At 35.5% G+C, this 72,089-nt stretch overlaps 1 pseudogene; it reads right to left on the minus strand.

The window, feature by feature from the left end:
- Positions 1–40,501: 40,501 nt before the first annotated feature.
- Positions 40,502–41,081, minus strand: LOC110572626 (annotated as a pseudogene).
- Positions 41,082–72,089: the final 31,008 nt, after the last annotated feature.

The raw sequence follows: 72,089 nt of genomic DNA on the forward strand, positions 1-72,089 counted from the left end.
TAGCTACGTTCCCTAAAATGATGGGGAAGAAATCTTGGTATTTCATTTGGATTAACAAATAAATGACTTGATTGGAAAATTATAGCTTTTTGTTTTAGAAGATTCTAAGTTTTGAGCTTTTACCCTTGACTTCACTCGATGCATAATAGAAACATTACAAGATGGCATGTAAAGAGGAGAGATGATCAGAATCTAGCTTCTCACCTATGGCTCTTCTCCTCTCTTCTTTGAATTTGATTTCAACTCTAGTACATCTTACAAGCTTCCTATATATGTCTTCTCCTTAGTGTCTTTCCCTGCTTGTTTCTCCATACTCTGTTCATCTCCAGATTACTGATTTACTCTTAGGTGTGTTCAGATCCATAACAATGACCTATTAATTCACATTTTCTTATTTGACTCTCAGGTTGTGTCTCATGAACTATATCTATGGACTGTGGCCAGATATTTCTGGAAACCAGTGTCTCTCTAGCACCTTGGAATGTCAGATGTTAATAAGTTTATAGAACCATTTGGAGAGGGTTTTACTCTTGTGTCAGAGGTGAATTCTCTATGCAGTACATTGAAGGGTGTGATGGAGAAAACCTGAGACAGGTGGGAAAATGAGAGAAAGGGAGAATCAAAAGGTGACTTGGTGATCATGGAGAAATTTGAAAATGAAAGAAAACTGAAAGAGAAAGATTTTTTTGAGGACAGGAAATTAGATTTGTACATATGTTTAAAAAATGTGGGTGTCAATGACTACCAATTACGGCTCATTAGAATATTGTAACCGTGCTATGAAGGCAGTCTTGATAGCAGTCGCTTATAAAGGATGTCCTATCTCTTTCATTTGTAGGTAAAATTTTAATGATAAAAATGCTCAAAATATAAAATACTTCCCATTCCTTTTTTGGAAGAGTGTAGCTATTATTGCCCTACCCTTATCCAATTTTTTTCTAGTCTGTACATTACCCAGTACTCATCATGGAAAGTGTACTCTTGAATCCCCATCACCTATTTCCCCCATCCTCCCACCCCCCTCCCCTCTGATAACCATCAGTTTGTTCTCTATAGTTGAGAATCTGTTTCTTGGTTTGTCTCTCTCTTTTTACTTCCTTTGCCCATTTGTTTTGTTTCTTAAATTTCACATATGAGTGAAATCACATGGTATTTGTCTTTCTCTGATTGACTGAATTTCACTTAGCATTATACTCTCTAGCTCCATTCATGCTTTTGCAAATGGCAAGATTTCATTATTTTTTTATGACTGAATAATAATCTGTGTATATATACCACTTTTTCTTTATCCATTCATCCATCCAGGCACCTGGGCTGTTTCCATAATTAGGTTATTGTAAATAATACTACATTAAACATAAGGGTATGTGTATCCCTTCAAATTAGTGTTTTTTACTTTTTGGATAAATAGCCATAGTGTAATACTGGATCATAGGGTAGTTCTATTTTTAACTTTTTGAGGAACCTTCATACTGTTTTCCACAGAGGCTGCATCAGTTTGCATTCCCACCAACAGTACACCAAGGTTCCTTTCTCTCCACATCCTTGCCAGCTCTTGTTTCTTGTGTTTTTTGATTTTAGCCATTCTGACAGGTGTGAGGTGATACCTTATTGTGGTTTTGATGTGCATTCCCTGATGATGAGTGATGTTGACCATCTTTTCATGTGTCTGTTGGCCATCTGTATGTTTTCTTTGGAGAACTGTCTGTTCATATCTTCTGCCCATTTTTTAATTGGATTATTTAATTTTGGGAAGTTGAGTCATGCAAGTTTTTTATGTTTTGGATACTAACCCTTTAACAGATATGTCATTTGTGAATATCTTCTCCCATTCCATAGGTTGCCTTTTAGTTGTGTTGATTATTTCCTTTGCTGTGCAGAAGCTTTTTATTTGGATGTAGTCCCAATGGTTTATTTTTGCTTGTATTTCCCTTGCCTCAGAAGACATCTAGACAAATGTTGCTATAGCCAATGTCAGGTAAGTTACTGCCTGTATTCTCTTCTAGGATTTTTTTTTTTAATTTTATTATGTTATGTGGATTTTTATGGTTTCAGGTCTCATATTTAGGCCTTTAATCTGTTTTGATTTTATTTTTGTTTATGGTGTAAGAAAGTGGTCCAGTTTCATTTTTGGCATGTGACCAGTTTTTCTAACATTTGTTAAAGAAACTGTCTTGTTCCCATTGTATATTCTTGCCTCCTTTGTCAAAGATTAATTGATCATATAATCATGAGTTTATTTCTGGGTTTTCTGGTCTGTTCTATTGATCTGTGTGTCTGTTTTTGTGCTAGTACTACACTATTTTGATTACTACAGATTTGTAATATAACTTGAAGTCTGGAATTGTGATACCTCCAGTTTTCTTTTTCTTTTTCAAGATTGCTTTGGCTATTTGGGGTCTTTTGTGGTTCCATACAAATTTTAGGATTGTTTCTTGTAGTTGGAACAATGCTGTTGGTAGTTTGATAGGGATTGCATTTAAATGTGTAGACTGCTTTGGGTAGTGTGGGCATTTTAGCAATATTCTTACAATTCATGAGCATGGGATATCTTTCTATTTCATTGTGTAGTCTTCAGGTTTCTTTCATCAGTGTTGTATAGTTTTCAGAGTCAAGTCTTTTGCCTTTTTGGTTGTTTATTCCTAGATATTTTACTATTTTTGGTGTAATTGTAAATGGGATTTTTTTCTTAGTTTCTCTTTCTGCTACTTCATTATTAGTGTGTAGCAGTGCAACAGATTTCTGTACATTGATCTGATGTCCTGTAACTTGACTGAATCCATTTATCAGTTCTAATAGGTTTTGGTGGAGTCTTTTGGGTTTTCTCCATATAGTATCCTGTCATCTGCAAAAAGTGAAAGTTTTACTTCTTTACCAATTTGCATGCCTTTTATTTGTTTTTGTTGTCTGAACACGATGGCTAGGACTTCCAGTACTATGCTGAATAAAAGTGGTAAGAGTGGACATCCATGTCTTGTTCCTGATCTTAGGAGAAAAGCTCTCAGTTTTTCTCTATTGTGTATGATGTCTGCTGTGGATTTTTCATATAAGGCCTTTATTGTGTTGAAATATGTTTTCTCTAGATCTACTTGGTTGAGGCTTTTCATCATGAATGGATGTCGTACTTTGTCAAATGCTTTTTCTGCATCTATTGAAATGATTATATGTTTTTTATCCTTTCTCTTATTGATGTGATGTATCACATTGATTGATTTGCAAATATTGAATCACCCTTGCATCCTGGGAATAAATACCACTTGATAGTGTTGAATGATTTTTTTAGTGTATTGTTGGATTCAGTTTGCTAGTATTTTGTTGAGGATATTTGAATCTGTGTTCACCTGAGATATTGGCTTGTAGCTCTCTCTCTCTTTCTTTGTGTGCGTGTGCGTGTGTGTGTGTGATTATCTGGTTTTGGTGTCAGGGTACTACTGGTCTCATAGAATGAATTTGGAAGTTTTCCTTCCTCTTCTATTTTTTGGAATAGTTTGAGAAGAATAGGTATTGACTCTTCTTTAAATGTTTGGTAGAATTCACCTGTGAAGCTGTCTGGTGGAGGTTTGTTTTTTGTTTTTTGTTTTTTATATGTATTTTTTATTATGTTCAATTAGCTGTGTTTTTTTTTTTTCTTGGTTTGATTTTTGTTTTACTACTGATTCAATTTCATCGCTGGTAATTTGTTCCAATTTTCTATTTTTTCCTGCTTCAGTTTTGGTAGGTTATATGTTTCTGGAAATTTATCCATTTCTTCTAGGTTGTCCATATTGCTAACATATAAATTTTCTTAATATTCTCACAATTATTTGTATTTCTGTGGTATTGGTTGTTATGTCTCCTCTTTGATTTGTGATTTTGCTTATTTGAGTCCTTTCTCATTGGGTCCTCTTAAAGTTTGGCCTTTACAGTGAATGGTTTTTAAGACCAAATATTGAGATAAATAGCCTCCACAGAAATTCAATTGACTGTTTCTACTGTGGATGTAATGTAAATGCTTTTAAATTTAAATTGCTGTGTGTGTGTGTGTTCAAAAATGTCATAGATTCTAGGAGCGTTGTTACCTGAAAACTTAAGTTGGGAGTCTCTTTGAAGGTATTAATTAATTAAATTAATTATTAATTAAATACCTTCTCTGAAGGTATTTTAAAGTATTCAGCTGTATCATGGCCTGGCACTCTTCAGTAAAGAAGTATGAGAAAAAAAATCTCTTCCAAAATCATCTCTTACAAGGGCTGTGAAATACTTGACCTGACAACTAGGTTTGGATTCTTATGCTATGTTCACAGTCTATTCATTATTCTATGGCACTTTCTGCTAATCACTTATTATGGTGCAAGGTGAGCACAGTTAACCTCTTTAAAGAACTCTGATCCAATATTGAATTAGTTTCATGAAGATTCCTGGAGCACAGGATCAGGCTGACTCAATGACACAAAACCCTGGCATAGTCATTGCAAAAATAGTCACAATTTTTAATCAGATAAATTGATTATGACCTAGTTAGGTAGGTAAAAAGGCAGTTAGGGTCTGGAAAATATACTACATACAATAAGTTTTTGCCTGAAATGGGGCTTAGAGTTTAATACCTTGGTGAAAAGAGAGGGGTTGGGAAGGGCATTGAGGAACATCAGAAATAGAAAGCAGAACCTAGCAAACAGGTTATTAAGACTGGGCTCAAACATAAGGGAACAAAGAAATCCAGGTAACAGAAATTAAATAAATGGTAGAACTTTAGTCACAGGAATGTGGGAGAAAAATATTTTGCCTTCAGATCTAGAACTCCCTCAGTTTTGATTCCAAATCTCCTGTGCAATGAGGTGAAGGTCCTTGAATCCCTCCTGACAAGTGGGTTCCACATTCTGGGGTAGTGCTTAGCCCAAAGGTGAGAGTCTAGTACTCTAACTCAAGGAAGTGAGTGATTTGGGGACTGGGTATCCGGCAGATTTTGAGAGCTATGAATGATGATTAAGATTCTTTTAACTCACAAAGTCAAAGTTGTATAATTGCTTTCTGTAGTGTTTTGATACCTAATAAAATTTATTAAGCCATGTCCAAATTGAAAAATTAATGACAGAAAACATTTATTTTTGACTGTATCTGTTTTTTAATAGTTTTCCAGATAATCATCCACCTATTAGTTGTGCAGTGCCTCTTTTTTTTACAGATAGGGGTAAAGTTCCAAATTTTAAAAATTATAACAAGAATGGAAATAGGTACACTAGAATTACTATCTAGCATATTAAAAATCAGGCCCCTTCATTTGTAGTTTTTAATAAAGGTAAAAATCCTCATCAAAGCAATATATGACTTCATTGGTATTTCTTGAGGGACCAGAAAATGGAAGAAAACCATGGTATTAGAAATTATTTCAAATGCTTCCTGGCTTTCCAATCTGAAAGAAAAAATAATGAAGTAGATAAATTTACTTCAGATCTAGTCACAAATCATTTTAACATCAATTTCTTAAATTGATAAGTACATTTCTATACTGAAAAGTTTTTACTACAGTTACATCCACTGGTATTTCATAGCTCATTATTTTAATACTATGAAATACTTCTCAGATATCCTCCTTAACAAAAGCATGAAAAAACGCCCAAACATAAATTAGCCACTTGGAGGTTCATAACAAGTAGATTAATGTAAAGGCATCCTGCTTTGACTTACAACCTCTTTGCAGCATAATGGATGTAACTCTTCAGCACAGTGAGACAGGACACACAAAGACCAACTCTAATTGAGATTAGGCATGATCATTTGGCAGATTGGGTAAGAACTAGTTCATGCATAAATTTTCAAGCCAACATGATATACATTTTTATGTCTTTTAGAAAATAGAGTCTATTTTTATTTATTTATTTTTTTTAAAAAAGATTTATTTATTTATTTGACAGAGAGAGAGACACAGCAAGAGCAGGAACACAAGCAGGGGGTGGGAGAGAGGGAAGCAGGCTTCCGGCCGAGCAGGGAGCCCAATGCGGGGCTCAATCCCAGGACTCTGGGATCATGACCTGAGCCGAAGGCAGATGCTTAATGATTGAGCCACCCAGGTGCCCCTAGAGTCTATTTTTAATTATATCCAACTGCAACTGCCTCCTGAGATGGAGAGGTTAAGTAGGCATTTGGATATATAAATCTAGAGTTCAGAGAAGAGGGCTGGGATATAAGTCAATGTGAGGGTTATCAGGATTTAGACAATATTTAAAGACCTTGGATGGGGTGGAATCTTCTGTGGAATTAAAGTAATGTAAAAAAAGTTTAGAAGATACCAAAAAATGAAACCCTGAGACTTCCAATTAATTTAAAATTCAGGAATGTGAGAAGTAACCAGCAAAAGAACCCCAGAAGGGGAAGTCAGGGAGGTAAAATGAGAACCAGTTGAGAAAACTCTCCCCAAATCAAGAAAAATGAAAGTTTAAAAAATACCCCCAAAAGAGCAAATAAATGATTAAAAGTTGATATTGTGAAGAGTGATATTGGTAATAACAAAATCTAATTGGAGTGGGTTCTAAAGGGGATGGTCAAGAGAAGCAGAGACATGGAATGTAGACAGCTATATTCAAGGGTATAGCTGTAAAGAAAGAGGTGGGGTAGATTTGTGGGGCCATGAATGGCTATATATCTTGGAGAAAAGATTGCTTACAGTTATGTTTGTCATTCAAGCCTTTTTATATATGAACCAAATACACAGAACTAAATTAAAAGTAAGAAATTTTTCAGCCAAGAATATTATGTGTGCTCCTTTCTTTGAAGTAAAAAAAAAAAAAAAAAAAATGACCACTAGATATCCCTAGGAGAGGAAAACACTGCAATCTTTATAGGTTTCTGTTTAATTGTTAACGTTTTCAATGGAAGTTTTATTACTGCAGCAAAAATAATGATTTGGGAGTTAGGCAGACCCCAGTTCAAATCTGTACACTATTTTGATGTATGTTGTAGTTTTAGTTTAGATGTTTGAATTATTTCTATATAATGCTGATTACAAGTGTAGACATGGAGTCAGTTTGCAGCCTGTGAGGTGGTGGTAACTGATGGATTTTTCTTTTTGTGGTTGATGTTTAGGCTTGATGAAATAACATTTTAATAAGTTTAAGCTTTAAAACTATTCATTTAAAAAAATGCTGAGTGCCTTAGATAAACACTCAGCATATGTTAATTATTATTGTGATAGGAGACATCACTTCCAACCATACAGATGAACTCATGCTAGCCAAGATAGTTTTAGAAGCTGCTTACTGTCACAGAACCTATAGCTGAACCAACGAACTGACTTGAATTTGCTCCTTGGTAAGTCAAAAATAGAAACACAAGGTGGAGTTTTCCCTCAAAATAAACTTAATTTGCAGCAAATAAGGAGATCACGGGGGATAACTTGCAAAGCTGTGACTACCCTAGTAAAGGTGGAAGGGTTCCTTTTATTTAGGGTTAGGATGAATATTTAGATAAAGGAGCCATATTATTTTAGGTAGAGGCAGACATAAGGTGGCCCATGCACCTTAAGGAAGCATGCCTATGCATACATTGTATGTTATGTAAATGAGGCTTGTGCTCCTTCTTGGGTAAAGATTTTATTATAATGAGGTAAAGGTAATTGTCAGTCACTCCATGAGTCCCTCCATGGTCCATCTGTGTATGAGTCGGGGGTTAAATTCAAACTGGTCTGGTTAGTCTAGGCAAGCCAGAACTCTTTGGGCAGTTGTCATTGTGTCGGTTTCCATCACAGATGCTATGCCCCTTGGCTCTTTTGCCTGAGTTAAGAGATAAGCTAGAAAGGAGAGCTTAAAGAAAACTATGGAACAAAGATCCATGGGTGCAAGCAGGTGAGCAGTAAAGGTCAGGTCTTGGGATCTAGCTGGTGACAATCCCAGTCTAAGGATCTTCGAGAAATTTACTAACAGAGAAATAACCTTAAAGATAATTTTTATGACTGTACTGGTATTCAGTGTGTGCAAGAGAGAACAATCCTCCTGTAGACATTATATTGTAAGGAAATAGTAGACATTAGCCTGTTTTTAGCCATCCAGCATAAACATTTCCTTCTTGTGTTTGGGGAAATTTTTGCAGTCTGAATCTTGAGAGGTGGGATTCTGCCTCCACCCATGAAAACTGCATATGGTCAGATATCTGTTCTTTCAGACTTACAGAAGCTTGGGTGCATCAAAGAAAAATTGCACCAGACAAGTTAAACGGGCAAGGATGATTTTATTCAAGACTAACAATGGAGATTAAACTCAAGTCTCTTGAAGTGAAAGGTGGGAATGTTTTTAAATGCTGGAATGACTTAGTGAAAAAAATACTAGAGAATCTTACAGGGGAGGTGGGCCAATTAGCAAACATAATTAGACCATTTGTGTTTGCTAATTGGCACTTATCTCATCAAAATTAAACTTCTACCTAGTTTTAGGGGTGCTATCTTCTTTGATGATTACATTTCAAAGGGATGGCTCTCAGGTCCTTGAAGTTGAGTTGTGGAGCTGGCAAGAGGCTAAGAAAAGATTTTCATCTCAAAGGGACAGAGAAATATCTTAGAATTGCAATTGTTCTAAAATAAATGCTCAAAGAAAATGAATGTCCAGGGGGTACTATAGTGACAAAGAAACCTATCAAGTTTTAGTCATGCTGAGGGGAATGTTAAGACTGTTTTGGTCAGAAGGCAGATGATTAAGGTTTGGTCGATTGGATGCCCCTCTTGGGACCTTTGGAATTTACCCAGGTATTAGTATCCAGAGTCCAGTGCTCACTGGGAATGGTGGAGGTGATGTTGGAGTTTAGATTCCAGCCAACGCATGAGACAATGATGTCTCCTGGTGGCAGCCTCCAAAACATCTTTCCCATCACCAGATTCTCCCCATGATTATATTCATAGCTTCTTAGATTATCTTGGTTCCTGTCTGAATTATGAGCCTGGTTTACCAGCTTATCTTTGATTTACTGAACTCTCCAATATTCAGACAAAAATAGTCTTCTGCTTAGTTAACTAGAATTTATTTTTTCTTTTGTTTGCACTGAAGCACACTGACTGCTCTTTAATGTTTTTCTGGACACATTTTGCACATTTTCATGCTGGATGACATTTCTTTTATGCCACTAGGAAGAGTTTTATTTACTCCTCTTTGGCACTCCATTGTCACTATCATCACTCCAAATTCATTCTTAAATTGCTTGAAAAAGTAACACCAGTTCCACATACCATAGCTTGTCCTCAAAATAATATCCTATGCCAGAATAAAAGATGAAAACTAATTAAAACTCTAAATGTGCTTAAACAACTGGGAACACTACATTCAGTATAACCGAGGATGTAGAAAATCTGCCAAAAATGTAAATTTAATTTTTTATTGATTCATGTGTAGATAGAAAAATAAGGATACAAATGTACTAATTTAGCATGTCATCATCTTATTCCTTTATGAGGCTATTTATTATAGATTATTATAATATTTCCCAGTATTGTATTTTTCTCCTTCCTCCCTCTTCCTGTCTTTACTTTGAAACATATTTCTTCAACACAATTAATGTTACCTGTATAATCTGAGATGCTCTGAGAAATATTTGAAATGTAGAAAATTAGTCCTTTAATTTTGAACAGCTAAAAACTTAACTAGCCAATAGTGAAGACTGTTGTGTGGTCATTACAACAATGGAAGTTTACAGGAACATAAAGGATCTATCTGCTGGTATAAAATTAGGAAAATTCAATTGCTTATATATATGGGGCAATATAGTATAGTGAAAAGAGCTTAATCTAGAAATTAGAGGAATCATTTTATATTATCTTTATGGATTGAATTAATCTCAGCGGGTCATTTGGAAAATAGGGGTAATAATAATGTATCTACTCCAGCAAATCGAGATGAAAACCAAATAGTGTAGTAATATATGCACAAGCTCTCAATCAGTAGTGAAGGGCTGTGTGCATGTAGATCATTATTTATTTTAATTAATTATATAATGCATACAAATAAGTTAGGAACTGGCTTAAGTAGTCAACAAATATTTTATTGCTATTACTGTTATTACAGTAATACAGTATATAGTATTACAATTATTTCCTTGTTTTATAGCTTGATAACATTACTCAACAAAATCATCTTTCTGAGGAGTTCTTTACTCATGCAACATGTCAAAAGAACAACATTTTAAGTTTGTGGTCCCCTAACTTATCAATACCTGCTCCTCCTCTCTCTTCTGCACTTCAGAAAAAGGTATCTCCATTCCTCCAATTGCTAATGTCAAAACCCTTGCCATTATCATTTACTCTTCTTTCTCTCATACATCATATCCTATTCCTCAGACTGTGTCTTTAAAATACATGATGGAGCACTGGGTGTTATGCACAAACAATGAATCATGGAACACTACATCAAAAACTAATGATGTAATGTATGGTGATTAACATAACAATAAAAAAATTAAAAAAAAATACATGACAAATCTGCCCATTTCTCACCACTATGACAGTTAACTTCTTCACGGTTTGTCTCCCTGCTGTGGTCTCTTTATTGAATACTGCGATAGCTTGGTAGTGCCCTTCTTGCTTCCACACTCAGTGCTCAACACAGAAGACAAAGTGATTCTGCAAAATGTAAAGCTGATCATTGTCATTTCTTGCTTAAGATCCTTCCTTGGGTTTCTATCACCACACAATGCCTGACATGAATGTGTCTGCTCTTGTTCTCCCTTTATCTTTTATTAGTTACCTCTTTCACTGGACTTTGGCTTTTACTCTAGAAAGCCAAAAATATTCCTGCCTCAATGACTTAGGAGTTGCTATTCCCTCTCTCTAAAACACTCTTTTCTAGGGTATTAGAGGGCTTGCTTGCCACTTTCTTTGTGTCTCTGTTCAAATACTCCCTCTTCCAAGATTCCTTCACTGACCATCCCATCCAAATCACAAACTCCATTCCTATCACTTGTCCTGCTTTATTTTTTCCTGTAACACTTACATCTACTTGACATTATATAGTGTTTTGTATTTGTTACAAGCTCCATGAAAGCACAGGTTTTGTCTTGTTTACAGCTTTATTGTCAGCCAAACCAGTGCATAATGTATGAATGACACTCAATACATTTTTGTCAAAAGAATAAGTGAATGAATGAGTCAGTTTAAAACATGATGTCTTTTGATTATTTCTCTAGAGCAAATTTTATGAATTTGTCTTCTATAAGCTTGCTTAGGTTAGAGGATGGGTGCTTCATATCTAACAAATGAAAGGATTAAGGCAAGATTACTTCCAATTTTTATTAATCAATGTAAAAATGAAGACACAGTAAAGTCTTAGAAAGTCTCTTATTATTTTTGATTACCATGAACCCAACAATATTATTATTTCTAGTTGACTAAACTAACTGAAAACAAAAATTTGGTGTTTATGTCTAGGCAACTCTAATTTGGATAAAAGTATGCTTTGTTTGCAGCTTTAAAAAATGTAGCACATTTCTTCCAAAAACCAGTGTACTTCAGTGGATCCTTATCAGGGTGATCCCTGAGGTTAGATCTCTGCTTTAAGGGCCATGGTCATGGAGATAGCACCATTACCTTAATATTTTGACCTGATGGGGGCGCCTGGGTGGCTCAGTTGGTTAAGTGTTTACCTTCAGCTCAGGTCATGATCCCAGAGTCTTGGGATCGACTCAGCAGGGAGTCTGCTTCTCCCCATCCTTCTCACTCATGCTCTCTTGCTATCTCTCTCTCAAATAAATAAAGTATTTTTGAAGAGCTGAGCTTTTGAATTCAGACCTTAACAGACCAGTTTTGCCATTTATTAGGTATATGAACTATGGCGAGTTATTGAACCTATTTTTAGCTATCAAATGAAGATAATAGTGTGTAAGAATTGAATAATTGAAAGACTTAAAGTACTTAGGACCTTGTCTGTGATATAAATTTATAAATGGTGGTAGTGAAAATAAGATGATGATGTTTTCACTGGGATTGCTACCTTGGATTCTTATGTCTTTCAATACTTAAAGGTCTAGAAGACCTCCCCATCCCCAGCCGATGTCATAAAAGCTTGAAAAAACATAAAGAATTCTTTCATAATTGAAAAAAATACATTCTCATATTTTTGCACTATTGTGTTTCTAGTAATAACATGCACCTGCTAGACCTGACTAGTCATTTAGTTTCAGGGTTCTGCTTTCCACCTGAACTCTATTTGCTCCTCCCTGTATTCCCTGAACCCTGACCCTTAATCTTCTTATGTGTCTGTTGTATAGTAATATTATTTGACTTTGCTAAACTTCTCTTTCTGCTCTCTACTTTCTTCTTCCATCCCTGCTTCCATATGAATTTGAACAAAAATCAAGAGAAAAAGTAAAGATACTAATATTTTCATTTGTTCTATTTCAAAGGGATTTCTTTTGACCATTTGTATTTTTGCTCAATCTTTAATTTGCATACATTAAGGGTAAGAAGAAAAAAAGGGGAAGCAATTACATGTGATCCCAGAGGTCATCTTGGAAAATTATCATTAGGATAACTAAAGTTCATGGTCTACATCTTTATTCCATCTATTGGTGAAAGTTTTTCACTTTATCATTTATTTTGGCAAAGACACAAGAATATTAATATTGGGTAGAACACATGTACCCTGAATGACTTATTTTACAACTCTATGAGGACTAGAACAAAATATAATTTTGGAGCAGGGAAGACATGGTATTTTTCTGTCTGTTCCTTTAATTAATGTCAATGATTATGTTCAATAATCAAATGCTTGGGATATAGTAAGTGTTAAAAATAAATTTGTTGACTGAAACTAAAGTAGTTAATTTCTAAGTTTGGGGAACTAAATGACTGATGTTCAATTCAAAATAAATTAGAAGGAATGAATAAGGCACAATTATTTTACCCATTGTTATTTACTTCTTAACTTCAAATGTACACATCTTTAGTAAAAAGAATAGGCCTTTAATTTGGCATGGATTGCAATTTACAGGGTACTTTGGCAAATTTCTCAATTCAGTAGTAGTCATGACTGTCACTGGAACTGTTCATTACACACACATGCATACATTTATGTTCATATATATCTGCAAACATAATCATGTATATATGTATATGCATGAATATAAAATTATAGTTATGAATTTAAAATGTGAGTACATATAAATACATGCAATTTTATTATCTATTGAAGACAGACTGATTTTGAGCTACCTAACACATGTGCCAGAATTTTTTCAGTTGGTTTGATACTGTTCCCCAATAATTGTAATGTGATTCATTTAACATAACACATAAAAGAGGATCTGGCACTTAGAAAGTACCCATTAAATAGCTGTTGAATAAAGAAATTACTTCTCTCAGCATGAAATATTTGGACAAATATTTTCATTTTGAAGTTTTTTTTTAAACACTATTGAGGTATGATTGACATACAAAATGTATGTCATATTCAATGTATAAAACTTGAAGAGTTTGGAGATAAGAATATGTTTGTGAAACCATCACCACAATCTATTTTAAACTTAGTTTTTTTTTTTTTAAAGATTTTTTTAATTTATTTATTTGAGAGAGAATGAGAGAGAGCAAGCACATGAGAGGGGGGAGGGTGAGAGGGAGAAGCAGACTCCCTGCCGAGCAGGGAGCCCGATGCGGGACTCTATCCAGGGACTCCAGGATCATGACCTGAGCCGAAGGCAGTCGCTTAACCAACTGAGCCACCCAGGCACCCCTATTTTAAACTTAGTTTTAAATATTCCATAGTGAATGTAATTATTGGCATAGTCTTGAATGAAAAGGTTGGTGTCATAATTAATGGAAAATGGTATGATGTCTTTTCTAGGTAGATAGATTTATTTGTAAGATTCGTCTAGAAATTAAGTTAAGGACTAATCCATTTGGTGTTTACTATAACGTGGGATAAATGTGGGGGGAATTTTACTCTCATCTGTTCTGTGGGCCAATACTAAAGACTGTATTTCTGTTAATATGTTTATACTTGTCATCTTTCTTAAAATCAGAGAAAGGGTATCATTTCTCTCATTTTAACCAGGTCCTAACTCCCTCCCAGATACTTTTTATGTACATTATTTATATAGTAAAGTCAAAGGGCAAAAAGGATAAGATGAATTGACTTGATTGCAGTATTTATCTGTTTCTTATTATCTGAGAAAAACCTCAAAATTTTTCCTCTCCTCCCATAACTGCAGATTTTGGCTAACTTAAACTGGCTTAACTCTAAAATGTCAAAAGAAATGTGAATCTAATATTCCTAATGTTAAATTTGATGAGTATGATCAGATAGCCAAGTAAGTTAGTAGACAAATAATAAAACTTTACTGAGGTTATAGTTATTCCATATGAAATTTGAAAGTGGTTTCTCAAATAAAAAACCAAGGTAATTATAACTTTTGTTACCTTGAAAAAGACTTGGCTAAGATAAAAGTTTCATGGGAAAACTGCTACTGATCATTAAATATAGCAATGAGGAGAGATTGCTGGAGTGAGTCACTGGAGGCATGACTAAACAATGTTGTGTAGACTTGAATTCTAGGTGACCTACATCAGTTTCCTTTTTTCTAGCCCTATCAAAAAATATTGACTATTAACTTTATAGTGCATTTCTAGACTTGGATCCTGGATTTCCAGAGTTACTTTGGAACCATATGAGATACCTATTAAATTCAGAAAACATACTTTTTTGTGAATTTGTTAAGGAAGTTCATTCTTAGGATATAAACTATTCTAGTGTCAAAGGACTTACCTATGTTTCTTGAATTTTCTGTCAGTGGAACTGTTTCTGTGATATTCTTAGGAATCTTAGTGACCACTGAAAAATTAGAGGAAAGAGAGGAGACTTATTAATCACTGGTGGTAGGTCCCACTTTCAAAATGTTGACCCAACAATAGCAGATCTGGTGCAGATGACTGAGGCTACCCCTGCTGTTAATGGGATTTAAATTCATTGTAGGCTCTTGGCTGATTCTATGAAAGACAAATTGACCCTGGTAATTAAGGAGATGCTTTTATTCAAGCTATTGCACTAGAGATATCATTCATTCATGAGGAACATGTCAAAGAAGAAAGAGAAAAACCTGGGGTTTTATGAGGCAGTTAAATAAGGCAGTCCTTAGGAAACGTGGACAAAGAATCTTCACTTCTAAGGATGGGGGGCTTATTTTGGGACTTGCCAGAAAAGACTGGTCTATTTTGGTTAGCTGTTTCTTGGAACACAAAAATATGTGCAGAGGTAGGGGTAGATTTCTTAACAACCTTTGCTACTTTTTGGGAACTCAGAACTTAGATAAAGTTCAACATTGTCCGTTGCTTTCAAATTGGGTCAGAAAAGGGATTTAGATTTAGAGGGGGATATTTGGTTTTCCTCATTTTGATAAGACTTTTATTGGCTCTGTTTTCCCCTTTATCTTGAGAACAAGGTAAAAGGAAATACACTTGAGGACATTGTATTTCTGTTTTGGGTTAAGAGGTCAATTTGATAGTAACGGATCATAGTTCTTATTTTTCTAATTTGGAGATTTGGATATTGGTTGGTTTGGTCTGTGGGCTATATTTTTACTTAGGACTATCTGTCCAGTCTTCCTCATGATTCCCTTGTTTCCATGCCTCTATAAAATCCCAGATTTTCTCCTACTTCTTTAATACATTCTTTTTTAATAAATGTTTTCCCTATTGTAGGACCCTGAATAAAATTAACTTCTTCATTGTCTGGGGCATTTTGTCTCTCACAGAATCAATCAAGAATCTATGATGAGTTTTGATCTCATTAACAGTAGTTAGGTATATTTTGTTGTGGGAGACAATGGGGTGATTTTTTTGACAGGGTGATTTGAAGTATCAATTAAATAATATATTGTCATGACCAATTTTTAAAGAATTTGGGAGCAACATTATAGAGAATCTCTCCATCACCTGGAGAGCAGTGAACATGACCAAATGACAGCAGGATTGGGACAGTCCTAATATTTCAAGTTTCTCCCATTGGGGTGTATAGTCTGGTTATGCTCTGGTTAACCAAATGTTTGAATAAGAAACTCAACATCTACATTAAAGAGAACAGAATAGGGAAAAGTTAGCCTCTGATGGGAGAGTATTGTCCAAGGAGGTGTTTGTCCATTGCTCTTTCTTCCTGCCCCTTCCTGGTGGAGAAGTTACTAATTTAGCCCAGCTAAAAACCCCAAAACAATGATCAGTACAATTTACCTGTAAAAAGTGTTAATGTGCATGGAAAGACTAAAAGTGGACCCGACTCCTCATCTCTTTTCTTCTACTCAAATAAACAGATCCAGTATCTGCTTTACAGGCCGGTCCAGGCCACCTTTTTCTAGTTCCTGTTCTTTCTTTTTGCTTTTCCTTCCACACAGACTTCTGGGCTATGGAAGGTGCTAAGGTTCAGATTTGGGCAGAGAAGAGGGTGAAGATAGATGTATTGATGGGGGTGACAGGTGAAGGGACTCTTCAGGTTACAGCCTGAAGCTACAAACTTCGGTCATACTTTTCTGGGTTAGCCTGATGTTTTTATATTCTAAGACTGCCATAACAAAGTCTCACAAACTGGGTGGCTTAAAACAACAGAAGATTATTCTCTCAATTTTGGAGACTACAAGTCCAAAACCAAGGTGTAGGCAGGCCCATCTTCTTTCTAAAGGCTCTAAGAAGAGCCCTTCCTTGTCTCTTCCTAACTTTCTAATGTCTCCTGGCTCCCAAGGATTCTGTTGTTCCTTGGCTGTAGCTTCACTACTCCTTTGTCTGTCTTGTTCCATGATTTTCTTTACTGTGTGTCTCCATATGTGTGTCTTTTTATAAAGCAACCTGTCATTGGATTTGAAGCCCACTCTAATCCAGCATAACCTCATCTTAAGTAATTGCATTGCAAATTATATTTGCAAAATCTGCAATTTCCAAATAAGGTCACATCTGAGGTTCCAGGTAGACATGAATTTTAGGGGGATGCTATTCATTATACTATGCTGCCTAATAATTGTTACTTAGTGTTTTTCACCACTTTCTCCTATGAATATATCTTTTTCATGAGCCTTATTATCAAGGAATACTTCCAGGTGCATTGATTTGTGGGCATTTCTGGTGTGCCTTGCTCTCGATGTACCTGCAAACAGGCTAGTGTGATTTTGTGGCATAAATCCCTCAAGAAGAGAGTTTTAGGCATTCACAGTAAGTGGCCTTTGGAGGGTAGAGGTGAATGCAGAAGAGGGTAGAGGTGAATGCAGAAGGTCACTGGTAATGACTGCTACAGCAGTCTTCTTTTATTTTTTTTTCTTTTCCTTTTTTTAATTAAGTTTTATTATATGTTAATCACCATACATTACATCATTAGTTTTTGATGTAGTGTTCCATGATTCATTGTTTGCATGTAACACCCAGTGCTCCATTCAGTATGTGCCCTCTTTAACACCTATCACCAGGTTCTTTCTGACTTTCCTCTTGTGATTGAGTTCTAGTTTCAAAGCATTGTGGTCTGAAAATATGCAGGGAATGATCCCAATCTTTTGGTACCAGTTGAGACCTGATTTGTGACCTAGGATGTGATCTATTCTGGAGAATGTTCCATGGGCACTAGAGAAGAATGTGTTGCTTTGGGATGGAATGGTCTGAATATATCTGTGAAGTCCATTTGGTCCAGTGTGTCATTTAAAGTCTTTATTTCCTTGTTGATCTTTTGCTTAGATGATCTGTCCATTTCAGTGAGGGGGATGTTAAAGTCCCCCACTATTATTGTATTGTTGTCAGTGTGTTTCTTTGCTTTTGTTATTTGTCGGCTTATATAATTGGCTGTGCCCATGTTAGGGGCATAGATATTTACAATTAGATCTTCTTGGATAGACCCTTTAAATATGATATAGTGTCCTTCCACATCTCTTATTATAGTCTTTGGTTTAAAATCTAATTTGTTTGATATAAGGATTGCCAACCCAGCTTTCTTTTGATGTTCATTAGCATGGTAAATGGTTTTCCACCCCCTCACTTTCAATCTGGAGGTGTCTGTGGGTCTAAAGTGAGTCTCTTGCAGATAGCATATCGATGGGTCTTGTTTTTTTATCCAACCTGATACCCTGTGTCTTTTGACTGGGGCATTTAGCCCATTTACATTCAGGGTAACTATTGAAAGATATGAATTTAGTGCCATTGTATTGCCTGTAAGGTGACTGTTACTGTATATTGTCTGTGTTCCTTTCTGGTCTATGTTGCTTTTAGGCTCTCTCTTTGCTTAGAGGACCCCTTTCAATATTTCTTGTAGGGCTGGTTTCGTGTTTGCAAATTCCTTTAGTTTTTGTTTGTCCTGGAAGCTTTTTATCTCTCCTTCTATTTTCAATGACAGCCTAGCTGGGTATAGTATTCTTGGCTGCATATTTTTCTCATTTAGTGCTCTGAATATATCATGCCATCTTTTCTGGTGTACCCGGTCTCTGTGGATAAGTCTGTTGCCAGTCTAATGTTTCTACCATTGTAGGTTACAGATTTCTTTTCCCGAGCTGGTTTCAGGATTTTCTCTTTGTCTCTGAGACTCATAAGTTTTACTATTAGATGTCGGGGTGTTGACCTATTTTTATTGATTTTGAGGGGGTTCTCTGTGCCTCCTGGATTTTGATGCCTGTTTCCTTCCCCAAATTAGGGAAGTTCTCTGTTATAACTTGCTCCAATATATCTTCTGCCCCTCTCTCTCTTTCTTCTTCTTCTGGGATCCCAATTATTCTAATATTGTTTCATCTTATTGTATCACTTATCTCTTGAATTCTGCCCTCATGATCCAGTAGTTGTTTATCTGTCTTTCCCTCAGCTTCTTTATTTTCTATCAGTTGGTCTTGTATATCACTAATCATCTCTTCTGCCGCATTTATCCTAGCAGTTAGAGCCTCCATTTTGGATTGCACCTCATTAATAGTCTTTTTGATTTCAACTTGGTTAGATTTTAGTCCTTTTATTTCTCCAGAAAGGGTTTCTCTAATATCTTCCATGCTTTTTTCAAGCCCAGCTAAATATCTTTATAATCGTCATTCTGAACTCTAGTTCCAACATCTTACTAATGTCCGTATTGATTAGGTCCCTGGCAGTTGGTACTGCCTCTTGTTCTTTTTTTGAGGTGTTTTTTTCCCATCTTGTCATTTTGTCCAGAGGAGAATAGATGAATGAGAGAACAAAATGGTAAGAGGGTAACAACGTCCCCAGAAAATATACTCTAAACAAATCAGAAGAGGCCTGACACTGGGGGAAAAGAAAGGGAAAGAAAGAAAAAAGAAAAGAAAAAGAAAAAGATAAAAAAAAAAAGAATATGATCAAATATGATCAGGCTGGTGAATAGATCAGTGCCACATACTAGATTTTGGGCATATTTTTGTCTGTTAGAAGAAACTGCCTCCCAAAATTTTAAAGAAAGAAAAGCTTATATATGACAAAAATAACGGTAATTATGATGAAGTGATGGGATATGATTGTAAAGATGAAAATTATAACAGATTTTATAAGAGGAATTGATAATATAAGAAGTTGGTTGAAAAAAGAAAGAAGGGGTTTTTAAAAAAAAAAGGGGGGGGAAGAATGTGATCAGGCAGGAGACTAGAACAAAGCCATACACTAGAGATTTAGGGTATATTTTGGTCTGTTAGAAGAAACTGTATCTCAAAATTTTAAAGAGAGAACAACTTATATATATATACAAAAATAAGGTTAACTACAATGAAGGGATAGAATATGACTCTAAAAATGTAAAATAAAGATTTTTTAAAAAGGGATTGATAAGATGTTGGTTGAAAAAGGGAAAAAGAAAAAATTCAAAAAAAAAAAAGAAAAAGAAAATTAAAAAAATTAACTTTGAAAGACTAAAGAATCGGGGGGAAAAAAGCCATGAATTCTATATGCTGTATCCCCTTAGTGCTGGAGTTCTGCCATTCTCAGTGGTCAGTAAACTTGGTCTTGGCTGGCTGTTCTTGCTGGTCTTCTGGGGGAGGGGCCTATTGCTGTTGTTCTCAAATGTCTGCTGGAGGAGGAATTGCCCCGCCCTTGCCGGGGGCCAGGCTAAGTAATCTGCTCGGGTTTGCTCTCGGGAGCTTTTGTTCCCTGCAAGGTTTCCATACAGCTTTGGAGGATGAGAGTGAAATGGTGGCTTCCCAATCTCCGCCCTGGAGGAGACAAGAACTTGGGGCCCCACTCCTCAGTGAGCCCCCAGAGAAAAGCAGTCAATCACTCCTGTCTCCCCGGTCTCTGGCCGCACTCTGTGCTCACCTGGCCTGTGACGGAGCATTTCTACCTCTGACAACTGACCCCATTTGGAGTCTCCAAACCCAGCAGATCCCTGTGGTGCATTCCTGCACCGCTCCTCCCAGGGGAGGGAACGGAGTCTCCCTGGATCTGCCACTTGTTGGGTCCCTGCTGGAAGAGCATGGCCCGACTGTGCCGTGGATCATGGTTTATGGCAACCCCGAGCTGCGAGCCCACTCCTCGGCTCCGTCTCTGCAGTCTGCTTTACTGCTCTGATACCTGGGGGCTCTGCCACACTGAGGCCCGCCCGGTCTTTCTGTGACCCCGAGGGTCCTGAGACTACTGTCCCAGTGAGGGTTCCACCCCCCACTTAGCCACTGGAGCGATGTCCCTCAGCAGAACCGACTTGTAGAAGTTCCGATTTTGTGCTCCACTGCTCTATCACTTGTTGGTAGCGGCTGTTGGAGGCTCCCTCCCCCCGTGATCTATCTTCCCGAATATCGCCTCAGATTCACTGCTCCACACATCCTACCTTCCAGAGGTTGGTCACTTTTCTGTTCAGAGAGTTGTTGCTATTCTTTTCTTCGATCTCCTGTTGAATTTGTAGGTGTTCAGAATGGTTTGATCCCTATCTAGCTGAATTCCTGGGACCAGAGGAAATTTAGGTCGCCTATTCCTCCACCATCTTGCCAGGAATCTTCTTTTAAATTCTGTTTTTCTGAATGACTTGATAATTTTTAAAAGTAGATATATTCTTTCTTCCCATTTAGCTTAGAAAAAGAAATATTTATGTGATTATTACATGTTTTTATAATTTGAATAGTCATTTGACTATACAAGGTAATTTAAACCACAAAGAAGAACTAAATTTAAGCTATTCTAAAGGTGGTATTATGATTTTTTAGTGAATTTATCACCTTCCCCCCATTATTAAATGACATTTAAAGTAACAATTTCTTAAAACAAGATACATCACTTAATAACATTGTTTTTCACTTAATAAAGGATATATATCTTACAGTACAGCTGGAAGTAGTATAACTCAGGGCTATAAAATGCTCTGAGTTTTTTATTAAAAGTTTAATCTATTCCCAGTATGTATATAATGAGATCATTTAGAGAACTGGGTTATTATTTAGACCACCTTGTATCTGTTTGGCACACTCCTTCCAACAGTAGTCTTTATTGTGGTCTCCTTCTTTATGATTTTATAAAAAAATTATAAAAGTTATTGTTGAATCCACTATAATATTGAAAATTGTACCATCCTTTTTATCATATATTATTGTCTTTGTGTATATATATCCCAAAATTCCTTTCTGCTAATCACTTATATGTGCTTATTTATTATGCAAATAGTAAGGATGACAGAATAGATAGATCATAACTGTCAATGTAAGAGTGTATTAATCCTCATGGTATTCATCACTTGCTATTTTAATCTCCACTGTGCCCTATTCTTTTGCTTTTTTTCTTATAATTTGACTCCATTTTTATTTTATGATATAGTTACATTTTATACATATTCCTCTCAGCTCCTTGAAATTATTTTAGAAACAAGACACTGTTTTAAAGTAAGGCATATGTGCTTATATATACAATGAAAGAGAGTAGTCACATATGCTTAACAAAAAATAAGCAAGCAATACAAGCCAAAAAAGACAAAGAATGGCTATTTGGAAGTAGTTGTTCAAGTGTGAAGTGAAAGTCTGAAAACAAACCTATTTTTGCTATCTGTTGATTTTTCAATTTATTTTATGAAGGTGTTAATTTTGGTATCTGCATTGATTTAGATCTCCTAGGACATATGTAGATGTATTCACTCCCTAGGTCTGCCTTAACAAATTAACACAAACTTGATGACTTAAAAAACTCAAATTTATTACCTCACATTTCAGAAGACTAGAGTTCTGAAATTAAGGTGTCAGTAAATTTGGTTTCTTCTCAAGGCTCTGAGAGAAAAGCCATTCTAGTTTCTGCTGGTTTTAACAATTCTTGATAGTCTTTGACTTATAAATGCATCACTCCAATCTCTACCTCTGTGTTCACATGATTTTCCTTCTGTTTCTCCATGTCTGTGTTTCAAATCTCCCTCTGCCTTCTTTTAAGGGTACCAGTCATTAGACAGAGTTGACCCTAAACCCAAGTTGATTTCTTCTCAAGATTTTTAACTTATATCTGCAAATACTGTTATTCCAAATAAGGTCATATTCTGAGATTTTTGCATGGGCATATATTTTGGGAGCCAATATTCTATTCACTACATTAGAGTTTTCATCATGTGAGGAAACTGGTCCAAAATCTAAATACATCTGCCTTTTGATAATCTGTAGATACATTGAGAATAGGAAATTGTTAAATGTTTTAGAACCTCAAAATTCAATTACTTATTTGAATAGATGTTGAATATGAAGGAAACTTAACTGAATGCTTGAATTCTGCCATGTTCTTAGCCCTTTTTAAGGACAAATGTTTAACCACACCTCTTAATGAGGCATACCTTGATATGCATATCCTCGACATTTGGTATTACATGACCTAACTCTCAATTCTCCTAACCCACTTTATAAACTGGCCAAGGATCATATGTAGTCAGAGAAACAGTGCTAATGAGACTTTTGCTTTTTACAATGTAAGTTGGAAAGTATAGACAAAATAATCACATAGTTGAACAATGGGAGTTGAAACTCAAAGGATGCATTGAGACAGGGTAATGGAGTAAGGTAAAAGTCATATCTCATTATGAACATGCAAAAATAATGAGGAAACAGTAATTAAAGTAGATCACGTACTGACGACACATGGAGAGTGGGGAACCCAATTGATTGTGGGATAGAAAAAAAGACAACAACCAGGCTCACAACTCAGAGAATTTATTCTTGCTGTTCCCTTTGCTATGAATGCTCTTCCTCAAATATCATCATAGTTGATCCCCTCACTTCCTTCAGGTTTCTGCTTAAGTGCCACATTTTCATATAGCCTGTCCCTAATCATATGTTAAATAAGCATCCACTGCCATCAATGTATGCTCTCCTCCTTCCTCAGATTTATTTTTCTATGTAGTACTTATCACAACACACACACACACACACACACACACACACACACACACACACACACACCCCTCTGTTATATCTCTACCCTTTATATATAAATTACTTGAGGGTAAAGGCTTTGTTTAGTGTTTGCTGCTGTGAACTCAAATGCCTAGAAAAATGCCTGGAATATAATGGGCTTAATAAAATATTGTGAAAGGAAAAAGTGAATGAATTAAATAGAATCTGTGAGATTCTTTTTTTTTTTTAATATTTTTTTTTTTTTTTTAAAGATTTTATTTATTCATTTGAGACACAGAGATATATATAGAGAGAGAGCATGAGCAGTGGGAGAAGCAGAGGGAGAGGGAGAAGCGGACTCCCCGCTGAGCCAGGAGCCCGATGTGGGGCTCGATCCCAGGACGCTGGGATCATGACCTGAGCCGAAGGCAGACGCTTAACCATCTGAGCCACCCAGGCGCCCCGAATCTGTGAGATTCTTGAGTCATGTTAATACATAAATGGAAATTCTGAGAATTCTGGTGGGTCCCTAGACCCAGTCTTAGTGTCCCTAAGGTGGTTTTGTACAATAGACCCTTTTAGAATGCCATGATATCGGATTTCATTTTTTTTATAATATTCATTCTATTTGACCTAGTGTGAGCAAATCTTATTATTTATAAGCAAGGCAATATGAGCTAAGTACAATACAGCTTCCTAGTGACAAAATTAGGGGTAGAACCTAGATTCCACATATAGTTGTCTAAGTGAAATACATTAAGAAAATATGCTGCAATGTCCACAATAGCTAAACTATGGAGAGAACCAAGATGTCCATCAACAGATGAATGGATAAAGAAGATGTGGTATATATATACCATGGAATATTATGCAGCCATCAAAAAAATCTGAAATCTTGCCATTTGCAATGATGTGGATGGAACTAGAGGGTATTATGCTAAGCGAAATAAGTCAATCAGAGAAAGACCTGTATCATATGATCTCACTGATATGAGGAATTTTTAATCTCAGGAAACAAACTGAGGGTTGCTGGAGTAGGGTGGGAGGGATTGGTTGGCTGGGTGATGGACATTGGGGAGGGTATTTGCTACGGTGAGCGCTGTGAATTGTGTAAGACTGTTGAATCTCAGACCTGTACTTCTGAAACAAATAATACATTATATGTTAAAAAAAAAAAAAAAGCGTAGGAAGGGAAAAATAAAGAGGTGGAAATCGGAAGAGGAGACGAACCATGAGAGACTGTGGACTCTGAGAAACAAACTGAGGGTTCTAGAGGGGAGGGGTGTGGGGGGATCGGTTAGCCTGATGATGGGTATTAAAGAGGGCACGTATTGAATGGAGCACTGAGTGTTATATGCAAACAATGAATCATGGAACACTACATCAAAAACTAATGAGGTAATGTATGGTAATTAAGATAATAAAATTTAAAAAAAAGAAAGAAAATATGCGCAAATATAAACATAGAATGAATTTCACAGCCAAATACAATTCATTGGTAAGATTATACACTGGCTTGGGATAATGTGTCTTTTATCTGATATTTTTAAGCAGATACTCAAAAGTTGATAACATTTGTAGTAAATAAGAAATGTGTGCCTTTGCAATAACATTTGAAATTCTCCAACTCAGCAACAAGTTAAGTATATTTTTCTATTTGAATTGTCAGTGGAACAAGAGAATACCCAATGTAGAATTGATCTGTGATTTTGATGAAAATCATAGTTTACATTGCTATTTTCATGGGTATTATCAAAGGGATTTTTGTCGTGAATGCATTTTAGTTATTCAGGGATGGTTGTTAAACCAAGTTTCATTTTTTTCTTCTGAAAACATTGTAATTCCTTTTATATCTTCTTAAATTAAAGCATACCTTCCCTAAAATAACATTGTATTAGGTGGATGTCCCTCTGTGATTTCCAAAATCTTTTAAAGTGAGATATGAATGGAATTTTTGCCCTAAACAGGATTACGGAATACATTTCTGCCTCCACTGCAGAAAGGTTCTTATTCAAATTACGTAGGGTTCCTTTTTTTAACCCTGAGATCTCAAATGCATTCCCGTGCATTAAATACATCAAGAAGATGTTTATGAACATTACATACCCATTTGCAAAATGCATTTTATTTTCAACTTGTAGGGACATATGCTTTATTCAAGGAGACATGTATTTTTTTCCAAAGAACATGATTAAAAACCAAGATATAATGACACATTCTTTTGGGGCCATTAAAAAAGACATCTATATGAGATTATCAGAAATGTTAGCTGCTTTCTTTCAGTCTCCATTTCTTACAAACTCTATGTTTAATTAGGTTCCAGCTAAGGCAATGAATATATGCCAAGGTGACACAAGAAAGATAGTTTATTAAATATAAATATGGCTTAATATGTCTTTGCCTTTGTACTTGTTTATTTTTTCAGTAAATTTCATTTTCACATCTGGGGGGTAATATACACAAAGCCTAAATATCAATCTTTCAAAGTGCCATTTACTAATAGCTATTTTTTACAATTATTCATTAGAATACAAATTTGCATATTTATAGCAAACAATAATCACTTGTAAACTTAAATAAGACCTCTGCCTAGTGCTAAATGCAATTTTATGAAAATACTGCCTGCTTTGGATCCTTCCTTCATAAAATGTAACATTAGCTACTATCTAACATTGCATACTTTAGAAATAGAAGTACAAGACCTCTGAGAGGAATAATAACTGACGGCCATAACTAAAAAGAATTTATTTGAAAAAAATTTTTGTATTTGACAATAAAACAATGATAATAACTACCATTTAATAGCTGTTACCCAGTTATAGATGTAAATTCAAATCTGTTTTTCCCTCAGGGACAAATACATTAGTTAACTAAATCTCTGTCTTTACTTGTAAAAAATATATATATGTATAGTGAAAGTACTTATCACTAGTCTTTATTCTATGTGGGAACTCTTCTTCTGAGAGAACTTCAAATTGCTGACTTTGATTTTAAGGGTTTGGTCTTCTCAATGATATATTTCAGATAAAGTAAAATTAGTGAGAGTGCCTACCTGCATTATCCATTGTCTCCTTCACAAAGGAAGGGCACTGTCTGAAATATTTGCATTTTTGTAATTCACCAAAGTTCTCTTTTATTAAAATTTCTCTAATTATAGAACATGTGGTTTTAATGAGCTTTTTTTTAAATGATAGACTTTATGATATGGAGCTCTAGGACTTTTTAGAAACTCAAGTCAAATATTTTTAGAAGAGATGTTATATGATAAATGTTGGCATTTGACCTTCCATGATTTTCATGTGAGATGTCTAATACTCTTTGGAACCCATCTATTTCTTTTATAACCCTTGTGCTATTACTACATTTCTGCCCAAATAATCCTTCAGTGATTGTTTCCTATAATGTATTGTCCAAGAAGATGCATTAAGTATTGGTGTTCTGGTGAAGTATTGTGTGATTCAATGATAGAAACATAGCCATGAGGTCAGAAAAATCTGAGTTCAAATTTAGATCCATTTACTAATTATACAATCCTGGGCAAGAATATTTAACCTTCTTGAATCTGCTTTCTTATCTTTAAAATAGAAATAATGATACATAACCCATCAGTCTGTTGTGAGCATTAACTAAGATAATATACTACTATGTCCAACTCAAGCATTCTGTGCATTCTGTGAAGTTTGGTATATTGGACAGGACTCTCCAGAGAAACAGCACCAATAGGATATATATATGTGTGTATATGTGTGTATGCATACATATGTACATGTACATATACACACACATATATATACATATACATATATACATAGAAAAAATACAAAATAAAAAGAAATATAAAAAGAAATATATACAAATATATAAATCTATCTATACTACACACATATTAATTATAGGAAACTGCCTCAGACTATTATGGAAGCTGTGAAGTTTCATGATCTGTTTGTTATCTGCAAGCTGGAAAACTAGGAAAGCCAGGGGTGTAACTCTATCCTAGGGCTTAAGAACCAGGAAGTTGATCGTGTAAATCCCAGTTGTAGTCCAAGACCTGACAATAATGGGAGGGAAGGTGATGTTGTAAGTTCTGGTCTGAGTCTGAGAACCAGGAGCACGCATGTTCAAAGGCAAAGATACATGAGATAGAGAAGATAGATAAGAAAAGAGTAAATTTGCCCTCCCTTCACCTTTTTTTTCCCATTCACACCTCAAGGAGTTGGATGATGTCCACTCTCATTGGTGAGGGAGATCTTTTTTACTCAGTTTACCAGTTCAAATGTTAATCTCTTCCAGCAACACCCTCACAGATGCCCAGACATAATGTTTTATCAGCTTCTGGGCGTCCTTTAGCTCAATTAACTTGACTGACACATAAAATTAACCATCACATTTGGTTCCTTCTCTTCTTCTACATTTACCTTGTGTCATAGGTCTAGATATTTGCCTGTATAGTTTTTATTTTGTTTTTATGTTCTCTGTAGCTTATAATAGAAACCTTAGGATATTTCCAAGATGTGTTTATTTGGGGGTCAAATATGTTTATCAATATTTCAAGGAAAGGTAAAAATCTTATTTGAACATAAGAAAGGTGACCAAAGAAAAGTTAGGAATAAAAGAGTTATACATAGCTCAGGTGTTGTAAACTAAAAATAAAACTAGGCTGGGCTCTGGTAGCTGAGGTAAAACCATCCAACTAGAAGAATAGTCTGCAATATATAAAGAGTAAAGCCAGAATAAAATATGAGGTGTTGGGATAGCTTATAGAAGGAACCAAGGGAAGAATATGGGAAAGTCAGATTTGTAAATGAAGCCGGTAATAAGACTAGTAGGAAGATAGAAGGAAGTGATGGAACTTGGTGTGTTCTGATGGGAGTTTGATAAAGAGCCTCATTGCCTTCAGGACTCCTTTTCCAAACCAAAGTGATTGTCTCTTCTGTTACTGTGAGTTCATCTGACTTCTCTAAGAAGCCTTTGAAAGAAAAGAAAGTGATTGAAAGGGAGCTGTTCATGTGTAAAGTACTCATAGTTTTAAAGTCCTGGACAAGAGCAAGATAACCCGGAATTTTTACTGACTGCACCATACACTACTTAGCTTGGGCTATCGTAGCCCCATGAAGGGCTTGAAATTAGGTTTATCCTTAATTTTCCTTCCTAGAGTTAAAAGGGATTTGGAGAGGGGTCTGTGATACCATTGCCTAAATGACAGCATAGACAAGTGTTTCTGACATCTTCTATTTCTATGTAGAAACGTTAGTTTTGTGCTTTAACATACAACTCAGTGGTGAAACTAAAGTGGAGTGCTAAGTATTTATATAATCTACAATATAAGACAAAATTGTATAGCTCAGCTTTTACAATATGAAACAATATTACATATTGTAGGAAAACATAAGATGTGATTTTCAACTTTTATTTGGGTAATGCTTTGATTCCCATTTTGAAATGCAGACAAGGTCATAAGAACTGATTGATATAACTGTATTTTCAATAAAAACACTAGTAAACTATAGCTTATAATTCTTGTCACAGAATTAATTAGTTATCTATTGTTAATATGAGCCTTTCATTTAACTATCAATAACATGTGAGAGTCTGTGCATTCTCACAGGATGATGGGTATGTATTTCATACTCTATGATTGATTGGTTTATTATATCCAGAACATTATTATCTCTAAATGACTTATAGTGAATCAAAATATTGCCATAGAGGGGTGTATGCATGTGCTTTTCTAATCAGTCACTGATTGATTTTTTCCTTTGCCTTTTCCATATTTTTATGATAAGATTTTTCTATCTAAAATGAGATATGATGGATGTGAAAACACACAAATTATAAAGGACTTGACAAATTCATACCATTATTGTTATTTTCTACTAAAATGCAAATCGTGGATTTTCTAGTATTTGATTTTAAATATATCATAGGGGCCTGGGTGGAGCAGTCAGTTAAGCATCTGATTCTCGTTTTCTGCTCAGGTCATGGTCTCAGGATCATGAGATCAAGCTCCACGGCAGTCTCTGCTCAGCAGGGAGTCTGCTTAGAGTTTCTTTCTCCCTCTTCCTCTGCTCCTTCCCCCTGTGCTTTCTCTCCCTCTCTCTCTTTCTCTCAAATAAGTAAATCTTCATGGGGTGCTTTGGTGGCTCAGTCAGTTAAGCATCTGCCTTTGGGTCAGGTCATGATCCCAGGGTCCTGGGGTTGAGCCCCACATAGGGCTCCCTGCTCAGCAGAGAGCCTGCTTCTCCCTCTCCTTCTGCTGCACCCCTTGCTTGTGTGTTCTCTCTGTCAAATAAATAAATAAAATCTTAAAAAAATAAATATTTAAGTATAGCATAGAAATTTGGGGGGTGCCTGGGTGGCTCAGTTGTTAAGCGTCTGCCTTTGGCTCAGGTCATGATCCCAGGGTCCTGGGATCGAGCCCCACATCGGGCTCCCTGTTCAGCCAGGAGCCTGCTTCTCCTGCTTCCACTGCTTGTGTTCCCTCTCTAGCTGTCTCTCTCTCTCTGTGTCAAATAAATAAATAAATAAAATCTTAAAAAAAAAAATTTGGTGGGCTGGGATTCCATTACTCATCATTTCATTTTTCCACATTTTATCCATTCTGTTATGCCTATCACAAATTATTTTACCTTCCCTGACTTTTTATTACTACCAGGACTCCAAAAAATAAATGTTCAGAAATCAGAAAGAAAAACTAGTGAATTATAATGGATTATGATATGTCAGGGTAAGGTATATTGCAAAAAAAATTATGAATTCCTTACATTCCTGCATTCACATCCTATTGGGATGTAATGTTATTCCCATCAAGATACAGAACCTTTTTCTCCAACCCTTGAATCTCAGGTTGACCGTTAACTGTTATGTTAATAGGATATATGCATGTTGGCACTTACTCTCTTATGCACTGATTGAACCCTGAGACAGCAAGGTAAAGAAGATTAGACTAGCTTATTGGAGAGTGAAAGACCATGTAGAGACACACCATCCTAGATGCTCTCAGACCAGTCTGATAACTTCCAAAAATTAAGTGAGCCCTCAAAGCTGGCCAAAATCAGAAAACCTTCGTAAAGAATTATTAGAAATTATAAATGCTGTTGTTTAATGTTTTGAGATGATTCATTGTACAGAAAAAGTTTACTAATACAGAGAATAGTACATATTTCCTGAAGGGATTAGTTGACACATTGAAAGTGTTAATTACTTTATTCAATTCCTAACATCTTATGTTAAAAAGAGGAGAGAAAGGAAGAGTTTCAGAGTAGTAAGATGAAATGATGCTTTCTATAATCTTCTTAAATGATGCTTGGTGAATAGGAACTTTAAAGAGTCTCTGTTCCGTGGGAATTTACAAGAAGCATTTTCAGTGAAACCATAAAAAGTATACTAGACCAATGAGGAAGAAGGAATATCAGGACTGTTGAAATGATCTGTAGAATAAATGTTTTGTTCTGTGTTTATCTTCCTGAATAAGAGAATGACTTTTTATACATAACATATACAAGTTCATCTTTCTATAGAAGAGAAGTGGAAAGAACTCATGGAATGAATATTTATGCCCTAGTTCAGTTTCAAAGTTGACAAATATTAATTCAAGAGGAAAAAAATTGGTAATTTTTGGAGGGACTAGTCAAAATGAATAACAACAGTTTGTTGAAAAAATAGTGTGGTATTGTTGAAAGAATAGATAAATAGATCATTGGAACAGAGAGAGAGCCCAGAAATAGGCCCACATAAGTATAGTCAACTGATCTTTGAGAAGGGAACAAAGGCAATACAGAGGAGAGAATATGTACAGTTTTGTTAGTCACAATTTTTTTCCCCAGGTGTTAGAACCCTAACTTTCCTAACCACAAAAGAGAATTTATTGCTTTATATAACTGAGAAGTCTATGGATGTAGCTGTATTTAGGAATGGCTGGATCAAGGACTCCAAATATTCAATGTTTCTCTAATTTCTCAGCTTTATTCTCTTTTACCTATGTCCTAAAAAATTCATAAAACATAATACTTACTGCTGGAAATCTAATATAAGTGAATTTCCAACTCAAATTCTGAAATGGAGTTTTGATATCCTGGTCTATGTCATACGCACTCTCCAGGAGTAGGTTCAGCAGCTCTACTGAATAACATGGACTAAAAGTAGAGGAAGGGAAATTGTCCAAAGAACAATCCAAGGTAGAAGAATGGGTATTCTACATCCAAACACAAATATTGATTACAGGCATTCTAAAACAGGTTGAAATATATTTAGAGGTAAAGATAAAAATATAACACATGACAAGAATCAGAAATCCAAATCTGTCATAACCACTTTCCCTCAGGGGAGCCTGCAGAGAAAACAAAGGAGATTAAATGAACTTTCATTATCATTACTGTACTTAGGCATCAATAATAATATTAAATCCAGTGAACAGAAGTTAACCCCGAGAACTCCTTTTACGTAAGATAGATTTTTCTTAGCTCAGATGTCTCACTCTAACTTTTACTCTCTTAAAGGTGTGAAAAAATGAGTCCAGATGACAAAGCTTTCTAGCCAGCAAGAAGTAAAAAAATCACAAGAACCCAGAGAATGTTTCCAATTACTAGAGGCAAAGAATTCCATATATTCTGAAATCAGGGACGAGGGCACATTCTCCAATTTGTTTCACCTTACCAGCTATATAGAAAGAGGAGAGAGAGAGGGAGAGAAAGATGCTTGGATATACAAGATACATATCTTTTTATTTTATTTTTTATATGTGGGCACAACACAGAGGAAGTACCAGCCTCTGGGATTATAGCCCAGGGGCATAGGCTCAGATTTGGCCAATACACAAGGGCACTCTTTTCAGTGAGATTAAGTGTGGAGTATATAGTTCAGAATATACATTCTTTCCCTAAAAACCAAAAACATCAATTTTGGAATTTTTTTTCAAATTATATTCTATACCTTTATGATTTTGCAGTTTAAATGATTTCACTTAAAAACTTGAATGTAAAGGTTTCCTTTCCTTCAATAGAAGGGTTGTATTCTAAGGTATTCAGTACAGTAGCTTTGAGCCACATGTGACTATTTAAATTCAAATTTATTAAGACTAATTAATATTTTGAACTCAGTTTCTAAGCCGTACTATCCACATTTAAGGTGCTCAGAAGCTGCATGTGAGTAGTTTGAACATATTTGATATATTTTCAGTGCAAAAAATAAATTTTCATCATTCCAGAGTTTCTATTGGACAGCAGTGGACTAAATAACATGAAAACTCTCACTATGTACACCCAGAAATGCAGGCTAAATAACATAAATACCGAGCTCAAAGAGATCTACATGTGCCATAAACATGAAAACATCTGAAAACGAAAATAGTAAGAATGTTTAATATGTAAATGAGTTGTAATGGGATGAAATAAGGGTAGAGATCTCCAGTCTAAGTAATGGCTTTGATTTTTAAGTCCCTTGCAGGTATAATGGATAGAGGTTTAGTCTCTCACAAGGAGTGCTGGAATGGAAAACTTGAATTACAGCTAGGGCACTAAAAGAGCTAAATTTTAGTGTAGAATGGATTGAAAAGTTATACCTGTTAGAAAAAACACTAAGGAAGTTTGTCTTCCTGACTGGGTTGTAAGTGGGAAAATGTCTCTTCTGAGAATTTGTAACTGTAGTCCTCATTACAAGTATTTTTGCATATTTGAATTTACATTATTTGCATACTTTGTAAACTTCAAATGGCGAAATAAAAGTGGGAATTGATGGTGAGTTGATGATATTCCATGGGAACGTGGCAGACACAAAGAGAAAAAATAATCTGAAAGTGCAAACACTTCAACCTAGAACACATAGAATTATTACAGGCAAAAGGTGAACTCCCATTCTGAAACCACAAAAAAAAAAAAAATAGAGCAACAATCAACTATTAGTGAGTCAACAGATACAACACACAGACATATCATATGAAGAAGTTTAGATAATAGGATCATTTTAGACTATTAATAGTTAAGATTGAATTGGATAATTACATAAAAGAAGAAAGCCAAACCATAATGGTCTCTGCTAGCATCAGGAACAACAGCATTGTGTGCTCTCGCCACTTCTATTCAACATTGTACAGGAGGTTTTGGTAAGAACAATTGGGTAAGAATATGAAATAAAAGACACTTAGATTTGATAAGGAAAGCTGTCTCCATTCACAGATGATACGATACGGTATTTTAAAAATCTTAAAGAGTGTGTAAATAGTTGTTAGAACTAATGAGTGAGCAAGGTGGCAGGATGCAGAATCATTACCAAACATCAGTTGTATTTCTAGACACTAGCAATGAACAATTCAAAAATGAAATTAGAAAAACAATTCCATTTACAATAGAGTCAAAAAGTATAAAAATTAGGAATAAATTAAGGATTTTAAGGACGTGGACACTGAAAACTAAAAACATTATTGAAAAAAATGAAAGTGCTAGATAAATGGAATGATACTCCATATTCATGGATTTAAAGATGTTTGAATTCTTGAATATTTAAATTTATTGTTAAAAGGATAACACTCCCCAAATTTGTATACAGATTTCACTCAAACCTCATCAAAGTACTGCCCTCGGGAAGAAATTGACAAACTGATCCTAAAATTTATATGGAAATGCAATGGACTGAGAATAGCTAAAACAGTATTGAAAAAGAGGAACAAAGTTGGGTTATTTATATTTTCCAATTTCAAAACTTAGTATAAAGGGGCAGTAATCAAGATAGTTATAATACTGGCATAGGGATAAACATAGAGATATATGTCTGTGGAATAGAGTAGAAATAAACTCTTATATTTGTGGTGAATTGATATTTGACAAGGGTGTCGAGACAATTCAGTGGTGGGAAATTCAACTGTTTAAACAAATGTGTACATACATACAAAAGAATTTGGACACCTACCTCACATATATGAAAGTTAACAAAACTAGATCAATGACTTAAACATAAGAGCTAAAACTACAAAACTCATTTAGCAATTAATTCTAAGATATAACCACAAAGCACCATTAACAAAAGAAAAAAATAAGTTGGACTTGATCAAAATTCAAAACATTTGTGCACCAAAGAGCAACATATGGTAGGTGAAAAAAAAAAACCAAAGGAGGAGAGAAATATTTATAAATTATATATCCAATAAGGGTCCAGGGTCCAGATATAAATAACTGGAGCTCAGCAATGAAAAAACAAACCAGTTAAAATTTGGGCAAAGGATTTGCATAGGTATTTCTCTGAAGAAGTACAAATAACCAATTAGCACATAAAAGATGATCAACATCCTTAGTCATTAAGAATGCAATCAAAACTACCATAAGAAACAACTTCAGATTTACTGGAAAAAGACAATAACAAATGTGGATAAGGATGTGGAGACACTATAACCTTCATTTGTTACCAGTGGATATGAAAAATGGTGCAACTACTTTGGCACACAGTTTGGTAGTTCCTCAAAATGTTAAATATACAGTTACATGTGACCCAGCAATTCCATTCCTAGATATATATCCAAAAGAAATGAAAACACTGTCCACTCAAAAATTTACAAATGAATATTCCTAATAACAATTTTCATAATATCCAATAAGTAGAAACAACTCAAATGTCCATCAGTACAAATGGATAAACAAAATTTGGTACATCCCAAATGGTATATTATTGGACTATGAAAGTTAATAAAGTAATGACACATACTACAACATGGATGGACCTTGAAAGCATGATACGTGAAAGATGCCAGTCACAAAAGATCACATATGCTGTGATTCTGATTATATAAAATGTCTAGAATAGGAAAATCTATAGAGACAGAAAGTAGATTAGCAATGCTAGGACTTGGGGGGTGGGAGGAAATGGGAAGATATTGCTAATGAGTACAGGGTTTCTCTTTGGAGGGATAAAATATTCTAAACTTAGTGTTGATGGCTGCACAACTATGAATATATTGAAAAACACTTTATGCTTTAAAAGGTGAATTTTAAGGTATTTGAATTATATCTCAAAGCTGCTATAACATATATAATGGAATAAAAAGATACCATGATAAAAGGAAAGTCCAGCTTTAAAAAACAAAAACAACTTATTAGAAAAAGGAGAGGGATTGAAATAAAAACTCAATAAGTATGCTAAGCCACACATTGTCTCTGAAGAACCATTGCCTCGGAAAATCAAATTGAGAAAAATTCCCCAGAATGCAGTGAAATATATAAATATAAAAATGTGCACATGTATGTACATATTTATAGGTATACAAATATATAAAAATATATAAATATATGGAAGGGTATTTAAGAACTCAAGAAATTGAGAATTCTCTAATTTAAGAGAACTGAGAAGTTCCAACATCATGTTGAGCGGGATTTTCAGTGGAGAATATTTCGATCTGGGGAGAGGCAATATTTGAAATTTGTGGCTGAGTATTTTTCATAGTAAGAGAAATACATGAATATTCACATTGAGGAAGCAAAATGAGATGTGAATTGGACTGGTAACAATAGATACATACCTAGACATAATAGTGCAACTGAACAGAGAAGGTCTGGGGAAAATAAAGAAACAGAATGAAATGACTCATTACCCAAAAGGGTAAATGACTTCTCAATGGCAACAATGGAGGCTAGAAGTATTTAGAATAATAGCCTCAAAGTGATGATGAAAAATAATTGTCAACTTACATATCTATATTCAGCAAAATTATCTTTTACCAGATCCACATTTAAAAGAACAAAACTCTAGAAGAAAATAGGGAGATACACAAAATAATTGGTAGACACGTGAATAATACAAAAAAAAAATTGATTATATTAAGTAATTATAATAAAGACTAATTTGAGGACTATAACAATAAATGAACAAAACTACAGACTGACAATTACATTTGAGATGAAGGTGCCATTGAAATTCAAGCTGTAATGCTCTTGTATAATAAGGATGGGGAAAGAGAGAAGGAGATTTGGTGTCAGAAACATACATTAGTATCCCTGATCTGTCAAAAAATTAACTTATCTTTGCTTTCATGCTTACTCTAGATTCCAAAACTGGTAGGGAGTCAATAGGTTTTAATGAGTGTGGCCTCTAATTTACTTAACATTTGCATTTCAATAACATTTCAATCTGTTAAAGAAGAAAAACAAAACAAAAACAGCAAGAACAGCAACAACAAAGAGACATAGTTATGACTTTCATTACCAGGGTCCCTCAAGCAGAGCTAGTTTCCACATAGATTGTTCTAAGTTCTCTTGTTTAGGCAGTTGAGTACGCTGGAAAATCCAAATTGTGGCCACAAAAGGGAGTTAACGTCATAGTTGATGACTGGACTAAGCATGAAAGCTTTGGCAATGTTGATAAAAAGAACATCAGTAATAAGAGAAAATACTCAATAGATTGGAGCTCATTAGCACGAAGGCTGTAATATGGATAGGGACCAACAATCCAGGAAAGAATGTGTTGGAATCCCATTTTCAGTAGTGCTGGTCATATATTACAAGAGCTAGACATGGAGTTTGAGGTACACAGGAAGCCAGATCTCAGTGTCTCTGAGGTGTTATAACATGCCTCTTCATTTAATTACAATCATTTTTTCCCAAGTAATTAGACCCAATAGTTGCCCAAATGTAAACTAATAATTTTCCCACCCGTCCTCCATTAACCCCTGGAACTTCTCACCTTGACACAAGAAAGGTTTCCACTCATAACATTTTGTCAAGTCTAGAACTGAATAAAAGCTCTCATTGTGCACTGTTGAAAAGTTTTCATCTGGTTCAGTTCTGCTGGTTACCCTAAACTCTTAGCAGAACTTCCCGATTCTCTGGAACTCATCTCTGATATGGTTTTTAAAACTCCAGTCCTCAGAATACACTGTGTCTAGCCCCTTATTTAGTGCTTTTGGGGGCAATTGCCCCCAAGGGTGCAATGTACTTCTCCAAATATCTCTAAATATTTGTGTGTTTAATTCTTCAGCCTAGGGAGAGAAGTTTGAGGACTGAGGAGAATTGACTATGAATGAGTGGCATTAGCACAAACTGGCTGTTTGAAAATAGTACACATTTTTACATTGGTGCAAATATTATGTGTCTCAGTTGAAGAGCAGACAATTGCTAAAGGATATAAGGACTTTTCATCTGATAGCCAGACTGCTAAGACTTCATTAATTGTGGGTTATTAAACTAACATACTTTTCTTGCAAGTGCCATTCATTTTTCAGGTGGTTCAGAACCCAGTTATGAAAAATAATGAGCAGTCATAAAACTCCAGCCCAGCGTGAGAAGGTTTTTCAAAAGGTATTCAGAAAATATTATTGGAGGTTACAATCTAGTGTGAGTTTAAGAGAGAGCTTCCTGAAGGAGGTGATGTCCAAGATGAGAAAGCAAGTTTAGAATTGGTTGTAATTGTTCAGGATAAGAAAGAGAGGAAGGAAATTTCAGGCATGTCTAAAAGTAAACATGTAAGAGAAAGGGTACATAAAAGTAAACGAACAGGAAAGATGAGATAGTATTGAAAGTAGTTAAAAAGTCAGGCAGGTAGAATAAAAGATTTGATTACCTGCAACCAGATAAAAAGAAGAAAAAGAGCAAAAATGTAAAGGTTTTTCATTGTGGTTTTTTTTTTTTTTTGCCAAGTTATTTGCATTGCTGGCTTTAAAATTAGAATGTAACCAATTCCTTTACTAAATTGATAGAAGTAGTTGCTTGGAATCTATAGTGACACAATCCAAATCTTTTGGACAGTTATGATTCTGCTGCAGTTGAACTTGGGCTAATTAAAACCAATAGCTGCCAGCAAATTCATTAGTCCTGATCTGTTTATAGATCCATTGTGAGGAATGATCATTTATTATCTTAAGACCCTGTGCCTTCTGATAAGTATTATTATGTAAAAATATGGACAGAGAGTGCCCATTGGCAAGAACTGTTAATCTTTTCAGTTCACACTTGGAATACTTGTAAAAAACCAAGCACATTATCCCTCATTGAGAGGCAGGAATGACAAGTTGGTTTAAACCAGAGAGACCTCTTGTATAAATTAACAGATGTTTTAGTTGAAAATAGAAGTTGTCAACATGACCTTAATTAATGAATTTGCTAAGAGTTGTTCCCAGAATGAGGTAATATGCCAAGTTCTAACCTAGGTATAGAGGAATAAATGGAGGCTTTAAAGTTAGACTCAAATTGAAATCCCGGCTTGGACCTCATGATTTTCATGGTCTAAAGTAAGTCATCAGGTTAACTCAGGTGTGAGAATCATATTCCCACATAGGGTGCATTTAACTAGTATTTGGCATCTAGTGGCGCTCCATGAGAATATGCCTTTATAAAGCCAAGTGCATTCTCTTTAATTGAGGAATGTGTGTGTTCAGCGCTGTGTATACATGTGTGCTTGAATTTATGAACAGTGTGATGGAAGTGTTATTTATTTATTTACTGGCTAAATCTCATATGTGTAGAGTATGAGGTAATTCTAGCCGTGCTATCTAACTACTAACAGAAAAGAGGACTTTAAATGGATTCTCATATTGAAATCATCATGTGGGGTACAGATTGCACAGCGTCTAAATGAATTATATCTAATAGACTCATCCAATGAGATTCCTCATTTAGTTATCTTGGCATAGGTTTTATCACTCATTTATTATAACAGGCATCCTGGGAGTTCCATTGCTATGCTTTATTGAGACTTCTATAGATCAGGTGGACTTTTGTTATCAACTACTTAACAAAAAAATCACAGGCCAAATCACAATATGGCTCAGAACATTGAGGCCTTTATTATTATTGTTAATATTATTATCCCCAAATTTATGAAGAAAATGTCAGACCTGATGGACACTTTCTCCTCTCACATGACTTTGTGCTTTCCTTAAATTATACAGGAAGATTTCAGTCCTAGACCCTAGTTTTGTTCCAAGTCTTTGTTAGGAAATATTATCTCACTCATAGCTTCTCTCAGCATCTTCTTGAACATCATTACCTTCAAGATAGCTGTAGTCTTATTACTGACTTCGGTCAACAAAATATGTGAAATGTATTATGTCAAGGGAGCAGCGCTTAAGAGTCAATATATAAATTGCCATATTCCCTTATTCCTGCCATGGTGATCATCCAAATGGTAGAGTACACCATACTATGTGCGCGTGCCTGATACGTAGTGCGGGTAAGATTGTTGTTTTCAGCTATTAAAATGTGCAGATTCTTTGTTACTACATTATAACCTGATCTATCCTGAGAGAAACACGTTGAAGGTTATGCTAACCATCAGTTTCCTGATGACATGCCTTGGTCACACCAGAGCATTAGGAAACCATGCACAGATACATATCCTTTTTATATTCTAATACGATGCCACTGACCTAAACCAAATACATTTATACCTTTGTAAGCAAAGACTCCATGAAATTCATCATACTAACAGTGTGTTCCAATAACTAACAGGAACTTCCCCAACATAGCACTTTTCTAAAATGAAATGATAGTTGTTTTATGACATTCCTAGTTGGAATGAAAATCTAACAAGTGAAGAACTTTTTGTTTTGCTCACTTAAAAAAAAAGACATTTGTTTATTTGAGAGAGAGACAGAGAGCTTGGGTGAGCATGGATTGGAGGGAAGGGGCAGAGAGAATCTCAAGCAGACTCCCCACTGAGCAGGGAGCCCAATGTGGGGGGCTCAATCTCACAGCCCTGAGATCATGACCTGAGCTGAAATTATGAGTCAGGACACTTAAATGACTGAGCCACTTAGACACCCCTGTTGGCTCACCTTTTATTTTTTAATTTTTAATTTTTTTCATTTGTGTACTAGGCAAAGAACTTTATTAACCTTGTTTAAAACTTTATTCCCAGCCTTCTTCAGCTTAATTAGCTGCAGAGAATGAATTGTGTATAAGCAAAAACTGAAAAGAGCTGCAGTGTCCAAGGGCTTGGGCTTAAAAATATTAGAGATCTAGATTTTATCAGATCCATGAAGAAAATTTTAAAATGCCGTCATAATATAAAACAACCACTCTTAGGGGTGCCTGGTTGGCTCAATTGGTTAAGTGTCTGTCTTCAGCTCATGTTGTGATCCCAGGGTCCAGGAATTCAGTCCCACATCCAACTATCTGCTTGGTGGGGAGTCTGCTTCTCCCTTTCCCTCTGATCCCCGCTCGTGCTTACTCTCTCTCTCTCTGTCTCTAGTGCTCTCTCTCTCTCTCATTCTCTCTCTCAAATAAATAAAATCTTTAAAAAATAGCCACTCTTAGTAACTTCTTTAAGTTTTATCTTCTTCAGAAGTTGACTCAATTCAATTTGCTTCATTCTTGGGAGCTTTATCAAAATTCTCCATAAGATCTGAAACTTCATCATCCTCCTCTCTGGAGGTAAGCTGTGCTTTCCCTTTTTTTTTTTCTTTAAAGGTTTAAAAACTTTATCTATTTATTTATTTATTTTTATTTATTTTTTCCAATTTTTATTTAAATTCCAGTAAGTGGTGCTTTTCCATCCACAGACTGGGCAGAGCTTCAGCCAGTCTTCTTAACTACTCAGACTATCTGCACCAGGTTGGTTTGGGATCGTGGGCGGCATTTCTGTCAGTTGCTTTGCCTCAGCATGGCCTGGAATGGTGAAAGTGTTCGCTGCCCTGGATGCCTGAAGTTTAGGGTTGTTAAAGTTGATCACTGTTCCTTGGTTCATGAATATATTCACTTCTTTAATACCAGAGATATAGTTTACCCTTAACTTCTTTAAGGTGAGCTGAAGTTTTTTATCATTTGCTATAGCCATTCTATGACCCTCTTCTTTCAAGGCACAGTTCCTTTCCCACCACTGAGCACTTGTGCTTGCAGTTTGGCGAGTTTCTCCTGGTTTGTGATAGTTTCTTTCATCTTGTTGGAGCAGAAATGGGACCACATGGGGGACTAGGGTTGGCGCTTGGGGAGATGAGCTGAGATTAGGTGTGCACATGCCTGTTTTGTTCACTTTTTAAATACCTACCACCTAGTAGGTTGCAGAGCATAGAATAATAAATATTTAATTCAAGTGTGTCATTTTCACTCTAAGGTATTGTTCATTGTTTGACAGTGCCCTATGATAGCCTCTAGGAAAAATTTTTCTGGACTAAGTACCATGAATATTACTAATTCTTCTAAATATCTGATGTCATTTTTGACACATTTTGAATCATAGAATCTGTTTTTTTCTTTTCTTCTTGGCTGATAGAAATTCAATTCATTTGAGATTCTCTTCTTATAACTGATGTACAGATTATGTGGTGTAACCATAAAACAAATTTATGTTCCTTTATGTGAACATTTTTCTCTTTGCTTAATTTTTCTTACCTAATTTAGTTTTGTTTTATCATATTATTTTTATAGATTTTAAATACACATCACACATATATCTACATTTATGTACACAACCATATTTTGATATTTTTCTTAATAGTTAACTCTTTTTATAATGACCAGTTATTTTACTGTACTTTGAAGCTTTATTCAAATATTTTAAAATGTACAAAAACCTATGCACTTTAATTGTGAAAGTGTTAGGGTTGTTAGACCATATCATCTAGCTATAAGGCTTTAAGTAGCAAGGGCAATTTAGTCTTAGTGAAATTGCTCACCGCTTCAAGGCACCTAATTAGAAATTAAAATACCTAGTTTTTTTTTTTTTAATTCCTCTCCAGCTCTATCTCAGCATATTTTAATCTGAACTATATTTCTCTGTTAAATATGATTACTGAGCAATGACAGAACTCATGGTCATTCATTGCTCATTCATTACCAGTTTTCATTTATAGTTGAAATGAATACTTTCCTCAATTATATTTTTTAATCAATCCCAATCCTTTCTTTTTTATATAAGAGATATTAAGCCTTGAGAAAATTTCTGCAGAGTAATAAAACCCGTTAGATTAGATTAATATACATGGGCTGCTCAACTATTATTAATTTAGACAGACTTTCATTTTTCCTTTTTTGATTACACAGGACATTGATTTATGGTACATGAAATAACCAAATTGCACTTTTGAAATTTAGAATTCTAGAGTTCTCCTTACATTATTGGCCTTGAACTCAGCTATTTTGTCCTTTAAATTATAAAATATATGCCCTTTTTAATTGAAAGGTATATATTGCCTAGTGCAGCGAGTATATTAGCTCAATGTTTGTCTGTGATTAATGGGTCATTTTTAATGTCATTAATGTACTATTGAATCACAATAGAACATAGCATATCATAAAACTTTTATAATTTCTTCATTAGCCTCATTGTAGTGTACCTGCAATGCCTAGAATACCATTTTTAACCTGTTTTGTTGTTTATGTCTTTTGAGTTTTTTTTTCCAAGTCCAGAAAGAAAAGATATTGATAATGCCTAAATGTGAGTACTGCTAGGAAGAGTATAAGCTTTTAATTTATATTGCCCTGGTGGAGTGTGAGCGCTCAGCATGTTTAAGATACAGAGATTATTAGGGAGAACCCATTTGGTAAAAGTGCCTGAATTAGGAGAATACATAGGGAAATGGCAGGATAATGCCAGATAGACTAATATTTACTTTTTTTCCCCAAGCAAACATGGATATTCTGAAGTCTGAAGGTAGAAGTCTTTGGGGTTTATTCAGTCAGGACAGCATTTTTTCCCCTTTTGCAGCATCTGACAAAAAAGGAAATCTCTCTTAAAATATGTTGGACTGATAGTCCATCAGTGGTCACGTATATTGGCTCCTTCAGTTTTGCCAGGTTAATGCCCAAATCCTTTAGCTGGCATATGCAAAGCACCTGGCAGGGACATCCCCAAATTCTTGCAACCAATATTATTGAGTATCTTTTCTGTAAAGCCATTTTCTGGTCACTGGTGATAATATAAAGAACTATAGACGTACAGCCTCTATTCTTACGAAACCTGCATTTTGGTGGGTTGGAAAAGAGATAGAAGGTTTTAAGCAATTCATTAATTGCATAATTCAATAAATACTTTTGGAAAAGTGCTACAAAGGAAGAGTGTAAGGTGTTATAATAACTAACAAATGAGAAAGCCTAACCTAATCCCGGAGGGCAGCAGAGACTTCTTGAGTCAGGTGTAAAGCATAGATAGGATGAAGAGGAAATGTCCTGAATCAGAAAAGAGTCTGATAAATTCCAAGAACTGTGGTAGAACTGCTGTGGGTGAATCTCCATTAGAAGGCAAGAAGGTGAAAAGCACAAGAAGGTACTCTTGTGATAGGCTGAGTCCATACCCTGTAAGGTTTTGGAGGCCATGTTATAGATGTTGATTTTAACTTAATGCTAATGAAACCCAACATCTGTGGAGATATTAGGACCCATTCAACATGATGAATAGCAGGTCAGGTGTAAAGGGATACAGGATCCTATTCTTTTCAGCTTTGATGGAGAGATTACAAATATTCTGAGACTTCCTTATAAATGGTAGATTATTTGAGTCAAAATCATCCGAGGGCAGACTAAAAGTACGAACAGATCTCTTTAAGAGACTTTTAAATCCACCATTAGAGTTGACCCTTATCAGCATAAACATCAGTTTGAGTTTGTTATATAAAAATCCAGTGTTGGAGCAACATATACAAACCAGGGGAAAATGCTTTGGAAACATTAACAGCATGCAGTGTCCCAAGTTGTGTTTCTCTCTTTCTTTGTAGTGTCCGTAAAGCAGTCTAGCTTGTAAAACTCCCCTTGGCTTTTCAGTGTGTCTTGCTACTGCTTTAATGTGGCAAAGCATAATGGTCACAAGTATGAAAGGTTCTTTTACATTAAATTACACAGAATAAATTTCCCTGCTCAGAAGATGATAGCAGCTGATTTCTTCAATTTAGTTGCAGAAGATTCTAACATTAAATCTGAAGCTACCACAGAGTGATCTAACTTTGAAGATTACAGTGATGATAATGGGGCTTCTAGTGAACTAAATGAATGTTTATGGCTTTTTCTTTTCTGTGTTCATTGTGGTTGTTGCTGCTACTTCTGCTGATGCTGGTTTTGGTGTGTGGCTTTCTCAGTAATGTTGGCTTTATGAACACAAACAGAATAAATGTACATGCAAATCAATGGAATTCCACAAAGCCTTATATTTCTATAGGATTGACAGTGATGTTTAATAGACTACTTGCTTTTTGCTCCCAAGTTTTAGTTTTGCTATGCAGCACAAACCTGTTTTTAAAACTTCCTTGAATTTGAAATGATACTAGTCATGGGTAATTAGATTCTCTTTAAGAATACTCTGTATCTCCTTAATTGATACATGTATTTTAAATAATGTTTATATGATTCTCACCATCTATTATATTTCTGTCAAGTTAAATCCGATATTTTGATGTTTTACTCTTCTTTCTAAGAAGCAAACATGATTTCTACAAAACTTCAAGTACATCAGATTCTCATATCTATCATATTTTATAAGCTGTTTTTAGTTATTACTCTGAATTGTTTTATTTTCCTTTTCAAAATTAAAATTCTTGTTAAGAAACTTTGTTAAATGGTCCTTTAGTTTTCCACCAAATGTATATAACTTATTTAAACTCTTACCAATTGATTGCGATTTTTCACTTAGAAACGGTATTTACCAAACATACATTTGTAGAACAATAAGGAGAATTATAGGGTTACTGGCCTCAGAATATCAAGTCAACATGCATTAGAGTAAATAGGAGAGTGGGCTCCCTCCTCTTCAGTAAGAATGAATGAATGAAACTCAGTTTCCTACAGGACCAAGTTGTGCCTTTTCTCAGAAGCTTGAATCTCAATTTTCATAAGGATCTGGAAAGCTAACTTACTTAAGAATCCTCAGAAAATTCTCCTTGCTGCTAAAATTGAGATGTAGATTGCTTGATGCCTAAGTCCTCCCTGTTGATCCCTGCCAAAGTATGTTTCTTTATTTACACTATAAATAGGTAAAGTAAGGGGGCCTTGTTCCTCTTTGGAGACACTATCCCATTGGCCACTGCAAGTCTCTTCCTGGGATGATGATAATATGGTGAATCATGGGTCTTCTCTTTCTCTTGTTTGGCTTTCAGGCTTCCCTTACAAAGCCTGTCCCTTAACTTGTAGTGAATGACATTGTGGTATTTAGCTTCATTGACTTTACTACAACCTTGGTACATGAATTTTTGCAAACATTTCTGATTGTTTCTCTAAAGAACAAAAAAGAGATAAATTACAAATATTCACAGCATTTTATTATACTTGAAATGTCAGGAAATTTGCCCAGCATTCATGTGTGTTATTTTAATATTATTTTATTTTCTTTTTTATTATTTTTTAATTCCAGTATAGTTAAAATATAGAGTTATATTAGTTTTAGGTGTACAATACAGTGATTTGTCAGTTCCATATATTACTCAATGCTCATCAAGATTAAGTGTACTCTTTTTTTAAAGATTTTATTCATTTATTTGACAGAGAGAGAGAGAGAGAACATGTAGGCAGAGAGGCAGGCAGAGGGAGAGGGAGAAGCAGGCTTCCCGCTGAGCGGGGAGCCCGATGCAGGGCTTGATCCCAGGACCCCGGGATCATGACCTGAGCCAAAGGCAGCGGCTTAACCGACTGAGCCACCCAGGCACTCCAAGATTAAGTGTACTCTTAATTCACCCATTTTACCCATCCCCCCCACTACTTAATTAATTTGATGGAACTTTATTTTATTTTTTTAAGATTTTATTTATTTGACAGAAAGACAGCCAGAGAGGGAACACAAGCAGGGGGAGTGGGAGAGGGAGAAGCAGGCTTCCCGCTGAGCAGGGAGCCCTATGTGGGGCTTGATCCCAGGACCCTGGGATCATGACCTGAGCTGAAGGCAGTCGCTTAATGACTGAGCCACCCAGGCGCCCCAATGGAACTTTAATAACCCCATTTTACAGATGAGAAGACTGAAAATTTAAGAACCTAAATATCATGCCTAGAGTCCATGAGTAAGTCACATTAAGTCACATTAAGATAGAGTGACTTCAGCTTCTGAGTCCCTTAGAAAGGGACAAAACACACTTCTTTCTCTTCTGAAACTGGCAGAAAGGGAGTGATCGAGATGACTCAAGGAGTAGGAAGCAGGTGTGCTGGGATTAAGGAAGTAAGGCAGAGGGAAAATGGGAAGCTCTGTGCAAAGATTAGAGCTTTAAGATTTTGAACTTGAAAAGTCTGTTTTGTCCTTTTCAGGTCCACTTCAAGTCAAGTTTTTCAAGTTTAAATAGACTTCAAAAGTCGATTTCAAGTCCATTTTGGACTTGAAAGCTGATAGCTGAAGTGGAGTTAGGGTGAAGCTTATTTTCATATTATAGTAGGAGAAGCTTTGTAGCTAAGGCATTGTGTGAGTTGTTCAAAACCATATCTTAATTTCAGAATGAAGGCTTAAAATGAAAAGTATAACTATTCCTGCTTACGAGTTTATTCGTGGAACTAAAGGAATTGGTAAGATCTTGATAGAATTATGAACAGAAATACAAAGTAAGGTGGTTGCCATGCAATTCAAAATAGGAGGCATATGGGCATGTTGGTGCAAAATTAATGACCTAAAATTGACAATAAGGAGATAAGTGAATATTCAGACGATGTCTGGCCTCTGAGATAAACAGAGGATGGAAAAATTTAAAAATTCCCTAAAAGACAGAAACTGTGAATGAGATCCTGGATTTAGTTATGTGCAGAGGTAGGCAAAAATTCCTGGGTAAAGGCTGAAGATGAACATGTTCTTAACAACCGCATGGAAGGGCGCCTGGGTGGCTCAGTTGGTTAAGTGACTGCCTTCGGCTCAGGTCATGATCCTGGAGTCCCTGGATCGAGTCCCGCATCGGGCTCCCTGCTCGGCGGGGAGTCTGCTTCTCCCTCTGACCCTCCCCCCTCTCATGTGCTCTCTCTCTCATTCTCTCTGTCAAACAAATAAATAAAATCTTTAAAAAAAAAAAAAAAACAACCGCATGGAAAAAGTCAGTATTCTGATAAGAGGTAGAGAGAGACTCAGGGAATGGAATGCAAAGTTCCCTGGAGGATATTGAGAAGACAGAAACTATCCTGATACTTAAAGAGGACAATTATGAGCAAAGTTCATAGGATCTGTATAACTGGGCATTACTACCTAACTTTCCAATATTTCATTAGTACAAGTTTCTAAAGTCACATTAAACTCAGTGCTACAATAAATAAAATCTAAGTAAACTTTAAAAAACATCATAGGTTATTATTTTGACTTTGGATTAAAATATAACTTTCTTGGCTCTAATATTTTAACAAGGAACTAAAGGTTATAATCAAATAAATATTAACCAAACTGGATGAATCTTTTCATTACACATTTAAGATTTTGTTATTTGTTGAAAGAAAATTTGTCTATCTCCATGCTAACATCATATATATATTAGATTATTTTTCACATCTAGGAAAGTACTTTTCTTCTACATTTCAAGAAGTTACAGTAGGAATTGAGATCAGCTGTATATTGAGTACATTAATTTTGCCTGCTTTTGGTTTGATATCTGAATTGACTGTAAAGAATTGATATGTCTGGGCATCAGAAGTTATCTGGAATGGTATTTTTGGAGGAGCACATGTATCTTTCTTGAATGGATTTATTGCATTCTGTGATAACTTTCTTCTTTGAGGTTCATTTTAAACAAAAGGGGAGAACTTATAGTAACATCCACTAAAACAAACAAAAAGCAATATTGTAAAAAAAAAAAAAAAAAAGCCAGTTCAAAAGGTAGCAGTGATTGTGCCCAGATCGTTAACAGACTAATAGAAGGAGTGATGACCTTGTGGAGTTTGTTGGTGATGAGGTCATAAAATGTGACAAAAAGAGATTGCAGTTTTTATTGTTCCATTGATTTCACCTTTTCCCTTTTCGATATGAAGTTGGATAAAAGACTTTATTTTGTTACTCACTGAGTCTAGGGAGTGTGCACAGAGAATGATGTTGGCTTCTAATAGGTGCTAACTATGTTTCGAGGTGGTCAAGCAAGTTTACATGAAGGGAGAACTAAGCTGAAACTTGAATCTTGCAATAAATCCGGGATGTATGATGAAAATTATAATAGTCAACTCATTGGATAATATGTAAACATCAAGAGCAGTTGGGCTTTCAGAAAACAAAGAACTTATTTTCAGGAAATTGTCTTGACTATATAAAGAGACTATATAAAGAAAGGCAAATATAGAACATTATTAGTGTCGTAAAAGTGATATTTTGTTTTTTGTTTTTTGTTTTACATATTTCCATTTTGTTACATCTGTTCAGGTTTTCTGATCTGAATCTGTGCTCAACTTGTGACACAGACTTGGTATATAAATATTAAGATAAAAAAATAAGGGATCATTTCAGGCTTTAGTTTTTACTTTTATAAACTTTCTACCAAATGACCAATATTTTATTTAATACAATATGACTTTGAACTTCAAGAGTCCATTGTTTGAGAGAAAGAACAAATTTCCAAATGTTTTTTTCTTATTGTTAACTTGCAATGAACTAGTAGGACTGATTTGAGTAAAATTTTAGAAATTGAATTAAAATGCAATGGCCATGTAGAAGACTCTATATACTCTCCTGGGGTAGAATCAGTGAGGAAATATTACAACTGTTTAATCTTGAGAAAGTCATTTAATTTTTCTGACTATTTACTCATGTGTAAAATGAGAGGAATAGACTTGCTTTCCAGATCAAACATACTGTGCTTCTGTGATATGTGATTCATGGGTAAGATAAATTCCTCAAAAATACCAAAATCAATCTAAATAGATCAGTTAAGTCAACTACAAAGGAAAATATGATCCACCAGTTTCAGCTTCTGCCCAAAGAGGCAAACGGCAAAGCCAGTAAAGGTTTGAGGACAGTGGTTCAAAAGCAAAAAGAGGTATAGAGAATATATATAATATAAAATAATATTATATATATACTATTTTTTTAAAGATTTTATTTATTTGACACAGAGAAAGAGAGAGAGCACATGCAGGGGAAGCGGCAGGCAGAGGGAGAGGGAGAAGCAGGCTTCCCGCTAAGCAGGGAGCCCGATGCGGGACTCGATCCCAGGACCCTGGGATCATGACCTGAGCTGAAGGCAGATGCTTAACCGACTGAGCCACCCAGGTGCCCCTATATATATATAATTAACCACATTATGTGCAAAAAAGAAATGAGACTCATCAAGTTTAAGTAATATATTCAGGGTTACTAGAGTTTTAAGATTGAGGTTCAACCTCTGGTACCTAATTTATAAAAACATGCTTTTCCCATTATTCCTTGTGGTCTGTCCTTTCTCAGCAGTTCAGACTGAAAACTGTTTAAATGATGGGGGTGATTGGTTTTATTAGAAACTTCACAGTAAATTGATTTACCTTCTCAAGGTGTTGTCTAGGCCTGGTCTATGATATTAGTATTAATTTTCATGTGGTAATTTTTCTTTAAAAATAAAATTATAGAATTTAAAATAGGGGCACCAGTCAGTTAAGCATCTGCCTTGGGCTTGGGTCATGATCCCGGAATCCTGGGATCAAGCCCGGCATCGGGCTCCCTGTTCAGTGGGGAGCCTGCTTCTCCATCTCCCTCTGCTGCTCCCCCTGCTCCTTCTCTCTCTCTCTCTCTCCCCCTCTCTCTGTCAAATAAATAAGTAAATAAGTAAAATCTTAAAAAAAAATAATTTAAAATATTCCATTTGGACATGACCTCACAGGATATTTAATCCAAACTATTCGATTTATAAGTTTACAAAATAAACTTTAGATGAGAGCTTAAACAACATTTTTAAGTTCACATGGCTAGTTAGAAAAATTACAATATAAAGCAAACTATAACCTGTAACCCATAATTCTAACTCTGAGCTAAAAGCTCTTTACTTGAAAAGCTTTGACAGAAAAAAAAATAGGGATGAGCTTTTATTACACAAACTTTTGATATCATTATTACAAATTCTCATGGCCATATTCAATACAATTTGATTTCTTTGTCCATTATATTGATTGTCCCCAAAATTCAGTATAGAATATGATCTAATCAAGTATGGGACAATTGTCTAAAAGAAGTAATAAGTATAAGAACAAGAACTTGTGAGGTGAGTACTTCGTGGCTTGGAAACAGAATTTTGAAACCATAAAAATCTATTTGAGATCTCTCTAATTTGGCTACAAGCTATCTTCCCCATACAGTTTATTACCTTTTTCTCTTTCTGAGCTCTCTAGTGCAGCTAAATGTAGGCATGTCCCCCTGCTGTGTTCATGCCCCACGTTTTACCAGCTAGGATCACTAGCTGTTTTATTCCTTTGAAATGCCCTTTCTGATACCATTTCTTGAAGCCTTACCTCTCTCCATCAAATATCATTTCTTATGCATGATCAGCCTCCTCAATAAAGTTTTTACTGATCAGTCTCGTTGTGGTTTCTATAGCTTCTGAACCCTTAGACAGCCTTCACCATTTATACCACTCTTGATTGTTATCACCCAGTGCCCATGCTGTTTGTTCCTGACCTGCAGTTCTTAACAGTCCCCCAATATTTCAAGTACTTCTTCATCTAGCTTCAATTGCACTGAAGTCCCAGTAGTTCTGACTTCCTTTATGGTCAGGTCAGTTAATTTCCTTGAGATAAAATTTTGTCCTAGATAGAAAGGAAATAAACAAGACAATAAATAAATTTAACTTGATACAGAATGGACATGCCAACAGCAATGCAAGTCACAGAGCTAGCATTTAAATTAAGTCCCTCTTTATGTCTAATCCTGTGTCCTTTCTCATATGCCTCACTGGAAACCCATGCCACACTGCTACATGATTTTATGCTATTGATTACCAATTCCAATTTGGTGGCACTTTGATTGCTTCTACTTGGTAGCAAATGATTCAGGGAACTCTCAAAAAAAAATCTTGAATTCTTATCTTTTTCAAGGTAAAGACTGTCAAACTTCTATAAAAGTAGACACTTTTATGAAACTGAACCAGTGGGGCGCCTGGGTGGCTCAGTTGGTTGAGCAACTGCCTTCGGCTCAGGTCATGATCCTGGAGTCCCGGGATCGAGTCCCGCATAGGGCTCCCTGCTCATCGGGGAGTCTGCTTCTCCCTCTGACCCTACCCCCTCTCATGTGCTCTCTCTCTCCTCTCATCCTCTCTCTCAAATAAATAAAATCTTTAAAAAAAAAAAACTGAACCAAGAATAGTTAAAAATGTTTAAAAACATGAGGAAGTACAGATAGAAGAATTTTATACCTTCTCATTTTATATAAATGGAAAATGAGGTCCTTTGGATCACAATTAGAGTTAATGATAGAAATTATTTTCCCAAGAAGCCACCCATTTGCTCTTTGGATGACCATTTAATTTATCATCATCATGATTAGCATTGTTAGTAGTAGAATTAGTGATAATAAGATATAGCAGGTGTTATGGCTTGATGAAGAATTGGATTACTCTTCATTGTAACTGGCATTTTTTTCCCTGTATTTTCTTACTGTTGTATTACCAATAGATTATAGGCCTTTTTAATACATCTGAACCATCCTTATATTGTAGGTGACACACACAGAAACTGATACCTAACATATATTGTATATATCTTTATTGGTTTTCACAACAAATGGATGAATGGATAATTTGGTTATTGAAAAATTCTTACTTTGAAGGAAAAATGACTATAAAGCTAAAGAAATTAAAATAAATAAATGATACTTATCAGGCTGAAGAAAATCTCTCACTATAATATATAATTTACTTATACTCATTGTCAAATACCAAAAAGAATCCCAGAAACAAATAACGATTGAGGAATTTTATCAAAATGGAAATTAGATCATGTCACTCTTCTGTTACAACCCCTCTAGTGGCTTCTAAAAGAAGTCTAAAAGAAGTAATAAGTATAAGAACAAGAACTTGTAATGTGAGGTGAGTACTTCATGGCTTGGAAACAGAATTTTGAAATCATAAAAATCTATTTGAGATCTCTCTAATTTGGCTACAAGCTATCTTCCCCCTACAGTTTATTACCTTTTTCTCTTTCTGAGCTCTCTACTGGCTTCTAAAAGACATCTATCTAAAAGAAGTTCTCTAGGAGGCTAACAGTGTTTCCATTTTATAGTGGCTTCTGAGGCAGAACCTTTTATGACATTCTTCCCCCCCCCCCCCCCCAAGTCCCTTAGTTGGCCTTAGTCACATGGCCAGTTTCTTTTTGACGCCAGGCATCTTCCAGCCATAGAGCCATTTTATTTACCTCTGCCAAGAATACTCTTCCCCCAGGTAACTACAGGTATGTGTATATATATATATATATATATTTTTTTTTTTTTACCTCCCTCAGCTTCTTTTCTTAGCAGCGAGATCTTCCTTAAGTATCCTATATAAAATTGCAACTTCCCTGTCCCATGTAACACACACACACACACACACACAGTGCAGTTTCTTTCTTGTTTGCTCTGTTAATTTTCAGAACACTGAACACATAATACTTCATAGTACCCATCACCCTCTAAAGAACCATATTGTTTATTTATTGCCTGTATTCCTTCATCAAAGTGCATGCTTTCAAATGATGGTGATTGGTTGGTTGGTTGGTTGGTGTATTGGTATATCCTCTGGGCCTAAAACAGGATGTGGAACATAGTAAGTGCATAATAAATGGATAGCCAAGTCAGTATTAGCTATAGTGTACCTAGAAATGAATGTTTTAATCGCAGTGTTTCTGCCACTTATGAGGCCATATTTAGGTTCTGAATGGCAAGGAAAACTTTTTTGGAATGTTTTACTCCATAAAATTTTTTTCACTTATTTTCCTGTCATGAATTTTTCCCATGGAGGTTTGTGTACTTTAGGTCTTAGAATTTTTTGGATGATGGAAGTATTTGACAATTGAGGTTAGTTTCATAAAACAGAATTTTATTCTAAGGAATAATAGCAGTACTGATAGATGCAATTCCCAGATCATTCCTCATTTTAGCTGAGACTAAGCAATTTTTTTTTTTTTTACCAAAAGAACAGGAAATGGGCTGAGTTGTTTTACTTCTTTTCTCAATTGTAATCATATAGTTCAGGGGTGAGCCATGATAGCTGGTGACTCTGATCTGCCTCACCTTCTGTTTTTGGTTTTGTTTGGTTTTGTTTTATTTTTAATAGGCAATGAGCTAAAAATGATTTTATATTTTTAAAATGGTTGCATTTTAAATGATTATATAAGTATCTGCATAACACCCTTGATTGTTTTTTCTTGACCTACAAACCCTAACATATTTACTATCTTGCCCTTTAAGAAAAAGTTTACCAACCCCTTTTCTAGTTATTTGATATGAAACAAGGATCTAAAACTCACTCGTAAGATAATGAGTAGCTCCCATTCATTAAGAACCCACTGTGTGCTTTGCACTGTGATAAACACTTTTTATTTGTTATTTCAGGTCCTTAATATTTGTGCAAGTAATATTTTTAATCACAGCTTTACATGTGAGTGAATAAAGGCTCATAAAGATAAACAAATGGCCAACATCGTATTAGCAGCTTCCTCATCAGATTAGCAATCAACTATTTGGGAATGGAAACCTTGGTTTTCCAAACCCCCAAATTCTGTTTCCCCTCAACCTTGTTGCCAAATAACAGTAAAGGTAGCCTCAGCAACAACAATAAGGCTACTTAGGGAAGAAAATTAAGACTTAATGAAAAACCTTTGAACTCCTTAGAGTTTAAAATTTCCTGATGGGCAGTCTGCTGCCCTGGTTTTCAGGACTGTCTTCTATTTTCTGCTCTGTGTCAGTAGTATATGAAGCAAGATGGAGTTTGTCAGCTGGTGGCCAGGAAAATAAAGAATTCTTGCCAATATCCAGATATCCCATCTGGTGGTTGGTCATGACTCTGTGCTTCCCACATGTTGCCACAACTGGGGGTGCATCCTAATTTCTGAATGGTAGGCCATGAGCAGAAACTGTGGTTACTAAAACAAAATCAGATGTTCCCAAGGTAAAGCCAATAGGAGCTGAGTGTCACACAATAGATATTTTGAAATATATTGAACATATGAATAGTATTTCTTGCAAATTGCACTAAAATGTTTGAACATTTAGGTTTTTGAGAGATACTGCCTTGAGAGAACAAACTGTCTGCCTATTTCTTTTATAGGTAAAGACCAAATTAAGTAGTTCTCAGGTGTGAATTAACACTGGATGATTTCATAGAAAAGTACGTTTATAAAATTTTTCATTAAACCTGTATGAATTTGGAAGTATATGGTAAGTGACATAGTGTGCTTAAAAGAGAACTGAAATAAGAATCAATGAGAGGTGTCCAATCCACGCTTTCCATATTACCTTTTGTGAGATGTACAACTAACTTTTAAAATAAGCTAGTCCTTAGTGGGGGGGGTCATCACCAATTAGTTCATTTTTTCCATGTGTAAATTAAAAAAATAATGTTCATTATTGCAAAACCATACATGCATATATACACATACAAATATAAATATACACATACACAACTACCTCTATATACCTTTCTATAACATGTGGATAAAGTATTTTTATCCCTTTTAAGTTTGGACAACCGTTAAGTCCATTTCCCAGGGAACTATAGCATACCCAGTTTTTAGTGTATTGTATTTACAATTCCTGCTGATTTTCCTGATTGAGTTGTTTGCTGTTATTTAGCATTTGCTGAGATGAATAGGCAGGGAGTCAGCTCAGAACATAACATTACATATGAGCCACTGTCTAATATAGAAAGTGCTAGTCTAAATACATCTATATATATACACACAATCTATACAAAGGTAAATAAGTTGGAATATAAAGGTATACAACCTAAAACAATGGTAAATAAATTGGGGAAATGGAAACAAATGTAGAAGATATTGGTAAGATGGCAGTTCAGAACACTGATAGGTGATTTCTACAGTATTTACACCAATAATGCACAATGTTGAAACATACTTTCTCCTATTTGTTTTGCCATTCCATGTTGCATTTATACAAAGACTGCAAGGGAAACTGCAAGCCTGTATATTCTTAGTGCATAGAATTCTCTTTAAAGTCTTAGTTTCTTTAGTGTGTCACATAGCTATTGAATTTGTTACATAGTAAATACAAATTGAATTAATACTGAATTAAAGTGAAATGAGTTGAATTTATTTTGAATTAATAAGGGAATTAAAAGGCAAAAATGGTAATGATTTGGAGACTTTCTAGCAGAGACGGTGGAAAACTGGGACTTCCATAAAACAGTGAAATAAAAGGATAAGGAAATATTTCACCAAATCCAGTTAAATAGCTCTGTAACTAAAAGTCAAATTATTAGCTTTAAACTGTATACAACAAGTGGGCCTAAGGCTATTTCATTTTGAAATGGCAGTTGGATATCTATTTACTTTTAAGATAAAAGAAACTTAAAAATATGTACACACAATTGTAGGAATTATTAGAGTATTGGTATGCATTAGAGTTGAAACTAACTGCCAAGATAAATTGTTGGACATTTGTAGAACCTAAAATCGTCGCTTGGATCCAGTGGGCAATAATACCTTATCCTCTTAAAACCTGTGTTCTTAAAGTTCATCTTTGAAGCCTGAAAATAAAATATATTACATAGAGTTTAAATCTTTAAGGTATCTCAGTAAAGCCCTTTTTCCTATAAAATTCACTTGAATTTTAATTAATATTAGGATAGCTTGTCTCCCTTACCAGTATGCTCTGTTTAGAATCTTGGGAAGTAATACTGGATGTACTAATAAAGTAGGACCTTGGGCCATAAAAGGTTCTGCAAAAGGACAATTAATCCACTATATGCCATACACTGTGCTCTGAAACTTATAGCGTTCTGCTAGACTGCGTAACCTGAAGGAATCCCTGAAAGTCACTTTATCCTCTTTTAAGATTAAAGAAAAATATTGGTAGTGAATTCCGTACTTTTGTCCTTAGGCCTATTGCAAGCTACTAGCAGGGGCAATTTTCACAGTAGACTTCATTGCGGGAGGAGGAGGAAGATTTTGTTTTTCTGTAGTAGGTATCATTAAAATTTTGTTAAATACATGGCTTTAACAACCTGCCAAACTGTTTAAACATATTGTGGTACCCACCTAGGTAGTGATTTTGCTTCTTTGCATTATTGAAAAAAAGGGGATGGGACACCTGGGTGGCTCAGTCAGTTAAGCGTCTGCCTTCAGCTCAGGTCATGATCCCCGGGTCCTGGGATCGAGTCCCACATCGGGCTCCTTGCTGAGCAAGGAGCCTGCTTCTCCCTCTGCCTGCCTCTGTCTCTCTCTCTCTGATAAATAAATAAAATCTTAAAGAAAAGAAAAAAAGGGGAAAATTTTCTCTAGCTTCCAAATAGAATTAGGGCCCTAATGTTGGCAGTAGCTTTGGCGATCATCTTGTGTATTGAGGTTTACTCTTTTTTTTATACAATGAGAAAAATGAGTTGCAAAGGCTTAGAGAAGTTGGCAAGTATTTTACAGTAGAGCACAAACTAGAATCTGAATAACTGGACTCCTGTTCATCGGTTCTTACATCAGTCACTGCCACCACGTTGTGATCCATGGGATGTTTGGGAGAAGAGGGAATGATTATTTTCCATGTTCTTAGATCCAGTTTCTGTTTTGCTGGCATGCAGTGATAAGAGCCATTTACCTGAAAAATATTGTTTCCCTCATTGTTAGCCAATAAAATTTGAATTTTATGATGTCTATTATGTGGATATATCCTTGGCATGCATACATTATTTAGATATTGAGTGAGTGCTAAAAAGATGAAAAACACAAGATTACTTCTCAGTGTTCCTATAAATATGATGAAACAGTAATGTAAATGATATAAAAATCATAAATATGTGACACACCTTAAGGTTTTGGTTGCTCAAAAATCTATCTTTGCAATTAGGTGTTATTTAGGTTAACCATGGTATTAACTTTTTTTTTTTGACAACATATAAGCTGATCAATAGAAAGATATTGCAGATGGGTATTTTGGGCCACTAAGAAGTTATTCTGCATTTCAGTATATGATACCACAGTCCAATGAGTGTATAGGCCACTCAGAGATAATGTGGAGCTTATTGCTTATTAAAGCATATTGCCATTTACTTTGACCCTTGACAAATTCTGTTCTTCAAGGTTTTTCCTCTGCCTTCCTTTTCCCCTCTTGACAGGTAATGATTTCAAAAGATCTATTAGATATTATATGCATAATGAAAGTACAAAGCTTGCTGTCAGGTAAAATAGACTGCAGTTTTTATTTGAGGCCTCAAAGTTACACTGTGTCACAAGTATCTGGAAGGTCAGTGAGGACTGTGACTTTTTCCTATCTCATTTCTTTGGCAGACATTGGCAAAATGACTTGGTTAATGCACAATAGTTTTCCTTTCTTCTCCTTTTATCTTGAAGGACAGTTTATTCTTCCATAAGGAGAAGGTCAATGATTTTCTCTATCCTAGTTTCCTTCCTATTCATTGTTACGTACTTTGTAAGTTTGCAGTGATATAGTATAATAAAATTTGGCTCATTAATTTACTCTTATAAATAGACATGATATTGTCTAAATACAACGATTTGTTTAAAGGCAAATTCTCAAGGAATAGGAGCTTTAAAACATCAGCCATAATTCTACCACTATTTCCATTTGTGAATATTCTCTTCCACATGCATAGTCTTTTTTTACATAATCACTGTCATAGTATATATTACATGTTATAGATCTCTTTTTCACTTAAAATTTTGGTCTTAATAATTATGAATAGTAGCCATAGTTAGTCTTTTAATGGCTTTTGGTAATTTTACCATTTCAATGTACCAGATTCTATTTAATGTGTCCTCAAAGTTTGGACTTTTTTTTTTTTTTTTTAGTATTACTGATAATGATGCAACAAATGTTTTCATGCATACTATTTGAAACTCTATTGAATTATTTCCTTAGGGTAAAATCCTAGAATCAGAATGACTTAGAAGAGGCATGTACATTATAAGACATTTGCTGTAAATTCTCGTAATAATTTCCAAAGAGTCTGCACAAAATTATAATCCCACCAGCTCTGAATGAAGATGCCAGTTTCATGACAACTATGGCAAACATTCAGTATGTTTGGTTTGTTATAAAATTTTTGCTCACTATTCCAGGTGCTTTTTGCCAGTTCTTTGATAACTTGCAAGAAAGAATATTCGCACATGGGGCGCCTGGGTGGCTCAGATGGTTAAGCGTCTGCCTTTGGCTCAGGTCGTGATTCCGGGGTCCTGGGATCAAGCCCCGCGTTGGGCTCCTGGCTCGGCGGGGAGCCTGCTTCTCCTTCTCCCTCTGTCTCTCTCCCTGCTCATGCTCTCTCTCTCTCTGTATCTCTGTGTCTCAAATGAATAAATAAAATCTTAAAAAAAAAAATATTGGCATAAGTTTTACTCTACTAGTCTTATTTCTTTTTGTATAAATTCCCCATAACCTTTCATATACTTATATTGGAACCTTCACTTTTTCTAATAAATGTTCGAACTATTACATATCTTAATTATTATCTTCCTATTTTTATTATTTATAAGACCAAAGTTTGAAAAGTTTTTATGTTTAATTTTGTCAATTTTTTATGATTTATTCTGTGATTTAAAAGCAAGGAAATTCATAATTGTTCCACATGGGTAACAAATATTCCTTATCCCTTATAAGTGTTTTTATATAGATCTACAAGTGTTCAATTTTATATGAAGTTTATCATGGTGCATAGTGTTATGTATATAATCTGCTTTGCCTATGCTTACCACTCCTCAAGTTATTATTCAGTTTTTCTAATGTTGCTTTCCACTATTTAAGTAATGCTTTTAACTTATGGTTTTGGAATTCTCATTATATATAAATAAAAATTGGTCCTGGATTTTGATTTTTTTGGAGATATCTCCATCAGGTAAAATTTCGAGAACCATGGCTAATAAGTTGATTATTTTTATCATACATTTTCTTGAATTTTACTGTAAGATAAGTTTAGGAAAATGAATCATGGACATTTTAAGAAATGGTACATAGTTTAGAGTGAAAAGAGTTTACTAGATACCTAATCTCATATATTGTGTTTTTATCTAAATCCTTATTTTATTTCTTTGTAATTATAGCTTTTACAGGTAAAAACTTGAATGAAATCTTCCTTTTTATTTTATTTTTTGGTAAAATTTTCTCCTTGCATGTCTATTAGTTTTGCTTTATGCATTTTATGGGACTAATTGGAACATTCGGGCTTATTAGTTCTATTTAAGCATCATATTTTTGTTAAAATATATGATTTTCATAAATCAGAAGCTACTTAGTAGCACAAAATTAGCACTCTATATATTTATGAAATTATGAATATGAATATTTGAAATATGAAAATATGAATATATATACTATGAATTAGACTGCTCATCATTTCCCATTTTCCATCATTTTATTTATTTTTTTTCTTTATTTTTTATTCTTATGTTAATCCCCATACATTACGTCATTAGTTTTAGATGAAGTGTTCCATGATTCATTGTTTGTGCATAACACCCAGTGCTCCATGCAGAATGTGCCCTCCTCAGTACCCACCACCAGGCTAACCCATCCTCCCACCTCCCTCCCCTCTAGAACCCTGTTTGTTTTTCAGAGTCCATCGTCTCTCATGGTTCGTCTACCCCTCCGATTTCCCCCGCTTCATTCTTCCCCTCCCGCTACCTTCTTCTTCTTCTTTTTTTTTTTTCTTAACATATATTGCATTATTTGTTTCAGAGGTACAGATCTGAGATTCAACAGTCTTGCACAATTCACAGCGCTTACCAGAGCACATACCCTCCCCAGTGTCTATCACCCAGTCACCCCATCCTTCCCACCCCACCCCCCACTCCAGCAACCCTCAGTTTGTTTCCTGAGATTAAGAATTCCTCATATCAGTGAGATCATATGATACATGTCTTTCTCTGTTTGACTTATTTCACTCAACATAATACCCTCCAGTTCCATCCACGTCGTTGCAAATGGCAAGATCTCATTCCTTTTGATGGCTGCATAATATTCCATTGTATATATATACCACCTCTTCTTTATCCATTCATCTGTTGATGGACATCTTGGCTCTTTCCACAGTTTGGCTATTGTGGACATTGCTGCTATAAACATCGGGGTGCACGTACCCCTTCGGATCCCTACATTTGTATCTTTGGGGTAAATACCCAGTAGTGCAATTGCTGGATCATATGGTAGCTCTATTTTCAACATTTTGAGGAACCTCCATACAGTTTTCCAGAGTGGCTGCACCAGCTTGCATTCCCACCAACAGTGTAGGAGGGTTCCCCTTTCTCCACATCCCCACCAACATCTGTCGTTTCCTGACTTGTTAATTTAAGCCATTCTGACTGGTGTGAGGTGGTATCTCATTGAGGTTTTGATTTGGATTTCCCTGATGCCGAGCGATATTGAGCACTTTTTCATGTGTCTGTTGGCCATTTGGATTTCTTCTTTGGGAAAATGTCTGTTCATGTCTTCTGCCCATTTCTTCATTGGATTCTTTGTTCTTTGGGTGTTGAGTTTGATGAGTTCTTTATAGAATTTGGATACTAGCCCTTTATCTGATATGTCATTTGCAAATATCTTCTCCCATTCTGTCGGTTGTCTTTTGGTTTTGTTGAATGTTTCCTTTGCTTTGCAAAAGCTTTTTATCTTGATGAAGTCCCAATAGTTCATTTTTGCCCTTGCCTCCCTTGCCTTTGGCGATGTTTCTAGGAAGAAGTTGCTTCGGCTGAGGTCAAAGAGGTTGCTGCCTGTGTTCTCCTTTAGGATTTTGATGGACTCCTGTCTCACATTGAGGTCTTTCAACCATTTGGAGTCTATTTTTGTGTGTGATGTAAGGAAATGGTCCAGTTTCATTCTTCTGCATGTGGCTATCCAATTTTCCCAACACCATTTGTTGAAGAGACTGTCTTTTTTCCATTGGACATTCTTTCCTGCTTTGTCAAAGATGAGTTGACCATAGAGTTGAGGGTCCATTTCTGGGCTCTCTATTCTGTTCCATTGATCTATGTGTCTGTTTTTGTGCCAGTACCATGCTGTCTTGATGATGACAGCTTTGTAATAGAGTTGGAAGTCCGGAATTGTGATGCCGCCAGCTTTGCTTTTCTTTTTCAACATTCCTCTGGCTATGCGGGGTCTTTTCTGGTTCCATACAAATTTTAGGATTATTTGTTCCATTTCTTTGAAAAAAGTGGATGGTATTTGGATGGGGATTGCATTGAATGTGTAGATTGCTCTAGGTAGCATTGACATCTTCACAATATTTGTTCTTCCAATCCATGAGCATGGAACGTTTTTCCATTTCTTTGTGTCTTCCTCAATTTCTTTCATGAGTATTTTATAGTTTTCTGGGTACAGATCCTTTGTCTCTTTGGTTAGATTTATTCCTAGGTATCTTATGGTTTTGGGTGCGATTGTAAATGGGATCAACTCCTTAATTTCTCTTTCTTCTGTCTTGTTGTTGGTGTATAGGAATGCCACTGACTTCTGTGCATTGATTTTATATCCTGCCACTTTACTGAATTCCTGTATGAGTTCTAGCAGTTTTGGGGTGGAGTCTTTTGGGTTTTCCACATAAAGTATCATATCATCTGCAAAGAGTGAGAGTTTGACTTCTTCCTTGCCAATTTGGATGCCTTTGATTTCTTTTTGTTGTCTGATTGCTGTGGCTAGGACTTCCAATACTATGTTGAATAGCAGTGGTGATAGTGGACATCCCTGCCGCGTTCCTGACCTTAGGGGGAAAGCTCTCAGTTTTTCCCCATTGAGAATGATATTCGCTGTAGGTTTTTCATAGATGGCTTTTATGATATTGAGGTATGTACCCTCTATGCCTATACTCTGAAGAGTTTTGATCAAGAAAGGATGCTGTACTTTGTCAAATGCTTTTTCTGCATCTATTGAGAGGATCATATGATTCTTGTTCTTTCTTTTGTTAATGTATTGTATCACATTGATTGATTTGTGGATGTTGAACCAACCTTGCAGCCCAGGGATAAATCCCACTTGGTCATGGTGAATAATCCTTTTAATGTACTGTTGGATCCTATTGGCTAGTATTTTGGTGAGAATTTTTGCATCCATGTTCATCAGGGATATTGGTCTGTAATTCTCCTTTTTGATGGGGTCTTTGTCTGGTTTTGGGATCAAGGTAATGCTGGCCTCATAAAATGAGTTTGGACGTTTTCCTTCCATTTCTATTTTTTGGAACAGTTTCAGAAGAATAGGTATTAATTCTTCTTTAAATGTTTGGTAGAATTCCTCTGGGAAGCCATCAGGCACTGGGCTTTTGTTTTTTGGGAGATTTTTGATGACTGCTTCAATTTCCTTAGTGGTTATAGGTCTGTTCAGGTTTTCTATTTCATTCTGGTTCAGTTTTGGTAGTTGGTACATCTCTAGGAATGCATCCATTTCTTCCAGGTTATTTAATTTGCTGGCATAGAGTTGCTCATAATATGTTCTTATAATTGTTTGTATTTCTTTGGTGTTGGTTGTGATCTCTCCTCTTTCATTCATGATTTTGTTGATTTGGGTCATTTCTCTTCTCTTTTTGATAAGTCTGGCCAGGGGTTTATCAATCTTGTTAATTCTTTCAAAGAACCAGCTCCTAGTTTCGTTGATCTGTTCTACTGTTCTTTTGGTTTCTATTTCATTGATTTCTGCTCTGATCTTTATTATTTCTCTTCTCCTGCTGGGTTTAGGCTTTATTTGCTGTTCTTTCTCCAGCTCCTTTAGGTGTAGGGCTAGGTTGTGTACTTGAGACCTTTCTTGCTTCTTGAGAAAGGCTTGTATTGCTATATACTTTCCTCTTAGGACTGCCTTTGCTGCATCCCAAAGATTTTGAATAGTTGTGTTTTCATTTTCATTGGTTTCCATGAATTTTTTAATTCTTCTTTAATTTCCTGGTTGACCCATTCATTCTTCAGTAGGATGCTCTTTAGCCTCCATGTATTTGAGTTCTTTCTGACTTTTGTCTTGTGATTGAGCTCTAGTTTCAAAGCATTGTGGTCTGAAAATAGGCAGGGAATGATTCCAATCTTTTGGTACCGGTTGAGACCTGATTTATGACCTAGGATGGGATCTATTCTGGAGAATGTTCCATGGGCACTAGAGAAGAATGTGTATTCTGTTGCTTTGGGGTGGAATGTTCTGAATATGTCTGTAAAGTCCATTTGGTCCAGTGTGTCATTTAAAGTCTTTATTTCCTTGTTGATCTTTTGCTTAGATGATCTGTCCATTTCATTAAGGGGGTGTTAAAGTCCCCCACTATTATTGTATTGTTGTTGATGTGTTTCTTTGCTTTTGTTATTAATTGACTTATATAATTGGCTGCTCCCATCTTAGGGGCATAGATATTTACAATTGTTAGATCTTCTTTTTGGATAGATCCTTTAAGTATGATATAGTGTCCTTCCTCATCTCTTATTACAGTCTTTGGTTTAAAATCTAATTTGTCTGATATAAGGATTGCCACCCCAGCTTTCTTTTGGTGTCCATTAGCATGGTAAATGGTTTTCCACCCCCTCACTTTCAATCTGGGGTGTCTTTGGTTCTAAAATGAGTCTCTTGCAGACAGCATATTGATGGGTCTTGTTTTTTAATCCAGTCTCATAGCCTGTGTCTTTTGATTGGGGCATTGAGCCCATTTACATTCATGGTAACTATTGAAAGATAGGAATTTAGTGCCATTGTATTGCCTGTAAGGTGACTGTTACCGTATATTGTCTGTGTTCCTTTCTGGTCTATGTTGCTTTTAGGCGCTCTCTTTGCTTAGAGGACCCCTTTCAAGATTTCCTGTAGGGCTGGTTTTGTGTTTGCAAATTCCTTTAGTTTTTGTTTGTCCTGGAAGCTTTTCATCTCTCCTTCAATTTTCAATGACAGCCGAGCTGGATATAGTATTCTTGGCTGCATATTTTTCTCATTTAGTGCTCTGAATATATCCTGCCAGTCCTTTCTGGCCTGCCAGGTCTCTGTGGATAGGTCTGTTGCCAATCTAATGTTTCTACCCTTGTAGGTTACATATCTCTTCTCCCGAGCTGCTTTCAGGATTTTCTCTTTGTCTCTGAGACTCGTAAGTTTTACTATTAGATGTCGGGGTGTTGACCTATTTTTATTGATTTTGAGAGGGGTTCTCTGTGCTTCCTGGATTTTGATGCCTGTTTCCTTCCCCAAATTAGGGAAGTTCTCTGCTATAATTTGCTCCATTATACCTTCTGCCCCTCTCTCTCTTTCTTCTTCTTCTGGGATCCCAATTATTCTAATATTGTTTCGTCTTATGGTATCACTTATCTCTCCAATTCTGCCCTCGTGATCCAGTAGTTGTTTATCTCTCTTTTTCTCAGCTTCTTTATTTTCCATCATTTCATCTTCTATATTACTGATTCTCTCTTCTGCCTCATTTATTCTAGCAGTTAGCGCCCCCATTTTTGATTGCACCTCATTAATAGCCTTTTTGATTTCTACTTGGTTGGATTTTAGTTCTTTTACTTCTCCAGAAAGGGTTTCTCTAATAACTTACATATTTTTTTCAAGCCCAGCTAGTATCTTTAAAGTGATGATTCTGAACTCTAGATCTGACATGGTATTAATGTCCGTATTGAGTAGGTCCCTGGCAGTCGGTACTACCTCTTGTTCTTTTTGTTGAAGTGATTTTTTCCGTCTTGTCATTTTGTGCAGAGGAGAATAGATTAATGAGAGAACAAAATGCTAGCAGAGTAACAACGTCCCCAGAAAATATACTCTAAACAAATCAGAAAAAACCTGAAGCAGTGGGAAAAGAAAGGGAAAGAGAGAAAAAAGAAAAAGAAGAAAAAGATAAAGATAAAAACAAAAACAAACAAAACAAAACAACAACAACAAAAAAACCAGAATGTGATCAAATATGATCAGGCTGGTATATAGATCAGTGCCACACACTAGATTTGGGGTGTATTTTGGTCTTTTAGAAGAAAGTGCCTCCCAAAATTTTAAAGAAAGAAAAACTTATATATGTACCAAAATAAGGGTTGATATGATGAAGGGATGGAATATGACTGTAAAGATGGAAATTATAAAAAAATTTATAAAAGGAATTGATAAGAAGTTGTTCGAAAAAAGAAAGAAGAGGATTTAAAAAAAAAAAAAGGGAGAGGATGTGATCAGGCAGGGGAGTAGAAAACACCATATACTAGAGATTTAGGGTATATTTTGATCTGTTAGAAGAAACTATCTCAAAATTTTAAAGAGAGAACAACTTATATATATATGCCAAAAATACGGGTAACTACTATGAAGGGATAGAATATGACTCTAAAAATGAAAAATAAAAATGTTTTTTTTAAAAAAAAAAGGGATTGATAAGATGTTGGTTGAAAAAGGGAAAAAGAAAAATTCAAAAAGAAAAAAAAAAAAGAAAAAAAGACAGTTAAAAAAAAATTAACTTTGAAAGACTACAGAATCATGGTAAAAAAGCCATGAATTCTATGTGTAGTAGTCCCCTAGAGCTGGAGTTCTGCCGTTCTCATTGATGGGTAAACTTGGTCTTGGCTGGCTGTTCTCGCTGATCTTCTGGGGAGGGGCCTGTTGCCATGGTTTCCAAATGTCTCTGCTGGAGGTGGAATTGGCCCACCCTTGCCCCCTCCCGGCTAAGTAATCTGCTCGGGTTTGCTCTCTAGGGCTTTTGTTCCCTGCGAGCTTTCTGTACAGCTTTGGAGGCGGAGAGTGAAAATGGCGGCCTCCCAATCTCTGCCCCGGAGGAGCCGAGAACTCGGGGTCCCACTCCTCAATGAGCCCCCAGAGAAAAGCCGTCAGTCACTCCCGTCTCCCCGGTCTCCGGCTACACTCCGTGCTCACCGGCCTGTGACCACGCGTTTCTATCTCTGGCACCCGACCCCGGGTGGAGTCTCCAAACCCAGCAGATCCCTGTGGTGCAGTCCCGTGTGGCTTCTCCCGGGGGAGGAATGTGAGTCTCCCTGGATCTGCCGCTTGTTGGGTCCCTGCTGGAGGAGCAGTGGCCCGACTGTGCCGCGGATCACGGTTTATGGCAACCCCGAGCTGAGAGCCCGCGCCTGGGCTCCGCCTCTGCAGCCGGCTTCCCTGCTCCGTTACCTGGGAGCTCTGCACACTCAGACACCCCCGGTCTTTCTGTGACCCCGAGGGTCCTGAGACCACACTGTCCCATGAGGGTTCCACCCCCCGCTTAGCCACCAGAGTGACGTCCCTCGGCGGAGCAGACTTCTAAAAGTTCCGATTTTGTGCTCCGTGCCTCTATCACTTGCCAGAAGCGGCTGACGGAGGCCCCCCCCCCCCCCCCCCCTATCCCCCCCAAACTCCCCCCAGATTCACTTCTCCCCCTGTCCTACCTTCCAGAAAGTGGTCGCTTTTCTGATGAGAGAGTTGTTGCTCTTCTTTTCTTCGATCTCCTGTTGAGTTTGTAGGTGTTCAGAATGTTTTGATCCCTATCCAGCTGAATTCCTGAGACCAGACGAAATCCAGGTCTCCTACTCCTCAGCCATCTTGCTCTGCCCCCCCCATCATTTTATATTTTTATGGTATTTTGAGGTTTTATTGTCATAAGTTATTGGGATTTTTTTAATACTCTGCAAGTTCTCATTTGTTGTCTTTGCTGATTTTATTCATTAGTAAGTTTAAATCATAATCATTGTATATACCACTGTTGGACTGTCACCTTATTTGCTTTTAAATAAAATTAGTTGGAAACTATTTTTCAAATGCTTTTGAATAATGCACAGCATTATATTGTTTCCTTTCAAATATAAGATTTTGAATGCAAATATCAAATTAGCATTATTTGTGTTTAATTTGTTATTCAAAAATTTTTCATGCCATTATCCCCAATAATAACCTACTGAATCATAATCACATTACTCCATTATTAATTTTTTTAGTATTGAATTATTAAGGGCTTAAAACCTCTTACTCTATTTTGCATTTCTACTGTCTATCACAAAATTAAAAATTAGGATCATGATTTAGACTTTGGTTACAGCTCTGTTTGGACCCTGTATTCTCTAATGTATGTCTCAATTGCTAGGTTGCAAATCTGGGAATAGGAGATTGGGCCATCTATTCTAATTATTTCAGTATCTCGAATTATTTCAATATCCCATTCTAAATTTGCATATGTAAGTAATATATATAACATACAATTAACATACAATTTATATATGAACATAAAATTTCAGTGAGTTCTGCAAAATGTTTATCTACAGGTAACTAGCACCCTAATAAGGACATAGAACATTTTCATTCACCCCAGAAAATTCCCTCACTTTCCATTTCATTTCCATCCCCAAAAGGCAATTTAATTTCCATTTCCAAGAAGTTGATTTCCTATCAACATGGTTATTTTTGCCTACTGTAGAGCTTCATATAATTAGATTTATACTGTGTGCACTCCTTTGTGTTGGCTTTCCTTTGCTCAACATACTGCTGTGAGATTTATCTATGTTGTGTGTAGCAATAGTTTGTTTATATTTGTTGCTATGTTGCATTTCATTGCTTATCCTATCTTCTGTTGAAGGATATTAGGGTTGTTACCAGTTTGGAGCTATTTTGAATAAAGTTACTATGAACATTTTTTTTTTAAGATTTTATTTATTTATTTGATAGAGAGAGACACAGCGAGAGAGGGAACACAAGCAGGGGGCGTGGCAGAGGGAGAAGCAGGCTTCCCGCTGAGCAGGGAGCCCAATGCGGGGCTCGATTCCAAGACCCTGGGATCATGACCTGAGCCAAAGGCAGACGCTTAACGACTGAGCCACCCAGGTGCCCCACTATGAACATTTTTAAACACATTTTTTTGGTAGGCCTATATTTTCATTGTTGGGTAAAAACCTAGAAGTAAAATTGCTGGATCAGAGGGTAGGTGTATGTTTAACTTTTCTTAAGTAGTTGTACCACTTTACAGTCCTTGCTGCAATGTATGGGAATTCCAAATCTCCATATTTTATCAACACTTGAAAGTGTGATATTCTTGATATTTGTTATAGATGCTAGTGAGTTTTATTTCTTTCTTGATCAAGTTCAATACATTTTACCAAAGAATATAGGCAAGAGAGATATTTGATATTTTTACTTACTAAACTATCTAATTTTTCCTTTCCTTTTTGTAACATTTAAAAAGTAGTAAAATACTTACAGAAAAATGCAAATGCATAATTGTTTAAAACAATTATCATAGAGTGAGACCCATGTAAACAATACTCTAAAAACCCCCTCTTGCTACACCTCATTCATTATGTTCTTTCTTCTTTCCTAAAAATAACTACTATCTCAACTTAGACTTCTATTATTTAGTTTTGATTGACTTATAATTTGAATGTTATTAAAAAAATAGTCTTTTGTGTTTGAATTATTTCATCCAATAAAAGATGTGAGAGGATTATCCATGTTATTGTGTGTGGTTATAATTCAGTAATTTTAATTTATTTAGTTATATCCTCCTTTATTCTGCTAATGAACATTTGGGTTGCTGTTATTAAAAATAAAACTTCCAGGGGCACTGGAGTTGCTCACTCGATTAAGCTGTCAACTCTTGATTTCAGCTCAGGTCATGATCTCAAGGTCCTGGGATTGAGCCCCACATCAGGCTCTATGCCCAGCGGGGAGTTTGCTTGAGGATTCTCTCTCTCTTTCTCCCCCTTCCCCAGCTTGTGCTTGCTCATTCTGCTGTCTCAAATAAATAAATCTTAAAAAAAAAAAAAAAAAGAATAAAACTTCCATGAATGGTCTTAGAGATGTCACTTGATGCATTTCTGTTGCATATATACCTAGGAAGAGAATTGCTGGGTGAGAAAGTCAGCATATATTACCCGTGGTAGATAATAATAGTTTTACAAATGGTTTAACTAACTGTATTCCATTAGCGGTGTTCACAAAATCCAGTTTCTCCACGCCCTTTTCAACAAGTTATATTTTTAGTCATTTTCATTTTAGCCGTATCAGTGAGAGAATTCACATGTCCTGATTACTGAAGAGTTTAGTTCCTTTTTCAAAGTTTTATGAGACATATGGTTGTCTTTTTTGTTTATTATACATTTTTCTGTTCAGTTTTCAGTATTTTTCTTATCAATTCATGAGTTCTTTTATATTATACTGAATAGTAGCACTTTGTTATATGTAGTACAAATCTTTTCTTCCCCTGAATGGCTTATTTTATCAGTTTATCAGTTGATTTGATCACTTTATCAGTTCTTTCTCTTATAGTCATTGCATTTGTATCTAATTTAAGAAATCCTTTCCTTATCTAAAGTCATAGAAATAGTCTCTGTATGGCCTTCTAAAAGCTTTATTGAAATGGTCTTCATAATTAGATGTAGAGTTCAACAGGGATTGATGGATGTGTGAAATCTGAAGCTGGAAATTGTTATCCTTTCTCTACATTGATATTTTATTTACCAAATGCCCACATTTTATTTAAATGATTGTCTTTTATCCATTAATTATAAAGTGTGTCTCCATATGTAGGTGTGTCTATATTTGGCCCTCTATTTTGTTACTTTGGTTTTGTAGTTCAATTTTGGGCCAATGCCACAATATCTTAATTACTGTAGCTTTATATTAACTTTGATATTCTGTAGAGAAAACCTCTGATTTTGTTCTTGTGTGTATTAACATTTCCTGGCTTGTTTCACTGCCATATATATTCTAGAATCACATAAATTTCTGCATTCCTACCTCAAAAAACAAAACAAAAAACTTGGTAATTTAAAATTTTTTTTATTATATTACAATTGAAACTATATCACAATTTGGGAAAATTTATGTTTACAATATTAATCTTATTACATAGTATTTTAAAATTTTATTTTCTTGTGTTTTTAGAAATGAAATTGATTTTCATGTAGTATCTAACGACTTAAATTACTGATGGATTTTAAAATTTATCAAGTGTTTGTAGACAGTCCTGTGATCTGGATATAATGAGAATTTTATTTTTTTCAATCCTCAGCTATTTTATTTTTTAATCTTGTTTATTATATTATCTAGAAGCTCCCATATATCACTCAACTGAAGTGATGTTATTAGGCATCATCATCTTGAAACCGATACTGGAGGGGAAAATGTTCAATATTTCACCATTAATTGGGATATATTCTCTCTACTGTGCAAAAAGTAAGGATTCTGTAGTATTGGTATTATTTATTCCTTAAGTAATATTTGTAAGATTAAACCATTGAAACTGAAGTTTTCCCTGACAGAGGGGTTTTGATTATAGATTCAAATTATTTAAGAAATATAAATTCTTAGTTTCATTTATTCTTGTATCAGTTTTAGTGTGTTATCTTAGGAGTTTGTACATTTTATCTACATTTTTAAATATAATGGCATAAAATCACTTATAGTGTAATCATATTTTCAATGTCCATTGAATCTATAATTATGTCTTTTTTTATATTCATGAAAATATTTTTTGGATCACCCCCTTTGTCTCCCATTTTCTTGATCAAGCTTGTCAGACTTTACCTGTTTTCTTAATTTTTAAAAAACCTTTGATTTTGTTGAGCCTTATTTTATTTTATTTTATTTTATTTTATTTTATTTTATTTTGAATGAGAGAGAGCATGCATGAGTAGGGTGGGGAGGGGCAAAGGGAGGAGAGAGAGAGAATCTTAAGCAGGCTCCATCCCCAGTGTGGAGCCCGATGTGGGGCTCCAACTCATGACCCTGAGATCAAGACCTGAGCCTAAATCAAGAGTCAGATGCTTAACTGACTCAGCCATCCAAATGCCCCATTTAAACCTATTTCTTAAATATTTATTTTATTAAATTTTTAACTTATTTTTTATGTACTTTGTTATACTTTATTTAGGTTAAATTTGCTGTGTTTCTTTTATTTTTTTTTACTTTGCAAGAAAAAAATTTTAATATTTAAAATTAGAATTGTAAAAACATTTTAATTGAAATAACAATGTGGTAACATTAAAATTTATTAAACATATCCCATAATCCCATTTCCCGAATACAATGGCCATTGTCATTTAAATGCATAGTTTTTCTGAAGTTGTGATGATATCATAGATTTATTTATTTTTTTGAGAGAGAGGGAGCACATGAGTGGGGTGGGGAGGGGGAGCAGGAGAGGGAGAGACAGAATCTCAAACAGATTCCTTGCTGAGTGTGGAATCCCCACTGGATTCTATTTGCTAATATTTTGTTGAGGATTTTTGTATTGACATTCATGATAGCCACTGGTCTATAGTTTTGTTTTTAGTGTCTTTGTCTGATTACCTGAAGTGTACCTTCCTCTTTTATTTTCTGGAAGAGATTGTGCAAAATTGTATAAAATCAATAAGAATTTTTTTAAATGTTTGGTAGAATATTCCAGTGAAACTATCTGGGCCTGGATGGTTTTTTTTTGAAAGCTTTTTTATTTTTTCTTTTTTATTATTATTATGTTATGGTAAACACCATACATTACATCAATAGTTTTTGATGTAGTGTTCCATGATTCATTGTTTGCGTATAACACCCAGTGCTCCATGCAGAACATGCCCTCTTTAATACCCATTACCAGGCTAACCCATCCCCCCATCCCCCTCCCCTCTAGAACCCTCAGTTTGTTTTTCAGAGTCCATCGTCCCTCATGGTTCGTCTCCCCCTCCAATTTTGCCCCCTTCATTCTTCCCCTCCTTCTATCTTCTTCTTCTTCTTTTTTTTTTTTTTTCCAACATATAATGTATTATTTGTTTCAGAGGTACAGGTCTATGATTCAACAGTCTTACACAATTCACAGTGCTCACCATAGTACATACCCTCCCCAATGTCTATCACTCAGCCACCCCATCCCTCCCACCCCCCACCACTCCAGCAACCCTCAGTTTGTTTCCTGAGATTAAGAATTCTTCATATCAGTGAGGTCATATGATACATGTCTTTCTCTGTTTGATTTATTTCGCTCAGTATAATACCCTCCAGTTCCATCCACGTCGTTGCAAATGGCAAGATCT

The sequence above is a fragment of the Neomonachus schauinslandi genome, chromosome 13 (assembly GCF_002201575.2).
Source record: "Neomonachus schauinslandi chromosome 13, ASM220157v2, whole genome shotgun sequence".
NCBI classification, from domain to species: Eukaryota; Metazoa; Chordata; class Mammalia; order Carnivora; family Phocidae; genus Neomonachus; species Neomonachus schauinslandi.